The sequence below is a fragment of the Melopsittacus undulatus genome, chromosome 4 (assembly GCF_012275295.1).
Source record: "Melopsittacus undulatus isolate bMelUnd1 chromosome 4, bMelUnd1.mat.Z, whole genome shotgun sequence".
Classification (NCBI taxonomy): Eukaryota; Metazoa; Chordata; class Aves; order Psittaciformes; family Psittaculidae; genus Melopsittacus; species Melopsittacus undulatus.
Window position 1 is genome coordinate 61,229,154 of NC_047530.1, and position 60,948 is coordinate 61,290,101.

At 39.5% G+C, this 60,948-nt stretch overlaps 1 protein-coding gene across 3 annotated transcripts; it reads right to left on the minus strand.

The window, feature by feature from the left end:
• Nucleotides 1-5,026: 5,026 nt before the first annotated feature.
• On the minus strand, nucleotides 5,027-60,387 carry OGDHL (oxoglutarate dehydrogenase L). Of its 3 annotated transcripts, none has more exons than XM_034062081.1 (23): nucleotides 60,267-60,387; nucleotides 53,231-53,465; nucleotides 46,484-46,663; nucleotides 43,064-43,166; nucleotides 39,641-39,756; nucleotides 37,581-37,735; nucleotides 34,597-34,743; nucleotides 33,903-33,993; nucleotides 33,233-33,412; nucleotides 32,756-32,884; nucleotides 32,210-32,389; nucleotides 31,791-31,943; nucleotides 31,302-31,404; nucleotides 30,586-30,714; nucleotides 29,399-29,549; nucleotides 26,856-26,983; nucleotides 16,799-16,977; nucleotides 13,120-13,191; nucleotides 11,677-11,802; nucleotides 10,989-11,061; nucleotides 9,198-9,361; nucleotides 8,451-8,605; nucleotides 5,027-7,716 (listed from the first exon to the last, which is right to left on the minus strand). In XM_034062081.1, exons 2-23 carry the CDS (start codon nucleotides 53,435-53,437, stop codon nucleotides 7,593-7,595), a joined length of 3,045 nt encoding a protein of 1,014 aa, XP_033917972.1. In that variant the 5' UTR covers nucleotides 53,438-53,465; nucleotides 60,267-60,387; the 3' UTR covers nucleotides 5,027-7,592. The 3 variants fall into 3 exon arrangements, with proteins under 3 accessions (XP_033917972.1, XP_033917973.1, XP_005153690.2); XM_034062082.1 differs by having other exon boundaries at nucleotides 60,226-60,387; XM_005153633.3 differs by lacking the exon at nucleotides 60,267-60,387 and adding an exon at nucleotides 54,187-54,239.
• Nucleotides 60,388-60,948: the final 561 nt, after the last annotated feature.

A 60,948-nucleotide genomic window follows, 5' to 3' on the forward strand; every position in this document is an offset into this window, starting at 1 on the left:
TATAAATATTGCAGATCCCATTAAATAAACATGGTCACATATGAGCAGGTATCTATTAAATGAGCACATCACAGGAGAAGTTAATTATCTAAGAGTGTAACTCGGAACCGTTTAGATTCACTGGAGATTAAGTTGCTTTATTTCTGTTTATCTTTCCTTCTGAACAGGCAGTAGGTTGCTGTGATGAAGAGTCCCTAGGCAACACAAAGCTTCAGCTCTTCATCAGCTCTGTCAACAGTAGCTTGAAGTTCTGATAAGCCAAAAATTTTCCTCAAAGTAATTCTGTACCAAATATGCTGCACATAAAAGTATTTAAGACATGAAGGCACAAAATACTTATGGTTCTATGCTCTTCAGGGGAAGGAAGATGACTTACATGGTAACTATTTCTCACTCACATTAAACCTCCAAAAAAGTAAGTATACACAGATTTCTGCATAACTGGTTGCTAGTGTCAGAGACTAATACCCCACGAGTAACATATAACTTTATATAAACAAGATTTTTCTAGACTCAAAAAGCTATTGTATTTTAGTGCACATGCAAAAACATTAATTCTGATGGAATTTGATTTTGCTTGGGCCATGAAATTCATGAACTGTTCACTATTCATTCTGCACAATATAATCAACATTGCAAATGCTGTTTAGTTAAGGATATGTTTGTGCAAACTGCTCTAGCACAGCGAACAACTGATGAAGGATTCAATCATAAAATTATTGAAAGCAAGATGAAGCAAACCCCTTTAAATTACTTAAGCACTGCTTAAACCCTGTAATTAACATATAGCAATAAATATTTCATCTTTAACAAGCCTATTGGGAGCAGTTGCTTAAACATCTATTTCTAGTCATGGGGAATTATGTACAGTCATTTTATCATGTTCTGTATTAGACAATTTTATCCTCTATCTAAAGCAGTGGAGACACTCATTTGGGGAAATATACTCTTTCTTCAAATAGGGACAAACATACTCTTTCTTCAAATGTGTTTTGCTTTTTACTAACTAAGTTTACCCTTGCAAAGTCCTGCCCAGCACTCAGTGATGGTTCACATTTACTTGATGGCCTCTCCTGTGGAACTGATTTACTGCAGATATGGGACCTTTACTGGAAACCCAAGCAAGCTGACTCGAGTCATCAGTGCAGAATTAACCTCACAGCCTGGGCAAGGTCATTTTGGGAGACTAGAGAGAAAACCTGAGGACTTCTCTACGGCACAGCCAAGCCCCTGCAGAGGATACCAAGGGTGTGTTTTCAGGCACCTTCCAACATAGACCTGAACTTTTTCCTTTACCCCATGTAGCATCACAGGTGCAGCGAGAAATCTGTGAGAGCAGCAAACATCGATGTCCTTCAACCAACACCTTGTGCAGGCAGTTCCTGTTGCACTGCAAGGCCAATTGAAATGCAGTCACTTAAACCACTACTAAAACAAGCCATTATATTGATAATGACTAACATCCACCCAAGGAAAAGAATAGAGCCAAGCTAAGCTCTTATGCAGAGCTTCTTCACTGTGATAGTCTGAGCACACCCTCCTTCCTGAAGGGGGGAAGAATACAAAGCAGGTTGGGTACAACATGAGCAGAAAGTTTCTTTGTCCTTCTTTGTGAGAGTATTGGTGAATTTATGAATAGGAAGTATTCTGAATAGGAAGTAAAGACTTCTGCAACAGAAATTAGATTTCAGTGTTCACACAGCATTTCTAGTGATGGCTACAACTGTTTTCCCCTCTAAACAAATAAGATCTCCATTTGCCATTAATGACTGCATCACTTAAAAGATCACAAGGGAACCGCCTGGTGCACTTATTAATAATTGAAAACTTTGAAAAAATCGGTGAAACATTTTCAGTCAAAGCTAATAAACCACTAAAATATTGTTTCCTGAAAAAAAAAAGTCCTTTTGTTCTTTCATTACTTCCAGATAATAGGCTACATTTTAAGTAATAGCTTTCAGAAAAGCACAAGCTGAGAGTTCAGAAGTATCTAAATCAGAAGTGGTTTCAACAGTTTTTAAAGGAAAACAAGAATTGGAAAAGAGGCAATATTCATCTATTTCATTCTTGCAAGTATGTTGAATTCTATTTCAGTCTGCATGCTGCTTCCTAATATATTCAACTGATGATTAAGGAAATGTACCCACTTAATCTCTGTCCTTGTTCTGCATAAACATGAAGAAAACCTTTCAAGAATCATTTCTTAATCAGTAGAGTCCATCAAATCAAGGCTCCTGTTGCTACAAAACTGGATTTTGCAGAACTCCTAAATGACCAAGGGGAACAAAAAAATACACAAACCTTTTTGATCAGAGATATCAGAAGTTGTGAATGCCTTTTGCCATTTAAAGTGTCAAAGTTTCATGTTGGACTTATTCTATTTGGTAACCTTTGCTATCCAAGAACAAGGGCAAAAAAGATGCATACAAAATTACCCTCATCTGCAAAGATTTTCTGAGTGTACTATAATGATCCATGTTTTCATCAGCACAGAAAGGTTGTATGACAGGTACTCATCAAAGCCTCAAGATCTGCAATCCTGCCTATAGGACACAGAGAGAGGGAAGAGCAGTGGCGCAGTGTGTCTGTCCCAGCGGATCTCACCTGGGAATAATGGCTGCAGCCTAGCCAAAGGCAGGTCATGCTTCACATCCCCCAGGGAGAGAAAATTGGTTTTTAAAGGGTTGTTTTGTTGCTTGGGTTTTGGGAAGAACCAACAGACCAACAAAATCACAAAACCTCAAGCAACCAAAAACAAACAAGCAACCAAAAAACCCCAAAACCAAAACCTTCATGCATTTCTCTCCCACCTTTCAACTCAAAGGGTTCCTCACCTTCTCTAAACAAACCTAAGTGCACTGAAAATGGGAGCATTTTACATCCCAAGCAGCTTTTGCCAGTGGCTTGCATCAGAAATCCACAGCCACACTATGGGTTCCTCTCTAGGACTCAAAGTCCTCAGAAGCCCTGAATGATAGTGCTCCCTTCACCACAGGGGCAGCATAAGACACCCCTACCCAGATCCCCCAGCCAGGTCTCTTACCTGCCCTCACAGAGAATAAGCAGCTGTGATCCTTTCCTGACAGCCATCCTCAGCTTTGTTCACTGTAGCTTAACTCTGTCACTCTCATCCTTCCTACTACAGAAATGGCCAACAATGCCCCATAGAGCATAGGAACCCCCTGCCCCATTGCAGATGGCCAGGTGCCCAGCCATCAACCTTCCTTCTGGGAAAACAAGGTGAAGTGTCCAAACTATTTAGAGGATGATAGCAAAGGAGACAGAGATGGAACAGCTGGGCCAGAATAGGCCTGGCTGATTAAAACCAGCTAACCACAGGCAGCATTTACTTGGCTATCCTCACACAGGCCAGTCACATCAGCTGTAATTATGTGGTCACCTGTACTAGGTAACTTGTTAACCTGGCAGGTGCCCTTAAAGCTCCCCTATCGAATCCCCATACCAACCTGAGATGCCTGTAAAGTTTAAACATAGTGAATTCACTGAACCAATATACAATAGCAGACTTTATTCTTCCATCCTGACCAGAATTTTTAACTTTACAAAGGTATTTCATGTGCTTTTAGGGATCTTTTGGCTTTACATGATTTCTTGAGTAGGCATCTACTTCATGTTTTAAACAATGTTCAAAGTCATTTGTGCCACTGGCAAAAAGCTAGGTTGAGCAACAAGTCTTTGACACCTGTGTAAAGTTAATAGCAATCAAAAAGACTTCTGCGAACAGATACATACTGTGTGACACCTGTTTAACAGCAATCAAAAAGACTTTTTATTGACAGATAGAGGAGTGAGTGTATATCTAACCAAAAGAAAAAAGCAAAACCAAAATAAAACAAAAAAGGAACAACAACCTCCAACACACAGGCTTTCATCTACTCAGTGGAAACAATGCACACAACATTCCTGTTTCTTGTCTAGTCTCACGCATTAAATTTTACCTCCTAGAACATGTGGAATGGTTCCTTTTCCAGAGAACAGGTTACTCTTCTGCTCTAGCATACTGACTCCAGCTGTGTCATGAGCAGAGTGAAGGTTTCCACCAAGCACACCCCCATTTCCAGCGCAGCTCATCAGGCAGCTACTTGGAACCAAAGTCATCCTGTAACAGAAGCTGTTTGTCTTAGCAAGTCTTTTGCTGTTGTGGGCATGCATAACATGGTATCTCACCCACAAATACGATGTGATTCTTACAGTTGCTATTTCTTCCTTCTGTGTTATAAATCTGTGATTTTAATTTTAGCGCAGACTATTTGCAGAAGAAGCCTATATATTACTACAGTCCTTTTCAAACACCCTACAGGAATTAATTAATTGATTGCTCTTTAGAATGTAAAAAGTATTTAACTTGTCAGCTAGTTCTAACAAAGTATTTGTTTTCTGTGAGATCACTGAAATATTTCTTAACCTGGTTTAAAGCTGCCATCACAGCAATTTGCATTCATTTTTAATAATGCACTATTTAACATGCACCTATCCCTCTGTAAGAAGTCTTCTATTCAAGGGGCCTTGTTGAAGAAAAGCAGCAGAATTCTGCATATAAGTATAATCAACGCATTTAGCAATTTATAATGCTTTAGTAACCGTCTGAACATTTACCATCTCATAGTGCAGGCAACAGGAAAGGTAATTTAACAGAAACTTATGTAGAATGAGCATGCTTCGACAAATGAATTCCAGTGTCCAGAAATGAGCTAAATTCATCCCAGTCTGGTTCTGATATTTCTGCTTGAAGTAGGAATGTGGACATTTATTACTTTAAAAAACTAGAGTAAACAAAATATTCTAACACAACCTCGATGCTATTACCACTTTTAACCCAATGGTTTTGTATCATTACCTTTTTTTTTTAGTCCAAGCACTGACTCCCTTGCTGCTACCACATTTAAGTAAGCCACTAGTGAGGAAACAAAGAGAAAACAGACAAATGAGCTGCCCTTGCAGAGTGGGATGCTAATGCCAACGCTCAAAGGAGAAACTGTCAAAAAGAACAGCCATAACAGAGAACTCTGGGTTTGCACATTCTTATTTTATTAGGGTTCTTTACATTCTTGATGGAATTTTTATGTAACCATTATGCCACAATCTATGATACACAATGAAAATGGAAATCTGTCATTCACCATTTACAATTCTATGTTAATTTTGTTTTCTACATATACTGTGGCACAAGAGCATTTATCATATTTCATGCTGCACTGACCTGCCTTATGCAAGCTGAAAATACAATAAACAATGCCAGCAATATTTAGCTGCACTCAATTTTTGCCACAGAAACAAGCATTCATAAAAGCATTAAAATACTTTGGGTAACGGCTACTATCAGCTTAATGTTTTGAGCTATAGGAATGGACAAGAGACAGCATTTGCTGCTGTCAGACGCAGTACTTCCCAAATTCATTAGGTTTCAAAAGTCTGATTAGCTTCAATGTGCCAATGAGAGAAAAAGTCCAATATCAGCCTGATTTGAAAGGACACTATTGAGTTTCATTAATATTAGGCTAAGTTTGGCTGTGGATCCCACAGTAAGTACCTTACCACATCAAATCTGTGCTCTGAAAGGAGGATTATTTTTTCACCATCACATTGTCTCCAGGCCAAATAAAGGGACAGCATAAGGCACACATCCCTTTTTGGTTATCTCCTTGGACAAGTAGTACCTGATTATTGCTATGAGTTTTTAATATACCTTTTTATTTTGACGAACAATATTTCCACCATCACCCGACACTGAATCAGGCATAAACTGTCAAGCCTTATTATGTCACAGCCTAGACAGCAGCAGCAGGGTAGAACTTATTGCCAAGAACACAAGTATGTCCCAGGAGCATGCTCAGGCCAGGGAAGTAATTGGACATGGGGTCGAAGTTTCATCTATGTGTTTTCCAGTCACTTCTTATGAGCGGATGTTCAGCAAATCTAGCATAACCCTCTAGGCACCACAGGGGCACAAGACCCTTGTGCATCTAGTTACTGCTTCCTGCTTTCAACAAAGGCATGTCCTCATTCCTCTACATCCTACTACACCACTTACTCTGAGCAGTTCCTTCTCCTAGCCAGCAGAAAGAAGTTTCCTGCCACTACATAGTCTAGTGTTGCAGAAACTTGCAGTCACACGGTTCAGCCAGACTCAAGTTCTCCTGGGGCAGAGGGAACAGGACTTCTGACAACACCAGCTCAGTGGTGCCCACCTGCTTTCTAGCAATGCAGAGGAAGCACAAGCAGCATCACCCTGAGAGCACCTTGCTGTGCAGTGTCTCCCAGGAAGCCAAGCACTCTCTCCCTCAAAGAGAAACAACTCCTGCTGTTCCGTCCCTTCCAGTACTTGCTGTACATCAGCCACCTTACACAGAACCAGCTCCTGAGGTTCACTTATGTCACTTATATCAGTAAAAGTACATGAAAGTACATGGCAATTGATATCCTAATTGACAAGTAAACACAAAGGATAAAATAAATCAATTACTATTGTACAAAACCACAGCATGTGCCTTTCCTCAATCAGCAACTGTTGCTTGCCCACCTTCTTCTTATAAAAGCATGACTAAATCAGGAATTGCCACTTCAAAGTTGAATTAGTATCTGCACAGAGATGTGAGGCAAGGATTAGAACTGAACAAAGCAGTGAACCCACTTCTTGTTGCACAGACAGAGATTCCTCATCCAAACATGATCTTTTTATGGGTGCTACCAGGTCTCCAGAGTTCCCTAATACCACAGAGCAACAAAGCAGGCAGTCCAGTTGGTGCTGCCACATCTTACTTTCGACTTCAGTTGATGCTGAATTATTCTGCTGATCACCAACAGCTCTGTCAACTCATTTGGTCCCATGTAGACTTAATTCTCTGCTCAGCTACATCCAACAGACTTCCTTAGTCACTTTTATTTCTGCCTTCGTCACCCCTTCCACCTTATGCCTAAGTGGTCCACACCACTTTTGTTTTCAGCCATACTTTAGCAGCTTTGTAACCTGACTGCATTTCCATCCTACTCACATCACCACCTTACCATCTCCTTCCAACAACCACAGCCAGTACATATCTCTGTGAAAGCCATCTATCAACTCTTTGCTTTTTGGTTTCATAACTCCTCTCCAATATATCTAGAAATAATTGTCAACCATCTTCCTTGTAACAGTGTATCCTGTTTCCTTCGCAGCTCCCGAATGTACTCTCCTTTTTTTTTTCAGGGATTTGCACAACTATCATGCTGTCCATGCCTGCTCTACTTACAGTAATTAGACACTGGCCACAGACTGGAATTGGAGGCTCACTGAGCTAGACTTACTGAGCATCCTTAGATAGGACACTCTCTTGTGCCAAAGAGGTCCCAGTCTAAATAGACAAGTGACAAAAAACAGTGGAAGGTAAGTTGGAATTACTTTTTTTCTTACAAACTGGGGATTAAGGTGTAGATTAATTAAGTCAGGTGCTGCATTGTTTTGTCTGGTAGAGCAAAAATACATTATTTTATTATGTATACTTTTATTCCAGTAATTTTCCCCACTTTTATTTACTCTTTCAGATGCAGTGATTTGAGAGACTACTAGTCAGAGACGGGTCAGTGCCTTGCAGTTAGAATGTTTTCCCCTCAAAAGCCTCCAGGTTGAAAGCTGTATCCAAGAACCTTCTGAGCGACACCAGATGCGTGTTCTTGTTGCCTGTGGCAGCTGCAGCAGCAGGCTCTCGGCCAACATACCTTTGTGACAAAAAGAATTGGGCAGACAAACGAGGTGAGAAGAGAGACTATTTTGACACTAACAAGCATGACAGCATGCTGCTAAATGCATTCAAGTCAGCTTGGCAGATTTGGACATTTAATCATCAATCTTTCTTAAATAAAAATCAATCTAAGCTGTAACATCAGTTATACCTTCTGGTCAGCTTCCCCCTCTTCCCCCCTCCTATCAATATTAAGCTGCATCTTCTCCCCCATCCCTCCCAAGGCAAGCTACACTGCCTCATAATTAGGTAACTTGCTTTTGGTGATGAAGACTCATTCCTCTGACAGCCGCATGGCCAGATCCAACAGTCAATCATCTAAAATAAATGCAAAGGTACCTGAACTGAGCTCTCAAAAGAACTGCTTCCTCCAGAAACCTAATATTTGGAGTGAAATTCTTAAAAAAGACAGAATCTTAGACAAGAAGAGAGAAAAATATGTGAGAGCAAAGTGCTGTGCTAAATGGCAATAAATGTAGAGCAAATCGCTACCGGTTTTCTTGTAGAACTACAAGAGGAGCCACATATGCACGATGTATTTGTGAAAGTCATCTACACTTCTCCCTCCTTCACCAAGAAACCAAACTCACAGGTTTTGATTTGTGAAGAACATGACTTCCCCGTAAATAACAGCCTCAAAAAGCTCCCCCAGACCAGCCAAACCTAAAAGCAAACAAACCAACCCAGGAGACAAAGCAATTTTTCTCATACCATATAGGTCGAGTGTGGTTCACAATAGTGCGGAAACGAGGTTTGATGTAATCATAATATCCACTGTTTTTGTGTTCCTCCTGACACCAAACTAGATCAGCACCTGGATACTTCTCAAGTTCTTCTTTCAGGAGGTCAAAAGGGAATGGTGATATCTGGAAAGAGAGGGTAATAACTGGTAAAGCCTTCTCCTACATGGTGTTTGCCCATGGTAGGACAGCCTTTTATCAATCAGCTCTTCCAACCAACCATTACAGTTAAGCACTTAGTACCTAATATACTTGCTACATGTTCTTTAAAGTGACTTGTATTTCTTTAAACTGACTTCCTGCTGTCAGAAGTGAATACACATATATTTTATACTTGCACCAGTATGAACTCAAGTAGGTGATAGTCCACATCTGCATTTCTAGTTTTTCTAGTGAAGTCCTTAATTAGTGAATGATAATGTAGCTGCAAAGTGTACTATCCACAACATTTAAGCATAGTAGATTCAACATACAAATTTAAGGTGCCATTGTATTGTAACCTTCACTTTGTTATGTTGTTCTGGAAATGTCATCAAGTTTTCTGTATCTCATTGTCCAGTATAGAATTGATATGTTCCTTCACCACAAAGACATTAAGTAACATCTTGTAAGATGCAAAGTGCTATAAAAATACTATCACCATCCTTTCTGGCAAGTTTTATCTATTTAAAAGCATAGGAACCCCTATGTCTCCCCAAAGACTGTCCTGAGAACTCACCTGTTCAAGCCTGGTTATAGCTACTTGCTTCTCCAAGTCTTGATTTTTTCTCTCCTTCACCAGATCATAGTAAACCTTTCCTGTGCAGAAAATCACTCGCTTGACATCATGTGGTGCATGGGCTGCCAGCCCATTCTCAGGAATCACACGCTGGAAAGTGGTACCTAGTTAGAATACAGATTAGAAAAGTGCTCTCAGAGGAACAGACATTGCAAAAGAGCAGCCCAAGAAGAAGTCCTTTACTGGACAACCAGCAGGTTGCAATGGTTATGGGGTTCTGCTGACTCTACTCCTACTTTTCAGAGCGGTAATTCTGCTACAGTGACTTTCAGCAGTTTAGTTTCAAGAAGTTAGAAGATTGTCAATAATCCACTTGTCACACTTCACTAAACATATTAAAGAGTAGCTTCTTTTTTTTTAGCTTTGTGTTGTGCATTACACCTCTAATTTTTAGTTTATTGGATAGCCCACCTTTGCTTCCATGTTTTTTCAGAGAGTTACCTGAAATACTGTTTCTTCTTTCCAAGATGATCTCAACCATCTAACATTAATATAGGTTTAGAAAACATTAGAACATTATTATATAAAAGCATAGCACATATTCATAATGCAACTAAATCTGGCAACTGCAGAAATATTTACACAAGCACACATATTACTGCCATATAGTTATGTGATTTAAACATCTGTTTGAGAGCTAGAACGGCATTAGACAGAAGAAGAATTAGCACAGTACTGAGCCACAAGTGTAAGTGATACGATGCAATTTCAGATGCATATGCTCAATGCTAGGTATCTTTTCCCCTGTGCTATCACCTCCCAGGAGGACAATTTGCTTGGGATACATGAAACTGGAAGAGGAACTTGATGGTGTAAAAGATTCTTGTATGATTGATTAAAATTATTCCCACAGTAACCAACTGCCAGACAGCAGACAGCAGCATGACCTCCCAGTCTGAATCAGCACACCCATGTGCCAGGAGAATAAGTTCCCATTCAAACCATTTATCTTGGGGGTAGAAAAGCAGCAGTACAAATACATGAAAGAGGAACTGATTTATATCAGAATTATCCTGTCTCACTGAACAGCAGAATTCATCATTAAAAAAGACTGAATCTGTGCTACATTGAGTCAGCTGCAGTCAGTCTTCCTCTCCTTCTCAGCTTTCCATTTAAAATAGAGCAAAAAGAGTTAGGTGAGAGTTAGCAGTACTTTACTACTTCCTTGCCTCTTCAGCAGGAACATAAAAGTATGTCAGAATTCAGTGTTAATTAGCAGTTTGGCCTCTATTGAGGATTAGCTTGAAATAGAGGGGACTCCCAAGACAAAATGCCAAATCACAATCCCTATAGAATTTCTAATCTGAAATCTGCTGTGACATGGCAGCCACAGAACTGAATATTGTAAAGAAAAATGTGCCCTTCATTCTTCCAAATAGGCACAGGGTGATTCCAACCTATCCATCACATATAGAGGGTGCAGATAGTACACAAAGAATAATTCAATTCTTGTATGAAGAGAAACAGCAGAGGCACCTAATAGCCTATTGAGGGGAACATCCCTGCAGAGAGGGGAATACACTTTCCATTGCCTTTTAAGATTAATGACTGATTACAAGACAAGCCTCTAAAATGAAGAATCCATACTCAAAAGCTAGATCTCACTACACCAGCTCCACAGAAATCACACCAAAGGAAAAGGCAAACTCCAGAGCATATTCCCTTCTTCACAGCCTGACACATGCCTTAACATAGCTAATTACTTGCCCATAATACTTTAAGGTGACCTACCAGACACCATTTCATCAAAACTGGATTTAGCTTCTGGATGCCTCAGCAGCGACTTGGGTGTCAAAATAATCAGCTGTAAAACAGAATTTTTCCCCAAATTCAAGAACTGCTTTATCTACATTATTATATGCAACATTTGTAGCACGATTCATACTATACACGCAAACTGAACATGCTACAGATCAAATCAATGTGATTAATGAACAGCAAACACAATATTTGTTCCCCTGTTTTGAATGCATAAGGAAGTTTCAAAATTACTCAAAAGATTTGGGTAGTCCATTCCCTTTAAAGGTTCTCAAGAACTACTGCTTATGCTTCTTTTTGAGAACAAAACAAAATCACAGGCTACGAACCAGTAAAACATCCAACAGTTTTATCTTAGGTTTTTGAAGTTCCACCAATTACATGCACACTGTAGTCAGGCAACCTATTAACTACAGTGTCTTGACAAGCTCGTCTGAAGGCCTGAAAAGCCAGAAAGAAGTAAAACTGAAAATCAAGTTTCATAATTGTAGCACATCAGAGCTGAGTTTCATTCCATCAAATCGGCAACTTCAATCTACGGTCAGTTAAGATTTTTCACCAGTGATTCTTGTTCTTTTTAACAGTATGCCATATGCAAACACCCCTCCTTATATGAGGGTTAATATACCTAGAATAACCAGGTCCATTATAGTAACTTTACCGGTTTTCTGAATGGCAGCAAGATCTGTCTTCTGAGGACGTGAAAGTAATTGGCTGGAGTAGAACAATTCACCACAATCCAGTTGCATTCATACAGCTGGGAAACTTCAAACTGCTCACTGAACTCCTGAGAGAGACATTAAAGGCATTAGAAAAAAAAATGCCTACAGGATCAGAAAAATGGGCTCAAAACTTATACTTCTATTTCTGACTCTCAGCAAGTACCTTCCTCAAAAATACGTCATTAGCAGATTCTGATGAGATTGTATGATTAGCTAGGGAAACATCCCCACAAATCACTCTCTTCTGTTTCTACTTCTTCCTAAAAATGTATGTAATTAAATGCATAAACCTTCCATTAATTTCAGCAAGGCGAAGTCCAGAAATGGGTGAGGCGGACTAGGACTTCAGTAGGTGGAAGGCACAAAATATAACCCCTTTGAAAGAATCTTAAAACTAGAATTCATTTTTTGAGTGTATAGATAACTCCCATTTTTTGGCAAATGTCCCATCCTCTTATGCTTTTTAACACATAAATTTCATTATTTGTATTTTCTGTATTTTATGAACATAGGGTGTTTTTATCCATATCTATGTACATACACATTAGGTAAGCATATATGTAGATAAAGGTACAATAATCTCATTACAGATTGGTACAGCAGCTAACACAATTTCCTGGTCCATGGTTAGAGCTCCTGCCTTCTATGATGAAATTTATAACTTGCTTCATTGTGTACAATTGTCAGTGCTTAACTGCTGTCAATCAATCAGGTCTTTATTCTGCCAGTTCACTGACAAACATTACTCTTAGTTGAGAAGCAACATGGCTTTGGAACTATCATTGCCCTAAGGGTAACAAACTCAGGGCCAAAACTGAAACATGCATTTTATTTTGCCTATTTTTAAATTGGTGGCTTTTTCAATTAATGTATAGCAGAGTTTCGTAGGAAATCTGCATTGGGAAGTGGATGCCCAGTATCCTGTAGAGCTACATAATTCATCTGTAAAAATGAATGACCAGAGTATGAAGGTCTTAGATTAATAACATTTAGAAGTTTCTTATTTTCATGCTCCCTGCAGTATAATTTAGCTCCACTGCAAAAAGCCAGGAGTAGTCTCACTTGGCCTCCTTTAGAAATTAGCTAGAGACACCCCTTTGCAGTATGCACAGCAATATAAACAAGCAGAATCACTGGCCCTGAGGAACAGCCATAAAAAGATCATGCTGCCAGAGATTAATTGTATATGACCTCAGCTTTGCAATGAAGCAGCACATACCTCATACTTTCGTTACTTTTACTGGGATCAAGTTAATGCTACATCAAGTTCTGAAACTAAATCTTGACCCACTATACCTACCTAAAAGGATGCTTCTTACCAAAAAATACATCTAAAATATGAAGAACAAAAAAAGGATATAGCCTTTGACAAATCTACTTACTGGATAAGCATCAGAATCATCATTGCTCATCTGCAGAAACCTCTCAGGCCTGGCTGATGAATGCTCTGGACCCTAGTAAAGGTATAATTTAAAATGAAATTTAAAAAGCACATCGTCAATTAGACATCATTTCAGGTCACTCACTCACGAATACCTCTTGTCACCCTGGCAGCTCTGCACCAAGCTGCACACCTGACCCCCCCAGGCAAAGGGCATCACTGGCAGCAGCAGTGAGAAGAGAGGACACACCATAGGACTGGAATTTTTTGTCTTTCATAAAACGTTTTCATAGGAGAAGATAAAGCTTCATACGGATTTCCAGTGCTTTTACCAGCTGTAAATAATTTCTAGCCTCAGTATAGCTGCACAATGAACAAAAGGGCAGTTGGGTCCACGTGGGCAGAACAATGACCTTGCTAATGCAGGGCAGAAAGAAGCAGGCAGAATGTCAGGAAGAGAAGCACCGTGTGCCTCAGTATATGCAATGACTCATACTTCTTTGGACCAAACCACACTTGCATCCTGAGCAGGAGGAAATACAGTTAACTGCCCACTATCTTCACCACATTAGCAACAAAAGCAGAATCAGGATCTTTCTCCTACCACTGTTCAGTGTTCAGTGCAGGACAGAATAGCCTAGATGAATGCTTCTGCTAAAATGAATCAAACTACATGTACAGATTATCTGGCAAACTAACTTATGATTAATTTCTGCTTCTTCATGTAATGTAAAATACCTTTACATTCCATTCTGTCAAAATATTGACAACCACTGTCTCACTAGCAGTACCCAAGGTAATTTCTTTTAGTGACATTGTTAGATCCATTTAATACTAGTTAAACACACATACTGCTCACAGACAATATCAGGAATAAGGAGTGTATCAGTATCTGTTACCTTCCCTCTCATGTCCTTGTTTATAAAGGATGAAAGAAAGCTGTGAGGAGTACAAGAATGCAGTGTGCTTTTTATTTATTGCTAATGCTGGCAGCCTTTGCTTGTTCAAGTGACAGTTACTGTTAGGAAGGACTTTCATTTTGGAGACAGCTGCAAAGTACTTTAACCTGAAGACATAAAACTATTACACTTCAATTCTCCCACAGTTACTAAGCTAATGATGTTCATAAACAGCTTTTTTCTTTATACAGCCATCTCTCATCATAACTCGCTCTGCTGAAACCTTAACATGATTTGAAAAATCACTCATTATTTTGACAGCTTGATACAACACTTCATCCTCCCTAATTATACGTGCATATTCCAGAGTCCAGAGGATGGCCACAAAGGTGATCAGAGGGCTGAAGGGCATCTCCTGTGAAGACAGGCTGAGTTGGACTTGTTCAGCCTGAAGAAGTATCCAGGGAGACATGAGAACAGCAATACATAAAGGGGGCCTACATGGAATATACATAAGGGGGCCTATAAGAAACATGAAGAGGCACTTTTGACAAGGGCATGTAGTGATAGCACAAGGAGGAATGGCTATAAAATGAATGAGGGGAAATTTAGATTAGATATGAGGAAGAAGTTCTTCACTGTGAGGACTGTGAGGCACTGGAAGAGAGGCTGTAGACACCCCATCCCTGGAAGTATTCAAGGGTAGATTGGACAGGCTTTGAGCAGCCTGGTCTAGAAGAAGGTATTGGAAGGATTCGAACTAGGTGATTTTTAAGGTCCCTTTCAACCCAAACTATTCTGTGATTCACTCTATTCCATGGACTAAGGGACTTCAAAGGAAAAAACATGTCCCTGGCAACAAAGGGGTAACAGCCAAGAACTATGCCTTGCACAATTACTCTTTTGAAGTCTGTCTCCACTTTTGAGGTGCCAGATAAACTGATCATAGATGGGTAAGGGCTTCAGAACAAGAAGCAAAGATGTGCAAAACTATGGCGCACAGTAACAGTCCAATATTGCAATACCTCTGCTGTATAAATCTATTTGCCGTAAGTCAAACCTACATGGAAAAGTACAACCTATACATGCACATAGTGCTTCACAAGCACACTGGAAACTGAGATGTTACTGGCAAACAATTGCAGGAGAGGCACGTGAGGCTTCCCTAACATACACATATATATGCTGCCCCAGTAATAACCTCAATCCAGAGCATCAATGTTCACATCCATCTTTGATTTCTCTGCTGACACTGCCAGTCAGATTGCTAGCAACTGCTGCGTGGGATGGGGTAGGGCTTATTTCTACTGTGACCACCTACCCAGTGAGACCTATACTGAATCCATTAGTTACTTTCAGATGAGTCCCCAAGGAACCATTAGGCAGCAGTCTTTCAATCACAGCCAACTTGCCTGTGGATGCATGACCTAGAGGTGAAGGAATTCATACCCCATTATGAATCCCCCCCCCAAAATCATTCTACCCCCAACACTGTAGGTACAGAGAGTAACACTCCCGTAATGGAAAGCTCCTCTGGGAAGATAACAGATTTCAGTAGCCTGGTGGGATTCTTAAATACTCCAAAAACACCTGACACTAGTAGCAAAATAAGCATGTTTCAGTAAATCCTAGCTGCCAAGTGGCTAAGAGGAAAGAAAGATCAACTGTATTGTAGGCAGCAGCAAACTAGCTCCCTTCAGCTGAGTGTTTCCCTGCAGAGGTCCACCCCTCCTGCTGAGGGCACAATCAGGCTGTCCCCTCAGGATTCGTATTTTAAAAACTTAATTTATCAAAACCCTTGTGAACAGCTTTAGACCCGTTATTCTTTATGCACAAATGGGCACAGAAAGACATTCATAAGATATGAATGCACCCTGGTATATCAGGACAGGATTATAATTGCATGGAAATAAACTAAACTGTTTGTGAGAATAGAAATGACAGTTTGTAGTGAAAGGGTCTACAGCATTTATACAGATGGAGATTGCCACTGTGGCACATACTATGATTTTCTTAGTAGAAAGCTAGAAACATACATGCATCAATTCACGAATGTTAATACATTTGGAAAGGGAGAAAATTAACCTAGCCTGACATGATGCTCATGTAATGTTTAAAAATAATTTAAAAGATCTGAAGAACAATTCTACTGCAGATATGAACTTCACATAACATTATATACAGAGCGCGCCCATGCCCTTTCCCACTGTGACACTGTCTAGTTCCTTCTGCAAGCCACAAAGAGTGTCAACAGCTAGTGGAAGCATTTTCTTTTTCAGAAATAGGGGAATTTCTTATTATGTCACAGTTACCCAATGTCAATGATTTTTGAAGAAGTTTTAAAGTTGTTTAATACCATTTCACTGCAAGAGAATTTTGTGCAATTTACACAGACCTACTTCATGCAAAATCAAACCAAGGAAGCAGTACTAGACACTAATGATTTCTTTCTTACTGTATGCTAAGAATCCAGCTTTCTAGGGGTAAAAGGCAGCATCTTAGGGAAGATACAAAGAGAGGAAAAAAAACTGGGGGCAAATGATACATGCCACTAAGGAGGACACAAAGCTAAGAGCTCTGAAATACTTCTCAGGGCTTTTTTTGGTTCTCATCAATCAATCTATACTTATTTTTTCTGTAGCACTGAGGCAGTCCAACATGCTGAATAGTGCCTTCCTCCTCCCAGCTTTGTATCACCACTGATCCCCAAGACATCTTTGGCTTTTACAGCCACAGCAAAGGCACATTTACATCCTGCATAAGCCAACCAGAGGCTCTCACCATTCCTTCCATTCCATGTGGCAAGAGCAGGACGATCCCGTTGTGACGAACCCACTTGGCCTGGCCAGAGCTGATGAACTGGTCTATTATACACTGTGCTGTGTTGTGGAAGTCACCAAACTGGGCCTCCCAGCACACGAGGGCATTGGGACTTGCCATAGCAAAGCCAAGTTCAAAACCTGAGAACCAAACAAACAGAAGAATTAGGAAAGAAACTGAGAATTCTGTTAATTTCTCATTTAAAAAAAAGCATTACTAAAACAAAACCAAAATGAGAGCATGAGCTGGATCTTTGTAGTCCTGCTATAACTCATGCAGTTTTCAGTAGTACCACTTCCATCAGACTAGCAAATAACATTTTTCCAACCCTGACTCCAATCCTTTGAACTTTTCCTCAAGCATTTTAATACCACAGGAGTTTAAAACTGAATAATTACAACCCCTCCCTCAGCTCGAACTTCAGTTTGATGTTTTCCTGAGAGCTCACTGAGGTATGTACTATCTTCTCCTGTAAAAACCCACTTACAGTCTATTACTGGACTGTTCAAGAAGCTACTTGTTAATTTTATTATTGCACAGCCCTGCACAACATTGTCTCTTTTTTTCCCCTCTCATGCAGGTGCTGAACAAAATTAATGGTGCCATCCATCTTCAGTCAATAGGCAGGATCATAGTCTTCGGATCTTCAAGAAAGCTTGAACGTAATAGGGACATGGCAGATACATCTGGGGCTTGGGTAAACAACCTTTTCTTTGGCAGAGTTAAGGACCCCTTAGGTCTCTGTCTCAGTGGCAGAGTTGATCAGAGGGCTCTTCATTGGCAGGACATCACTACTTCAGCTAGTGAAAGCACAAAGACATAATCTTCTCCCTCTCCACTCTGTATCAGAGATTTCAGGTGGCTTATGTAACAGGCAAGTACAACAATTTCCCCAAATTTGTGCTGTTTGAACTGCAAATTCATCACTCCATACAGAGCAGAAGGGCCACATACTCCCACTTAGTACACCACGTCAGGTTAATACAGCAGGACAAACATCATGCAGCAGCCCAGCTGACAGCAGCTCAGGTGTTGTGCACAGAGCAAGCCAGGCAGCTTGCTGTCCACTCTTAAAACTTGCCAAGGACCAAACATAACCGAAAGCTCTTGACAGGCCCCATGACTATCTCTTAAAAGCAGAAACAAATTCTTGCTGTCACTGAGAGTACAACTGCAGTACAACAAAGCCCCAGCACTGCAACAGGTCCTGGGGAGAATAATTGGCAAGACAAAAAAGGAACCTAAACTGCTACTCCAGTGTAAGCTAGATAATTGATTTCTAGTAGCTCTGCAAAGATCAGAGATAGAAAACTACAAGGGTGCTTGCATATGCCACACAGTCTCTACTGTGTCGCTTTAAAAACCATGCAGAATTTTGTGTCAAGTTAAAACATGAAAACCTAGCTATGTGCAATGTACCTGTCTCAGTTTAATGATCACACTTAAATTCAAAGCATTTTTCCATACCATGTTCCGTAGCGAACACCTAAATGCATCCAACAATATAAAAATATATCTTTGATCTCTGCTCATATTCTTCTTTCACACTTTGATATAGCTAGGTCTGGAGTGCTGAGTAAACACCTGTATGCATATTCTACACCTATAGTTTTGAACTATTAAACCCCCCAAAAATTAGAGCTCTCAGTAAAAACCAGTACTACATAGCACTGCTCTGGACGTTAAGGTTCTGACTGAAGGAAAATTGATTCAATACACATATAGAATAAATATTTGCTGAATAATATGGTTTATGTTGAAGTTTTTGAATTACGCACACAATATAAAGATCTGTTTCCAAATACAGAATGGCAATATGGGAAGACTCCAATTGAAGACTATACCTGCAGAACAACTACCTTTGCTGTTGTAAGATTTTATTTAAAAAGCTATGATACTGAATTGTAACTCATTCTTGAGTTATGGATAATATTTTCTAGACCCATAGGTTGCTATAAGCCAAATACAATCATAAGTCAGGTACCTAATATGCTTCCTAAATATTATGTATCAGTAAAACCCAATACTGCTTTGTGAGCACCAGCATTCAGTAAACTGTTGCAAAGCCATGCTAAAACTCAAAATCACTGGGACTATAGTTTCTAGCCCTGGCCAAGCCTACTATACAACTCGTCTAATTAGAAGCTTCAGGAAGTTCAAAAAACTCAGGCTCCATGGAAGAGACAAGCTTAGCATCTTGATATACTCCATACACAGAAGGCTACTTACAGGGTCACCTGCAAGGAATAGCTGACATCTCACATATACTTATCACTTGTGATTCATACCCTGGTAACTGGAGGCTGCAGTCCCTCTAGGAGAGCTCAATTTTTGCAATTCAGTGGGTAAGAGAATTACTTCAAAGAGAACTACAATACCAAACGATTATATAAGCAATAACAGAAAAACACCTTTAAGATGGCCTGGCATTCCAGGCACTGAAAGATTTTCAGGCCATCATGAAGCAGAAGAGAACATGTGGCACATACAGCATATGAGTTACTTTAATGCTAGCAGTGGCAGGCAATTGATGTAGCTATGGAGGAAGATTTCAAGATCAAGTCAAACCTATTCAAACTTTCTTTGCCCTTTTTCTTTTTTGTTTAACTTTTATTGTACATTCTCTCTCAGAGAGATACTCAGAGATCTAAGCTAAGACTGAGGTCTTCATGTGCTGAACGCCACAGACATACACAAGTAGTTCCTTCCCTGAAAGCTTTACTGCGAAAAATCCACCCCAAACAAACTAACTTGTCCAGTTCCACAAGGAAAACCCTCAACAAAACTAGTGAGAGTAGTCACGTATCAAGTAAGTCCCTCTGTAATAAAACTACAAGAAACATCCTTCCAACACCTGACATGAAGTTTTGACATACATCATCTGTGCTTGAGACTGAAATTACTTTAGCTTTACTCAATGATTACAGCTAAACTGGGACTACAGGATTTCTCCTGATCCAGGATCAGGCTCTTCAGCCAGTACAGACTTTCCTGGAAGGTTAGCAGAGGGACAACTGCAGGATAAATTAACTGTGCAAGACAAAAAGCAACAAGAGCTTCAAGTGGAATGTTTTACTAACAGTGAAAACAGTTTTACGTATTGTTTTTATAGTGTGTCTTAACAGTCTAATCTTTGGTAATTCCAACCCAGCTTTTTGTTTACCAGCAAGAAATCTGTGCGTCACTTGGCTTCTGGACTCCTGAACTCTGAACAGTCCATCCATGACTCCAGCAGATGCTCATGTTCACACCAAAAGGCAACTAGGAAGTTAGAGGCCAAAAGGAGACTGGTAAGTCAGACAGAAGGCCCTTCATCTTTGAGTCACTGTGACAGTGCATTACCAAAGAGGATGGCTTTTGCTGACTGTTTCTTTGGCCTAAGTGACCTTTCTTTCAGAACATATTTTAAATCTCTGTCCTCCTTATTTATGTGATTCCATTGTTTTTAGCACAATGCAAACAGTGGGGGAAAAAATACCTTTGGGAACACGCCTTGAAGGAGTTGTGTATTTGAAAAATAGATTTCCCTAGATAGGCCTGAATCCCATTCTAATTTTACACAAGCATTAAGAGACCATTTCTACTGATTGGGTGACATGCTTGAGAAAATATGCAATATGTTCAAGACTTATTTGTGCATATGCTGCTCTCTGTAAGGATAGGGTAATCTAGCTTTTAGAAAAGAATGAACTGAGGTCTTGACAGCTTAGAGTTACCAATAATTACACAGGGCTTTTCAGAGGGTATTGAGCAATATGCTTATTTAAACCTTAGTCAGAGCACACACATAATCCTGTTTCATATGCCAAAATCATCCCTAAAATTCACGTGTTAAAAACAGTGTCATTTCTCATTTGCTATCTTGTTGTTGCCTTTGTGCCAATAATCTCCACAAGGTGAAAATGTCCCAGGTGCAGCTGCATTAAAGGTGTGATCCTTACACAGACACCTTTTGCAAGCTTTCTGACAGCCATAAAAGTACCTGGGAAAATATATTCAAATGTATTCTACACATTCTGATTAATATTTTGAAATTAGTTTTGCCAAGACTACTATTTCACAGAACATGTGTTTGTGGTAAAGCCATCACTGGTATACCAGGACTCATTTTCCACCTGGCAAACGACAATGAGAGTTCCTAAAAAAAAAAATCTATTCCACCAGTGATTATAGCAAGGATTCTGTCAAGAATTACTTACTCCTATCTGCATGTGGAGAAAATAAAGAACAAGATCTGAACTGCTAAATTAAATATATATATGTATGCATATATATATATATATAAGTGGAAAGTGATCTAGACAGATACAGGTGAATAACCCAGGAGAAGGTGAGGCGTTTCTCCTGAAAGGGATTTGTTGGGGCACCAGATGAGTCAAGATCAGGGAAGCTGATGTGAGCTAGAAAGACCCCACAGTTCTAGAGATGGGACACAAACATCAGGGGAGCAGGTTTCTACCCAGGCCCATCATGAAGGCTCAACCTCAGACCAGAGTAAAGGCTTTGGCTGTGAGAAAATCCAGCACCAAGACAACCAGGCTGCCATCTGCACCCCAAAGGGTGGTGGAGAGCTACCAGCCAGCTCCTGAACACCAGGCAGCTGCTCAGGGCTCAGCACACCAGGGCACAGGGGACCAGGACCCAGCACAGCAGTTTGGTAAAGTTCCAAACTGAGGAGAGAGAGGAAAGAAACATACACAGCACTTGACTAAGGTTGCAAAACTAATGTTTTAATTGCTGAACTTCATTAAGGTCCCTAGATGACAGGCACAGCAGAAACGCTTGTTTCTATTAGTCCAGTTCCTGCTGTGCTCCCTTACTGTTTGTCACTCTGGAAGAGAAAGAGGTGCTGTCAAGCACAGTGGCAGCTTACGCAGCATATTATGCTGGTTTTCCCCACAGCACTTTTCATAATTGTAGTAAGAACTGTAGCTTTTCGATTAAAGTAAATAAAACTACAGCTTAATTCAATATGATTCCAAAGTAACTTACAACATGAACATTAACTAATGGTTATAGAGGGCTTATCAGTGCAAGGACTTAATGTCAGAATGAGGAAAGTTACAAATTGAGATTTGTGCTATGTTTAACAGAAAATCTAAGCACAGGAACTAACAGAGGGACATGCACCTTCTCACAAACTCAAACACAGCCCAGGAGAAAATGAAGTTAACACCCATCTGGTGGCTGACCCTATTAAACAGAAAGACTGATGCCTTCTTAGAGCTCCATGCAGATGCCATTGAAAACCTGGTCCTTGGTTACTTCAGTCTGTCACATTTCCCAACACAATTTCTGACAGATAACTGCATTTGCTACTCCCATTCTTAAAAACATGTTGTTCTGCATGAGTAGTAATACTACATGTTTCATCCTAGAACTGTATTGTAAGAAAAGGTTAAATCAATACCTGTCCTCTTCCCTTCATCTTCTATTTTAAACATGACCTCTTGAAAAAGCTGTACTCCAGGTCTCATGGTTCAGGAATTTGCTGAACTACACACCAGTTCCAAGTGTATCTTGCCTGCATATTCCCTGGAAGGTCCCAGTACGGGATGCTACAGCCCAAGACTGCTCAAAACTCCTACTGAACCTGACAGAGAATCACACCTTGATGGACAATCAGCACTGAGGGCAGTAAAGAAAGACTGGAGATTCCTTCAAGTATTTAGAAAATAGGTAGCATGGAACACCCGTAAGTTCATAGAATCATAGAATAGTTAGGGTTGGAAAGGACCTTAAGATCATCCAGTTCCAACCCCCCTGCCATGGGCAGGGACACCTCACACTCAACCATATCACCCAAGGCTTCATCCAGCCTGGTCTTGAACACTGCCAGGGATGAAGCATTCACAACCTCCCTGGGAAACCCATTCCAGTGCCTCACCACCCTAACAGTAAAGAATTTCTTCTTTATATCCAATCTAAACCTCTGCTGTTTAAGTTTCAACCCATTATCCCTTGTCCTATCACTACAGTCCCTAATGAATAGTCCCTCCCCAGCATCCCTGTAGGCCCCCTTCAGATACTGGAAGGCTGCTATGAGGTCTCCATGCAGCCTTCTCTTCTCCAGGCTGAACAGCCCCAACTTTCTCAGCCTGTCTTCATATGCGAGGTGCTCCAGTCCCCTGATCATCCTCATGGGTTACTCTTGCTTTTCTCCTTCATCTCAATCAGCAAATGAACTCAGAAACTTTTTAGCTTAAATGACTTCACACAGCCATCATTTATACTACCAGACATTCAGACTCAGTAAAAGGGAAAATTTATAGCTAGATGAGTGGATGCACAACTAAATTGTAATAATCTGGATATAGCTAAAAATAGTAGACATAGGACGTCAAATAAAATTATCAGAGATTGTTAAATATTATGATTTAATACCACAGTACACACACACTCCACAGCTTCGTGTGTGCAAAACATAAGCAACTGTTTGAACTACAAGTTAACAAGACTGCCTTAGTTTTATTTAGAGGTGAAATCAGTCTTGCCAGAGTATCATTTTAATGGAGCAGTTATAATCCAGGTGTTCCTAACCAGCTCAACAGTAAGTTGGTGCAAGGCTCACAGCTCTGAAGAGATGCCAGCCTTTGGTTTATATACCTGCCAAGAAAATAATCTGTAGTTTTATCATACTGGGCTGTTCAATCCATTTTTACTTTGCTCTCATTCACAGAAACTAAGGGAATTCCCCAAATGCTTCTGAGGTGCTGCATGTTAACAGAGTCAAAAATCAAATTCTTAACACTTTCTATTTCTTTTACAACCTTCTCAACCCTCACCAAATACTTTAGGCCCCTAATCCCAATGTGTTCCTTGTAACAGGCTCATATAGTAGTGCTGTGGTCTAAAACCAGACAGTAACTCAGCACCATGCAGCCGCTCACTCACACTTCTCCTTTCTCCCCCCTGCCAGCTGAGGAGAATCAGAAGAATGTAAAACCCAAGAGTTGAGATAAGAACAGTCCAATAACTAAAGTACAATATAGTGATAATAGAAAGAATACCAACAATAACAATAAAAACTAGGAAACAACAAGAGAAGTAATGAAAACTCAGTAAACAGCAGTGATTCTCAAAACAATTGCTCACCACCTGCTGAGCAATACCAGGCCCAACCCCAGCAGCAACCTGGGCCTTCCGGATAACTCCCCCCCCGTTTACATACCGGGCACGACGTGCTGCGGCATGGAATACCCCTTTGGCTAGTTTGGGTCAGGTGTCCTCTCTCTGCCTCCTCTTGGGTTCTTGTCCCCCTCCTCACTGGCAGAGCATGAGAGACTGAAAAGTTTCAGTCCTTGACCAGGGTAAGTGCTACTCAGCAACAACTAAACCATCAGTGCGGTATCAGCATTGTTCTCAGACTAAAGCTACATACCCAGCACTGCACCAGCTACTAGGAAGAAAAATAACTGTCACAGCTGAAACCAGGACAAGTAGAAATAGCAGTTAGAGAAAATAAAGTGTTGGGGGGTTTGCTACACCTGAAGAATCAACTCATAGACCTGTAAGCACTCACTTATTCTTCCATGTACTAAAAAGGAGACCTGGTGATGTTACCAGTCAAACAGGTAACAATTCTAATAGCTCCTCTTTGACTGGGATGCCACATGTTCACACACTACTGATTATCCCAACACTGTCTCTCTATAGATACAATACACAAGAGTAAACATGTTGGAAAAGCCTGATGCATAAAAACTAGATAAGGAGAGAAAACTTAATTATAAAATCCCTTCAACACAGAAACATGACATTTCTAGGGGAAAAAAAGATCATCTCATCAACTATTTCTAGAAATTTAATTTCCTTTACTGTTAGAAAACAGCTCAGACATAAGGGAGTTAAAGTTCTTAACAACTAAAAACATTGATATTTTTAGTTTTGAAGAACCTGTCATCACATCTGCTGAAGCAGGACTGCACAGAACTGGTACTCCTGTTTTCAGTTTATGAAAAAGCCCATATTTTGTCCTATTGCTTGTACTCAATTAAAGTTATTAAATCAATTTTCACATTTCTGCTGCTGGGGAAGATGGGGGAGCAACAGTGAGCAGGATGGGATCAAGAAAGAGAGAGAGCCCACTTAGTTAATTTTTAAAGAACAGTTTTGTGGCAATTGGAATTGCCCTTCACACCATATCAACAACAGAATTCCTAGACCTACTGATGTGTAAGTTTTGGAATAAAATCAAATTGCAACCATATCCAGGCACATTACTTTCACATTTGGATATATTATTTGAATAAAAAAAAAAACAAACAAAACAAAACCAAACCCAAAAACCTATGACACATCCATTACATTTGAAATTCTTGCTTTTTAGCTATGCCAATTATTTTTATTGTGTTTATACACATGCTCTCTTGCAAACTGGAGTTACATGTTACTAGATCTTACAGAAATACAAACCTGTTCACACTGATTCTGCCACAGAGCTAAAAAAAATACCTACAAAATCTCAGCTCTTCAACTTACACTAGAGCTTACCAGTTTTATACCACTTTAATTTTAATATTATTAGCAATAAGTATTAAGTAGCATATGTAGAAATTACTATGTAATCAAATCTTTGGAACTTTACAGCAGCTATCAATTCCTGCCTTCATCTCCTACAGTGCTTCATCCTTTTCCTTCACACTAGCTCTGAAACGGATAGGAAAATGTATTTCATTATTTATCCACAGAATCAATAACATTTTTGATAAATTATTAGATGTACTGGTTTTGCACTCCACGTTCCTCTTGCCACCCTCATCATGTCAGTGAAGTTATTCATTCTCTGTGGTTGAAGGTAAAATGCCTGTCCACTACCAAAAATATAATTCACTATGAGTAATGCTATCACAAGTATTTGTTTTCTTGAACTAGCATGTTCAGAATAGCAGTTCAGATAAATCTGGCATGGATTTTTACATCTGTATTACAAAGTGTCCTTGATTCTGTTGACAGTTCCTCTCCTTTTGAGAAAGCACTAGATGCATGTTCCAGCATTGCCACAAGCAGCCATAGAAGATGGAAACTTTCAGCTGAATCCCAAGATTGTAAAATGTCGGGATGCTTGTTTAAGGGATGCCATAACCTGAAGGGAGAGCTTTGATATCTGTTTCATATATAACTGGTTTACAGCTTTTTTCCATTCTCTTTCTTGCTGAGCTCTGCTTCTTATATAGCTGTTATTCTCTGAAATGAATCTTCTCTCATTACTATGTAACATCCCACTGAACACTAATGGGACTGATTCTGTGACTTATCCACCACAAACTACTTTAGTCTCCCAGTTTACAGTTTTGAAGTACAAGCAGGTTCTAAGCAGCCTAAACAAATAGGTGTATTATTTGAAGAGTGCAGAAAGTTTTGCAAAACAACCTGCAAATCCATATGACTGATCCCACAGGCAAGGCACTCAAAATTTAAAGCAAGCAAACAGACCAAAGAAACAAAAACCAAAAGCAAACACATACACACGTAGCTGAAGTTTTCCCTCTAATTTTTATTCTAAAATGTTAAAAATAAACTATACATCAAAACAGAGATCCATCATAGCACACTGTAAGAAAAAACCCTAAGTTGAACTTCAAGTTTATACGACAATGATTTTTCCATTCAAGGTAAGAAGAGAATAAGGGACAAATCCTACAATGAACAGGGCAAATTTACTGAATCTCCAGATAGAACTACTTTTTCCACGGGGTGGAGGGAAATCATTGATTTTGATTGGATTTTAGGCCCCTGTTCTGTAATTCCTGGTTCCCACCTGATCAAAAACATGACTATTATGATAATGTCAGAATACCACAAAGGCAGAGTTTGCTTATTATTAAATGCTACTAGCAGAAGGAGAGGTTTGGTTTTAGACTTGTCAAACTCAAGTTACAAAGTAAAACTTTGCACCCAGAAAGCTTAACCACATTAAAGCAAAGGCTGAAAAAAATCCTTTTAATTAACAGTCATAATTTCCTACATCTTGTTTAAGACCTATTAAGATCTGTCAGATAATTACCCCAAGACATACCTAAGACACCATATTCAGAAAGGGAGCTGTTGCACACGGTATAGGGGGCCTGCTGCTCCCAGAGGTGATTCATGGGAACACACGTTCTCTTGTCAACTTCTTGATCATGAAGCACATGATGACGATGGCTGCAAATAGTTGTTGAAAGCAATTAATTAGTTAAGAATAACTTTGGGCTTTAACAGACCTATTTTGAAAGATAAACCACCAAAGCTATGTCCTAGAAAGCATGCAAGCAACATAGTTACCTTTGCTTTACACACAACCCTGGTTTGGCTGAAATCTAGTGATACAATTACCTGTCTAAATACAATTGCTGCACTATATGGACTTTGACTATCCAAGCTTGATCTCAAGCACTCATGGAAACTGAAAATACCTTGTCCCTAGAAGAACTAGGGGAAAGGAGAAAAGGAGTACAGACGTTGTTGCTATGAACAAAAAAAAAGGATTAATAAAATAGTTATTAAAAACATTTGACTTTATCTCCCTGGCAAATTCTATTAATCTTTTCCTTAAAACAACTGTTGTTTGTCTTTTATGCAAAAATGTAAGTGAATCAAATCTCAGCACGAAGACTTGAAGCAGTTGTATCCTCTTTCCTGTTATTTCCATTCACATGCACCATTTACAGTTCTATAGAACACCATTAATCAGCATTAGAATGAGGCACAGAGGAATGCTACCAAAAGAGAGATGACTGAAGTAATTACTGTAATCCATTAACTCCCTGAGCAGACTAACTGAGTGAATCACACCAATATGTCCAGCTTTACAACTGCTAACATAAGGACAGTTATTATACTGGTAACAACTACTGTGTGTTGTATAGCTGCCAACACTGAGCTGGGGACAGAATCTTTTTGTGCTTCGCTTTGCTATAAAACAAATGCTAGCAAGCTCTGAAATTTATTTAGGAGACAACAATATAAGGCCAGAAAAAGACAGAATATATGAAGAAAAGCATAGGGAGGGAAGTAGATAGGGGAAAATAGACATACTAGACAGCTGTTAAGCAGAAAAAACTTTTGCCACCATTATGTTATTTTTGTCATTCAGCCAAAGATAGAAGGCCTAGCTAGGTGATAAGCTTCTTCAGCACAAAGTTTTGTGTTTCCCCAGCAAAAGGTGATTACAATGAGCATAGACGGACAGCCAGAAATGTACAGACATACAAGCCAGATACTGCTGTTGTGCAGCAGTTTACTGACATCAAATCAATACAAAATCAAGTCTCTCTCTTTCCTTTCTTTCCCTTCTCCAGAGCATGTCTCCAAGATGAGAAGGGGCCCAGTGGTTCTATCTGCAGCTTTATCCAGCTTCTGTCTACTGATAAGACTGAATAATAAAATCCAGATGGCACAGGAATCCTTAGCTAGTCTTCACCAACCTGAACAGGTTTTTATTTGAACAAGTTTTTGATTTTTTCCCTGTGTTGCTGTGAGCATAACAATTATTTTTATCTTAAACATCAAGAAAAAGCTGGATGATTGTTCTGGAAAATCCTCTTCCACAAAAGAAAAGAACTGAGAATACTGTTCGCATGACAAGTCTATAGGTGTGTGCTAGACACGACTAGGTACCCTCCTGAAACAGGTGGGTAGTTTGCTAAACAATGAACATGTATGTTCCTCTCCCAGGAGAGGATGACCACTTTACAAGACCACAGTACTAAAATGAAGGAGGATAAGAAATCAGAAGGGTAGGGGGTGGAAATCTCACAATTTTCAGTTTTGTTTTCATGTCTTGTCCAAAGGATTTTGTTAAACATGCCATTTTTTAATGGAGAAAAAGAATGTTCAAAAGACTGGATACTAAATGAACCTCAGCACAGAAACACAGCACTGTTCCAGAGAAGACAGGCACTGAAATTTATCTCTCTTTTCTGCAAGCATTCACAATGAAGCACAGGGCAGCTGCTAGTTCATTCACCCCCAGCAATGTGCTTCACATCAAAGGCTGCAATTATACACATCGTGAACATGTTACTCCATGGAGAATCAGGTAACACAGCACAACTGTATATATTTTACTGAATGATCAGATTCTGCATTCCTTCGTGCTCCACAGTCATATGTAGTCTCAGTGCAAAGGACCTTATTTCACTTTAAAAAGATTTGCCAATTGTCAACATGTTTGCTCACAGGATACCCAAGCTTCAGGTAGTCACCACTGGAACGGTATTTAAAAGACTACACAATCTGCATCAACAAATACCCTTCCTTTATGTCTCAGCAATTGGATGAATTGCAGCTGAATTTTTAGTTAAAAAGCAGAAAAAAAAAATAGATTATTTCTCTTTTCAGCAAAAAAGGAAGAAAATATCTAAGAACATTTGCTCTGCTTTAAATGCAATTCTTTAAAATGCTGTATACAGAGACACAGGAGATTCAATTACTCTTGAGTGCCAGAATGCAGAACATTCAGACTGATGCTGAACAGCCCCAACTTGCCCTTCCCCACAGACTGACCATACTGTTTGAAAAACGCCAAGGTGTTTCTGTAAGTATGGGACAGCATTTAACAGTTATCACTGTACTCACCTAAAAGTACCCCTCTCCACATCCTGTCCGCTTAGTCGGACGTGGATTCCTTCTTTTAGAAAAGAGCCAAAAGCCATGTATTCTGCTAAGGCCCAGTCAACTACCCTGTTCTTGGTCATTTCCAAGCGGGCTCTCAAAATCCGAGAGAGTCCTATATTGGAATAAATATCAAAAATCAGTGGACTTACTTCAGAGGTCTTTTGCATTCATATTATATTCAGCATTCTCCTTCCCCACTGGCTAACTCAAACACAGATCCTAATAGGGTCAGCAAGTTGGTCTTCTAGAATCAAAGTGCTAGCAAAGTAAAATAACTTGTTTCCTAGGCAAAGCATTGCATAATGTTCATACCTTGGTTTAGAAGAAGAAAATAAGACTGGCTGTGTCAGAAACTACTGAGGACAATAAAAAAAGACTCATGGTGAAATACTTCTTCCTAAAGATTTACTTTCACACCTCTAACACCAAGTACTGCTTTATGAGAAACTGAAAATATCAGCTATTGAGTTCATGATTTTTTTTCTTCTCTCTCACTCTCATTTTTCCTTGGCATTTGTCTTACTGGACTTCTGGAGATGCTGCAAAGTGAAACAGGATGGATTGATCAATACTATGAATATCATATAAATGGGAAATTTGTAGCAGCTGCCAACAGGTTTTCAGTTGGCAAACAAGAGCTGTTTTCTTACAGTGAAGGTTTTATAACTTGGTAAGACAAAATGCAAGTTAGGTATATTCCTGAGTAGAAAGTTATCTATCTACAAGAGAAGTATCATAGGTGCACCTCATATTACCACTGGTTTTAGCATTAAAAAACACATCAATAGTGCTTCTTGAGATGGGTGCCTTACTTTCCAGCACGTCCACAAACCTGCTGCATAGAGGCAGCATTTTCCACAAGGACTTGAAGAATGAAAGGAGGTGTTAACATTATAAAGAGACTTTTACTACCCTCAGAGGAAAATATGTTTTAATGAGGTAGGGAACAGAAGTGGCATGATACTGAAAGAACATTATGCTGAGAACAAGCAGCAGGATGGTAACTGTCACATTCTCCTTGCCCATAGGATGGAAGAGTTAAAATAAAAGTCACAGGCATTTTCCTCTTTAGGAAATGACCCAGCAGCAGAAATATAAAATCTGAGCAAGAAACCCAGCCACCAGGAGGAATGAAGAATAGAGCTGACCTGCATGTATTTTGAAGTCTTTGACTGGCACTGAGCTCGCTACATTGCCAATATGAGTCAGCAGGTCTTCTGAAATGCCAGTTGGAGGACAAGACATGCTCTTGGGTTCTCCATCCACATTAAAGAATCCTGGAAGTAAAAAATTTAATGAGATGTTCAAGGACTGATCAAGATATACCTACACTATGTACAACTAATTTAAAAACTCACAATTCTTAAAAAGACATTCTAAGCAGCAATCTAAACCTAGTTCTTCATCTTTCACTGGGAGACACAATCATTTTGATTGTATGACAACAGAACTTAATCTTACAGGCACACAATGATTTTCTTTGTTTCTGTCTTTACTCCCTGTGAAGTCCAACTATGTGGGCAGAGGCAGCCAATAAAAGGCATGTGGCACCTCAATCCCTACAAAAAAAACTCTCTGAAGGCAGAGACAGTATTAATATTACAGGAAAACCACTTCTCTCCTGAACTGAAAAGACATCTTTTTCGAAGTTGCACCTTACTTTGCACAGTTTTCAACAAAAGCGTCTCTTTCAAGCTGATCTGGCAGAATGTTTTATTTACTATTAACAGGGGCAAAACAAAGGTCATATATTCTATTTTAAAGGAACACTGTCCGATAAAAAGCATTTAAGAGTCCTAGAATCAGACTTAAAATAAAAGCACAAGAATATTAACACTAGGATAAGTGAAAGGACACTCCTTACCAGGCCAAGGTGAATCGAGCCAGTGCTTGATATGTAGGATCTTATTATCCTTAGATCTAGTATATGCTTCTTCACATATTCTGTCATACTTTGCAATTTCTTCCTGTAAAACAAAAACTCTCATTTTAAAACAGATAAGCATAACATCTTTGTATCTTACAGATGAGACCTATCATTCAGTATGAAATACACAGTTATTTAACTTCTGAAGAAAATTACAATTATGCAAACAATTTAATTTTATCTAGGATCAAATTGCCTTCTACAGACATGCTTACCCACATTACTCTAAATAAATTATTTAGTTTATTAAACAAGTGTTACAAAGGAGAGTACCAGGAGCTGAATTTGTAAGTATTACTCTAGAATGAGACAGAACTGAAGTACCAAACATAGCTGACAGTCACACTTAAGCAAACAGTATGCAGCGACATTCGTGTCTTCCTACTGACAGCTTCTTAAGTTTGTTTTAACTCTGCTGATGTGTACCTCAAACTCCTGCAGTGTTACAGTCCCATCTGCAATCAGTTTGTCAGCATACTTCTTCAGCACCGGCACCTGCTTATGAATCTGCTTGTACATTAGAGGCTGGGTGAACATCGGTTCATCCATTTCATTGTGCCCCCTCCTACGGTAGCAAACCTACAACAGGAAAGATTGTTTCTGTTGGTAGGAAGAAATGTAAAATGCAATCTTTCCACTTAATAGTTTTACAGAGATTTTAGGAGGTTTTAGGAGGTATAAAAACAATTATGGATTCTTGTGGACCTATTACTGTTTTGCTTTGTTTAAATGAAGAAACTAAAGGCCATTAAAATCAAAGTATGTTTCTTTACTCGGTCTTCTAAGACACATAAAAAATAAGAGAGTAGTACGTAATACACAGAATGAAAAATATCAAGACCTACCAAGTCAACCACCACATCTTTATTGAATGTGTTTCGCCATTCTGCAGCTACACTGCACACATACATTACTGCTTCAGGGTCATCAGCATTCACATGAAAAATGGGAGCATTAACCACACGAGCAACATCAGTAGGATATGGAGATGAACGGGCCATACGGGGGTCTGTGGTGAAGCCAATCTAAAAATTCCAGAAACTTCCATTAAAATAAGTTGGGCATCACCCCCTACTTTGTTTTAAATGTTTAAGATTTTAGTTTAGCCATTTAGACAGCAGTAGTATCAGCTCTTCATTTTGGCTAGCTAGCTTCATTTTGCTTCCTTAAAAACAAAACAAACAATTCACAAATTGAATGAAATAAATAGAGGTAATAAAACATTATTCAGTAAGAGTTGCTAGATACTATGATGATTTTCAGAAACATCCTAGTCATTCTAATGAACAGAGGGGACAATGCACCACCCAGCTAATGAAAACAAGAATAAAACCGAATACACTAGCAACTATTCAGAAGACAAACTGACTAGAAAACGCTCTACTTGTTACCTGGTTGTTGACCACAACGTGAATAGTGCCATTTGTGGTATAAGATGGCAGGTCACTAAGATGAAATGTCTCATAAACCACTCCTTGTCCTGCAAAGGCAGCATCCCCATGCAGTAATATGGACATAACCTAAAGGGAGAATTATACACACATATCCACACACATATATTAGAAAGCAAAATCGCAATTTAATCCTCTCAGCAGGATTTTTTTGCCCCATATTTCCGTAATGCTTACAAAATAGAACTGTCTTTTTATAATAAACCAGAGACTTCTCAGCATTCTGCTGTCTTTGCTTAGTTCACTTCCTGAAGTTACCCTTGAGGTAGTATGTCAAAAATCTTATCTAGTTCAACAGGTGATATATCCCTTTTGTATGAAAGAGAAAGACTCTGTGATACAAAACTACCAGTAAACTATTCTTATTAAAAAAATGAAAAGCTACTAGTAAGTGTTACTACCTTAAACAATATTTACCTTCTTCCCTGCTGTATCTCCCCGATAAAACTGTTCAGCTTTTGTTTTCCCTTGCACAACGGGGTCAACTGCTTCCAAGTGAGAAGGGTTAGCCATCAGGGACAGAGTGATTTTCTTGTTTGTTGCTCGGTTGATCCTCTCATGGTACATTCCCAGATGATATTTTACATCCCCAGATCCCTAACATGCAAGATGTAGTCACAATTCAGGAAGGTCATTATGTCACCTACATCCTAATGACTACATCAAGAAGTCATCCTTTCAGTCTAAAAAATGCATCTAGCTAACTGTACATCAATATGCACTACAGGTATGACACCATAATTTCAAACTGGAGCATTGTTCCTAATTTATTTTCTGATAGATATTTACAAAATATCCACACTCATTTATATAAAACAAAGAAATATGCTTAGGGATTACAAACTCAGTCAAATGACCTGGAACTTAACTGTTTATAATCATTCCTGAGATACCTTCTGCATATTAGAGGTACAGTATAGTCTTTAAGTTTATTAAATTTCTCCAAATCATATTGCTGAAACTACAAAAGAAGACATGCATTTCAGCAGCTGACAATGCTCTTTTCATAATAAACATGAGCAAAATGACTGTAACACTACCTTGAATGTTGACCTCTCTACATAGATCTACTGAAGAAGCATCTTACCTCATCAGCGGCTTCAAGTTTAGGATCAAACTGACAGAAGATCTGCTCCAGCTCTTTTCGGATTACATTAGCCAACACATTCAGTCTACCTCTAAAAAAATTCCAAACACAGTTATGTCTCAAAAATGGTTAATAACAGAGTTAACAGGATGAAGCTTATAAAATCAGTAAGCTCTACTATCAGCAATTCACAAGAAGTTCGCTTCAAACTTTTGAACCTGAAACCCTTCATTCTAACTTTCTTCCCATTGCAAAGCTCCTCCAATGCATTCCCACAGATGTTTTATAACACGCTGTTACCCAAGTAGGAGCGATGAATTTTGTAGCTATCTAACAGTCTTAATATAATGACATTACAAATTAATTAAAGGCAGACTGCAAAAGTAATTTTGATACTATCTTGCCAAGCCGTCTCAGTTCTAGACTCTATGCAATGGGATAGATACCATTGCTGCTGCCCCATTTACTTGCAGCTTCAAAGTACATGGAAGAGAGTTTTGCTAGCATTTACCTGTGAAGCCTGTAGCCTCTCATTGACAGGTATTTGTTACAATTCTGTGTTTTCATTACTTGCTATGTCTGACTCTTCCTACCCTAGATGCGCTTAATATCGGCTTCCTTAATAAACTTCTAGAACTCAAAACTTGTTTTACGACAATAAGTTCATCTGTTGGGAGGTTTCCATCAGCATTACCTATGAGGCATCCCCATTATAACATATTCAATTCCCATTTCACTGGATTTATCAATGATGGTCTTAAGTGCAGGAATCATTACTTCACATCCTTCCAAACCAAATCGCTTTTCAGAAGACCACTTGCGAGCAAGGAAGTCTTCAAACCTTTGCCAAAAAGAAAAGAAAACAAAACATAACCAAAACAAGAAACAGTGTTTATATTAAGATAATGTAACAAAATCTTATTTGTCAAACATCTTTTAGCAAATAAAATTATATTACACTGTTTTAAAACATATGTGAATACATGCTTTTAGGCCTCTGAAAGCAAGTCACATGTAGAGAGGAAACATAGGAGAGAATTAAGCAATCTTTCTGCTCTGAGAAGTATTTGCTGGGACTTTGAAATAATTCAGACAGGAAGATGAGTCTCCACCTCAGACAAAATGCACTTCTCCCAAGTTAAACTCTGCTCCTTCCCATGTACACAAAAAGTATACTGCCCACTGGGAAGGCAGAGTGATAGCAAAGAAGTCTCTTCTATGAACTGAAGAAAACAGAACAGAACCTGCATTTTCTGGAAGTAATAATTAAATGCTTATAAAAAAACACAGTAGAAAGCACGCCTACTTAATAGGTCCTATTCAACAGCAGGGCTCCCCTCAGACCGTGTGATATAACAGTTGGTAATGTGCCAGGAAAGAGCTAGGACACTGGTATCTCTGCCTCAGCTTCAGCTGGAGAAAGATGTCAATCCCAGACAGCTCTATGTTCTTTCATTCTTTAATGCATTTGGGCCAGAGGCAATGTGAGTGTTTAAAAAGTACCTTTTAACAGACGTTGAAAGGATTATATGTTGTAAAGCTTGGGGATACAAAAGGCAAAGAAAATACATCTTCATGAAAATAACTGTACTGGTTAAGTCATCTGTGCAATGCCTCAACTCATAACACTGCCATAATCCATTAATATGTGCCCTATTCCTCTTAGAATGCTGACATTTATCTCTTTAGATTGAAGTCCTAAAAGCAGTGAAATGAAGAGTTGCTGAAAGACTTTGTTTAGCTTGCCCATCAATACCCTTACAATTCAACCATCCAAGCAACTAGCCAGACCCTCAGCTGAGCTATGCTATCAGAATTCCTCAGGGAAGTCTGATGGGCTATGCCAGTTTATATAAACTGCAAGTAAGGTTCCATGTGAACAGCAAGTCCTACATGACAAATCAAGGTGGTGTATACGCTGTTTTCCTCCTTATTGCTGCAGCAAGCATGTACTGGAAAAGCAGAAAGTTCATTATTTGAGGCAAACTGCCACTACTACAGAACTACACTGTCACATCTGTGGGGTTTACATTCTTTCTGTTCTCCTCCCCATTCCACCTGGGGAGGGGAAAAGGGACAGGGTTGAGCAGGCAGCTGGGGGGGACTGAGTTAAGTGGCTGGGCTTAAACCACAACACATTGTTTATTAATGCAAACACACAGTAGCTCAAAGATATACAGAGAGTATTTTTATAGGAGGAACAGTTAAAAATGACCCTTTGTTCAATAATATACAGTGAACAGTACAAAGGATAAGAAATCCTACTTTAAAATTCAGTTTCGAGTACTGAACTATAGTACTTGGAATGAATATTTTTGAAAATGGTCTTCTTGAGCAAAATTATTACTATCCACTTTACAAAGCTACAAATCTTGAGAGCACAACCAGAAATTTGGCAGAAGATGAATGTTTGGCTCTTTCATTCTTCTAGAAACCCCAGATCTTTCCAGAGCTTACACAGTAATGAAAGCAGGATTCTTGCTTCAAGATAAATGGAGATGCTGAGGGCTTGTTAAACAAACGTACTCAAGTGCAATATTCACCTAACCACTAAGTGACTTTTCTTAATTTCTGTTTAAATTAAACTTTTAATGAGACAATCTTGCTATAATATTGGCAAACAAAACACCTGGCAAAAATATCTCCCAACACTTTCAATAAGTGTTTAATTTTAAAATCTTTTAAAATAGAAGCTTAGTAAAAATATACACTTTTATAGATTTCTAACTCTTGTGTTTATCAAAGGATATACAAACTGTTTTAAATTGTAAGAACTGTAATAAATCATGTGCCTGAGAATACACTCTTGTTCCAGGGGCAAGATGGTAATTCAGTCTCTGGGATCATAGTATTTCCATACAGATTACCACAATGGGAGCGATCAATACGCTGTTTCCAAGCATGCATTCATATATTGCAGAGACCAAAACTCCTGCTGCCAGGTCATGCAACCATACAGCACATCTTGGCATAACACAAAGGGAAAATGGAAAAAACAGGACTTGAATCACATTATGCCTCTCAAACCCTGTCTCATCCTGGCACAGCTTTCCAAAGAGACTGTTACCATCCCAGCGAGTCAAACAATGCTCATGTCAAAACTTCACCCATAGAATCGTAGAATGGTTAGGGTCAGAAGTGACCTTAAGATCATCTCATTCCAATCCCTCTGTGATGGGCAGGGACACCTCACCCATCTAAAAATTCTTCCTGAGATGGCCATCGGGATAGCTTCCTTTGATCATGGTGCTACAAGGATGCACAGCAGATAGAATACAGCAGAAGATCATTATCCAGTGTTGTTCTGACACCTATTTTCTGAAATTATGAATCTCTAATATAGATACATAATACTAGTCCACTGAAACATTTTTTCCCCAGTTTGTGTCTGCAAGCCAATGAAAACATTGCCAGATATGCCACTAAAGGCTGCACAAGTGTTACAGAACAACCTACCTTTTAAGGAAATGGAGTACTAACATTCACTACACAGACTCTGATCCCACCTCACAGCACACACCTCCCTTTGATATCACAGCAAGATTAAGTACACCCACTTGTAGATGATTTCACTTAGACTCTTCACCTCCACCTCAGCAATTTCCAGACCACACTAACTTCCCACACCAGCTTACACCCAGCAGTCACAGAGCAGTCCCAAGTGCCACCCCAGCATACCTCATTGAGCGCACCAGCCTTGCTAACAAAGTCCTTTTTTCCTCATTAGTAAACTTCATAACTCCTGGGGTCTCAAACTTCTGCCGGATCCATTGGCACTGCTCGACATCATTGATGAACATAAACTCCAAGCCAATGTGTTGGCAGTAGGTATTCTAGGATGTGAAAACACCAACACATAGGCTTTGGAAGTTAATGAGCCATGAAGAAACAAATAGATTTTTCAAATTACATTTTCTGCATATATTATTCCTCTGAAAGCTATCTTGCCTTCTTCCTCTTCCACTGTTTCTTCCCCATAGTAATCCTATAAGCAACATATTATTTTACTGAATCTAGTTTTGTGCCAGAAAACTTTCTCTACAAGGTAACATTTCAAAATTTGGAATCTGGAAGATTCTCATTTGGTTATACATTCAAGATAGGCCAATAAACCTGCCTTCAACTGACTGGCATGTCTCACCTAACTCACTACTCTCTTGCTAATAGTCCTTGCTTTAGATGCAAAGGCAAGGATTTCGTGACATTCATCAAAATTTACCCTGTCTTTTTTAAATGTCACCCGAAACCAAGCAATAAAGGCAACGAGAGGAGAGCTGTGAAGCCTCATGCAGATTATCTGGTAACTGTCTAGTCTAAGACTGGAAAGCTCAAAAAAGAAGCCAAGCAGCTGAGAGCAGAGAAAGGGGAGGGAAAAAATTCAAAGACATTTCAGAAGTTTTATCTGAAAATAAAAAATCTGCTGCATTTTTTCATTTTCTTTTTCTTACCTTAGAATATTTCTCCAGAAAAAAGTGTCAAAAATCCAGGTCAACAGAACTAAGACCCAATTTGAGTTTGATTCGAGACAAACCCACACTGAACACATAGTGTGTGCTCTCTACTGCCTCTAAAAATGAATTTAACGTTAACTTTAATAAAAAAACATCCAAAGCTCTGAAGAGGAAAACCAGAGGGTCGCTTCTCTTTGTTCAGTTCCTTGAGGTTTTTAGCTTTTGCTATTCATTTTGCCTATTTATTTGCGTATGACAATTTTCAGGGTTATCTCCTGAAAACTGCTGCACAGGCATGCAGTGCAAAAATCAGAAAGCAAATATAGAGCTCAATAGTGCAACAGAAACATGACTTAACAAGCTACCATGCATCAGCCAAGCTGATGTAATAGATGTGCAAGTCAATACATTCTCTCACACCTGTAACAGGTCAAAGCCATGAACTCTTACATGCTTTTATTTTTACATTCTTGTAACTCAGCTCTGTATTTCACCCTTTAAATTATTTCCTCACTCCTAGTCCTTTTTACTCCTATGGATTTCACTACTGTGCAACAGAAATGTCTACAACTTCAGTACTCCCAACATCCTGTTAAAAGGACAATCAGAAATATCCAATACACTAGCTCAGCAGCTTACAAATTCATTACCATCCCTACTCACTGTTTTGCTATTTGGAGTTCCCTTTTAATTATATTTATTCCTTCTAATTATTTTTGCTTTCAATTATTTTAGCTTTGATAATTTTACATGGCATAACCGTATCACCTGTCAGATAACAAAACTCTAGAAAAAGAATTGGGGATGGAAAACAAGGACCATCACTACCTACAAGCTACAGCTGGGCTTTCATGAATATAGTACCCATACCTCGTATTTTCACCTAGGTAGAAGTCTCATTAAAACAAGGGCTCTGAGAGCAACCCCTGTGCATCCTGAGTAGTAAGGTGCAAAGGTCTTTTATCTGTCATAGAACATTAAAAAGACAAGTTCTAAAGGCTCCATTCCTTTGAAACAATGTCAGCTCTTTACAGAACTAGGGCTCAGATTAATATTCTACCATACTCACCTCTTTTCTACTCAATCTATGCATTACACATATGCAGGCAATGAAACCAATGGTGCTGCCATCTCTAGAAACAGTGCAAGGGTTGTTTTTAAAATCATTTGGATTCCTTACATGCTCTATTAATAACTGATAAATGGTAAGTTTATGACTGACAACTGGAAAATGTTCACTTCTGTTCTGATGAAAAACAATTACAAATCACAAAAGGTCCCACTGACCTCCAATCGTTTGATGATCTCTCGCAAAGAAAGGCTGTTCTCATTTCCTCCTATGAAGGTGGTTGTGGGCAGCTGAAAGACTTTGTCCAAATCTGATTCATGCAAACCATAAAACCCTACAACAGGTACATTATCAACTTGTAAAGCAGGGCAGGAGACAAAAAGGAAACCAGCATTGTTTTTCAAACCACCACAAATTAAGTTTAATAAAGCAGTATCAAGAAAGAAGGTACCGTATTAAAAATTTAAGATGTTAATATTTTGGAGACATCCACTAGTATGGAATGTTTTAATTAAACAGCTATTATTTGATTAGAAGTATAAAACCATTCTTTCTTAAATACTCAGATAGAACAACTGAAATTAAAATCACCCAAACCTTTTTATATTTTCACATAAATGTCATCAACTCCCTGTATTATATCTTGCACTTCACTGTTTAATAAAATAACCAACTGCAATGACTGGAATTTCTTCCTTGCTCTATCATGAGCAGCAAACACAAAGAACCACTTTTCACAGACAGAACCAGTTAGCAGGAAGCACACTAGAATAATTTATACAACATTAATGGACACAATAAAAGAAAACACAGAACTTGTTCAACGTTACACTGTGTAAGCACTCTGGTGTATCTTCCAAGATATCTCTGTTCACCTTCTTTCTCTTTATAGGAAGTTTGAAATAGCCATGTAATGACCTGTACAGCTCTATTTCCCTATGAGTAACCCCTTATAAAGCAGACACATTTTCACACATGCACCCCCTCAACTACTAAAAGAAGGCTTGTTTAAGCATATTGTCCCATCTTGATTTTAACATATCTGAACAACTTCTGAATGAGAATATGGTTTAAGAAAATATTGAACTTAACTATTATGCAGTTTCAAAAGCCAAAATACACAGCAGATGGAACTGAAAGACTGGTATCAATGCAAGTTAAATCTAAATGCAAGTTTAATCTAAACCTGTTAAACAAAGAAAGGGAAATTAGCTTCTTACAATTGTAAGAAGCAAAATCTATAAAACTTACAATAACATTACATACAGCTATAAAAACTTACATATACATAAAAACTATGTATGTGTGTGTGGACATCTAAAAATACTTAAAAAACTAAAAATAGCTCCTCTACTTTTAGTTCTGAACTCTTTATCTTGGTTCCAGATAAGCTCCACTTTAACACTGTATGACAGTGACAGTGATAAGACTGCATGTAACACTTAAATCAATTATTTCATTTATTATTTCCTGTTACATGAATTTTCTGATGATGAAAGCAAGGAAGCCATTAAAAGATGAAATAATAATGGAACTTAGCATTTAGGGTTGAAGCCAGGCCCTAGACCTGTGTTACCAACACTTTTATTATATAGCGCTGTCAGTAAAAACACACTTTGTGTTATGAAAATAATACATTTTAAAATAGTGCATTTGGGGTTTAATAATATTTTAATAATATATTGAAATATCAAATCTGGAGTAACCAAAAAAAGTGTTTGTGTACCACTATTTCTCCTTTATTGCACCATAGTCAACTTTTCCAGCACAAAATTAATGTTAATTTTTAGAGAGAGAAAAAAAGGATGAACTGGGAAGGACACAGGCATGATGGGGCTTTAGTGTCTTTTGAAACCAAGCAGTGTTAGCATCCTTTTTTTTTATTACTTTCTTTTGCTGACTTTCTCTGACTTTATAGGCTTTTCATGTTATGCCATGCATAAACCAGAACACGTACAGGAGTAATATGGGCACACACAGAACATCTGTGCTTTGTACAACAGCACTGCATATTTACTGAAGCATCGCCTCATGTTTAAAGAGATATAACCTCATCAAAATCCAAAAGTTCCTAAAAACAATTCTGTAACTTGGATCATGCAGTAGCTACATCTCCAACTAGTTGCATTCTTAGAAGCAGCTCCCAGAAGAAACTTCCTACCAGAAAGTTTCTCAAAAAAGAAACCAGATGACATGACAAAGAAAATGCACAGAAAAATCAAACACTAAAATACTTTTGGTACCACCACAGACCTTTCATAAGTTTTCTGCCTGGAACATTCAAGGATAAATAACATTTAAGATCCTTCCTTTTCTTTGTGGTGCCAAGACTATGTTAGAAATGTTTTCCCTCACAAACTGAACTATCACCTCAGCTACACTCTCAGACACATCCCCCCTTCTCATTCAGAGTCTAGCATGTTTTTCCTACGCTCATGAGAGCTTAAGTATGATGCCTTCTGGTGAGTCACAATGCTCTGTACTAAACTATCTGCACAGCTTGAAGAAATTTGCACTGACATGCTAGCAATCACCCATGCTCCAAACAAATTATATTTGCTCAGTAAATGTCTAATGCATTTTCTAGCAGGTGTTTTCCTTTAATCAAAGCTGACAAACTTCAAGAAGAACCCCTGATTTGTGTAAGAACCTCTCTATTTAGTTTTAAGCACTTCACTGCCTTGATATGATAAAGGGTAAGAACTGTTTCTTTTCCTACCACCAGAAATAGAAAATAAAGCAGCAAAGAGGCAGCAGAGGTACTTAAAAGTAAAATTAAGCAGAACGTGTTTTCTCTAGTACTTGCACTATGTTTTATGCCCTGTCCAAAAAGCTTCTCTACGTACCAAAATAAAATTGATTCAGTGTCTTTACCAAGTATAAAACCATCTTTTAAACAAACCAGGTAGATTGAAGAGTAGAGAAAAATCAATCAGATGGGGTTTTATTCAAGCAGAGAAAGCAAAGAAATTGATCCGTGCAACCTCTCAAAGCCATGCCCTCTTAGCAATCCGAACAGCCTTTGCAAAAGCAGACCCCAGTGTATTACACTCTTCCAGCTGTAAACTAAAATGAAAAGCACTGAATTACTACATACACGAGTCAAGAATTCTATGCTTTCCATGTTTTCTTCTGGTAACTTCAAACAGACTTCTGCAAGTTGTAAAGAAGGAATAAGTATCAGAAGCTAGAATCCAAATTTGGTATGAAATGTAGTTTCTCTATCCAGCAAGTTGGTTTTATTTGGTTTTCCTATTGACTAGCCTTCAGATGTTCCCAGTGAAAACAAGAATCGAGCATAATGGTATAAAAGTAAATGAGATTACCAGAATCTTGGCCTAATGTATTGATTAGCATTAACTTCTGGTGTGGCTCAAAACCGTAAGATTTGGGGTTTATAAAGTGTTTATAATCATCATTCATCAGAAGGTGAATTCACAGGAACCTTACCTCTTATCTGAGTAGAAATTCCATCATCCTGAAATCTGAGCCTCTTTACAGATGCCAAAGAAACTATTTCATGATACAAGCTAGCAGAAAAGGCAGAAGCTTCCCTGAAATGTCTTATTACATCACCTCAGCCCAATGAAATGAAAGAGACAAATGACCATTGCAAATAACAAAGTACACAGTGCACACACCAAGTTTATCAATTGTAGTGATTAAGTCGGATGGAACAAATGAATCCAAGTCTGCATCCAGAATTCCAAGGGGATCCAGCTGAGCCACATGATGGCCACGGATCTGAAACAGAAGAAAAGTGAGAGAAAAGTAAAATCACACTAACAGAAGTCAGACAAAGGGAAAATAACACTGTATATCTCTCCATAGTATGTATATCAGTCATGAATTCAAATAAACACCACTAATGTCATGAGAGGCTCATATTTCCCAAGTTTTTCCATAAGAACATAAGCATATATTTCCATGAGGAAATAAGAGTATGTATCTCTGGATATGTGTCCTGTATCTCTGGATATGTATATATGTAATACCTCTATTAAAAATTGCTGAACACACATTAGAGCATTAGCTTTATTTTGTCTCACATACAATTTAAAATGACACTGTAGTTTAAGTAAAAAAAACCTATTTTAAGATTGTACTCTAAATCTTTGGGCAAAATTAAGAAACTATGACTTCTCTAAATCCTATCCTTTACAAATTCATCCATTTTGTATTTTTGCCTTCCCACACCTGCAGAACACTAAAATAGAGCACTGCTGACCTGAAACATACATTGGTGCTAAAGAAGTCTATATTGGAAGTGAAAGAATTGGTCTTCATGAGTTCTGCTCCAATCAGATAGTATCAGATAGCATTTACTTGCATTCATGCAATTTTGGGAATTCCATCTATGATAAAATTGACATTCACGACACCAAAGAATACAAATTTAGTGGGAATTTAGCCATCTTTTAGTTATCAATATTACTGGTGTTGATCCACACCAAAAGTTGCTATGAACTAGTACCTTACATTAACATATAGCTTTGTTACAGAAAAAATAACTCATTGATTCAATAGAGCCACAAATGAAATATTTTTTTAATCTCTCTTGTGTGTGATTCTCATATACCAAATGCAAAACTTTTTCTAAATTAATATATTAATATTTTCTCCTTAATGCTTTTCTTTTTAAGGACAAATTCAGATCACCTTGGTAGAATTTCATTTACACTACTAGTATTCTAATTGTCTCTGAAAAAACACATCCGTAAACTGCAATGTTAATAATGAATTGCACCACACAGTAACAGAGTGTGGTTAGAGTGGTTCACCAAGAAGTGACTTGTAAAAACATGATTCAAATGTTCTGTATTTGTAGAAGAATTCATAACAAAATGCTTTCCACTCATAAGCAAACAGAAATACGGCGTCTTTTTTAGAACCACTGCCGTGTAAATTCAGCCTGGCCTCTGAGATTCTTTGCATCTCATGAATCACCAGTAATAAAACTCTGACAGGCCAAATAATGCCCACAGCAACATCTGTGCCACCTTATTGTTTACCACACACAAAGTCTATCTGCCTGGAACTAAGCAAACAATTCTGTCTCAAGCATCATCAACAGAAAAAGAATTCACTTCCCCAAGCTACATCTGCTCTGCAGTATTAGTAGGAAGAGGAAGAAGATTAGCAAGAACACTAAAACCCAGAAAAGCAAATCAATGTGCCATATTACACTCCAGAAGCAGTTTGGTCTTTAACCAGAAAACAGTATTTTCCTCAATATCAAGTAATTTTTTAATAACTTCCACTTATTTCACTGCATACAGAAAATAGTAGCAACTGCAAAACTCTACCTTCTAAAAACACATGCATGGAAAAAAACAACTGCCGTAAATCTGATGGAGTGCAAGTACAGACTACCTGAAACTAGACTTTAAAATCATATTTCCTAGACACAAGGGCAAAAAACCCTAATAACTACATTATAAAAGAAGACTCAAGACATCAATTTACATAGACTCATTTTTGTTAAGCACACACATTTCAGTGGAAATCCCTTCAGCACAAGCAGTGTTCTACATTAAAAAGCAAGAGATTAACTGCCTTTTCAGAACGCCAGCTCAACAGACCACAGAGCAGTTTACCCCAAAACCCCATAAAATACTGGCAGGTTTGAAAAATGAAAATTCTGTATCCTTCTCCACTTCATTTCATTATCAGGTGAAGGAAGGTCACAAATTAATCATATCCCTTCAACACTGAATTTAGAGGGTATTAAATACCATTCAAAAACAGAGAGTTGCCTTAGGTAAACCTTTTTCATTGCTGCAAAACACAATGGTTCCTGCCATTTATACAGACATTTCTGTTCCATCACCTGAGTTGCATTGCACAGTCTTTCAAAAAAAGGAAACAAAATGGCAACTGCTGAACTATTTTCAAGTAAATGGTGTCAAAGCAGCCTAACATTCTCCAATTTTCTCTAATTCGTCAACCATTTTCTACTGCAAGAAAAAATGAATTGGCTGAAGTAGTTGCTTTCTACATAGCTATTTCTAAGCAAATTTCATATATTCTTTACACTCACAAACCTTTCTACTCTTTTACAACACCTCTCCAACAGCTAGAATAACATGGTTCATAACTGAATCAATGGTGACAATGTGATGTGTACAGAAATAAGAGTTGTTCTTATTCCTCTGATCCCAGCAAACAGGAGTTAAAAATGTTAGGATATTAGACTTAATTTCTTAATTTCATAAAAGGGTTAAAAAAATAAAAATGAATGTGAAACAAAGTCAACTTTCATGAACAGCTCTCAAGAAGAAATTCATCAAAGCTGACCCAAACTCAGTACTATCAGCCTCCCCAAATTCAATTTCTGGTTAACTCATTATTTCTCCTCTCTCTTTCTACCTATAATCCTCCTCAAATCAGGAATCTAAAAATTCACACTAGATGTATGAATTGGGAGACACATTTCCTCTTTTCTTAAAGGAAGGTAGTAACATTCGGAACTATAACACAAACTTTCCCGGAGGTGAAGACAGACTTGAATGATGGAAAAGTTTACTGTTTAAGAAAGGGAAAAGTTCTTATTTTGCTGCACACATCAAGAGATTCATTAGTACCAGTATATCCAGCACAACTGCCTTCATATCAAGCAAAGCTATTTCAGGTAACTTACGTTGTCCAATTTGGTCAATTACCTTACTGAATCAGACACACACACAGCCTGAATACAGTGAGACAAAATAATAGTAAAGGCTAAGCTTTGACATGTTTTGGCTTCTGCTCCTGGCAAACAGGCAAAATCCAACAGATTTGTATTTCCTTTCATGAATTACTATCTCCATAAAGTGCTTCCAGGTTAAATCAGATAAAAAGCATCAGGGATGTGGGTAATCTGAATCTGGAATTTGCTAAAACAGAGGAGCATCCCAGTCTGAATCCACAACCTCAGTGTTCAGACACTGTGCAGGGAAGATAAAACTATCAGGTTTGAGACATTATGGATCAGAAGTAAGAAAACAGGCAAGAGTTAAGACCAGAAGACAAATAAAAATGTAAGAAGAAGCCCTTCCACACCTACGCCAAAGTACACTTACTTGGTATGCTCTTATCAAAGACTGCACAGCAAGGTGATCTTCAACAAGCTTTTCAGCTTTACCCGGTGTCTGGGCCAGGCCATGGCTCTGAAGGAATGATGCCTTTCCTTCCAACTGATCTGGTAGACGGGGATCATATGCTTGGCCAGCATTAGCACTTCGGAAAAACAAATCCCAGGACTGGACATGTGTACAGAGAAGGAAAGAAGGAAAATTTATTATCTCAAACAAAAGTCTCAACCAAAATCAGCTCCTTCAAGCTGCAAATGGCACCTCACTACATTACAGTATTAAGTACCACTAATAGCAAAAAGACAGCACTAATAGGTCTATATCAGGGTAGCAGCTATGTGTTTTATTTACACAAAGCCACTTTCATATAATTTCTTATACTGAGCTTGGTCAGTGGAAAATTCTCCAGCACAAGTGGAAAGCATCTTCATACATTATTCATTCACACAGTTCTTTTTAACTGTGCTATTTGCTCAGGCAACCAGTAATGGGTATGATATTATGCTGCTGGTAAAGGGGTATCAAGCCTATAAAACTGAAAACCTTAATAAATTAAATTAATCCATTCCTTTAATGATACTTAAAGAATTTATGATACTTCAAGGCACTCGCTGAATATGCTAAATCAGAATCAGTCCTTAAGGGCCTTTCTTGAAGATACTGTTAAAAAGTAATTACAGCTTTTCCAAGTGAGGCTTTTGGTCTAAGCTCCTGTACTCACTAGCTTAGGTTACCTTACTATGAAAGAAATTACGGACATGTTTCAGGTACAAGTCGAAATTTTAGAAGAGTACACATTTCAGAAAATCACAACAAATGAAAGATCATTTTATTACCATCTGTACTTTTACACAAGCCACTCCCTTCATATATGCCCAAATCTTGTTTTCCTGGACTGTTTCCATTCTGATGGAAAGTCTGCTGTAGTGGGGGGACTAAGCAATACTTGTGCTTCGCTTACAGTTCCCATAAAGGTAATGAAAGGTCACAGAACACTTTCATCAATTCAGCTAACTTAGGCAAGGAAACTGTGAAACTATTTCAGGATTTTAAAATGCTTGTCACTGGAATAGAAGAATGGTAAAAGCCAGATTTCATTCTGGACAGTGCATGTCATTTAGCCCAGCTGTGAGCTTGGAAATAACACATTTTATGTTTTAAGAAACCGTTGCCAGAAAAGACAAAAAGTAGCCCAAAGATTTTATTTTAAAAAGAACATTATTTAATATATTCATTGCAGAATACACAGGAGAATCAAAACAATGTCATACCAACACTGCATGACAGAAATATATATTTTAAATTCTTATTTCGTTAACAAAAAATCTCTGTGTTGAAATTTCTACAAGCTTTAAGGTATTCAGAAACACTATGAGAGGGGCAGTACACAAAAGCTAAACATCACCCAAACTTCCAAGTTCAAAGAACTGGGAGGACTCACTGAACCTATGGGTGGGAATCTCATCATTAGCATGAAGGCACTGCCCAAAAAACACTGCTTTAATGCATCTCTCTTATTTCTCTATTGATACAAAGCTGCAGTGATACAAAATACAATAACCTTACCTAATTTACCACCCTACTCTTACATGGACTTCAGCTAAATACAGCCTAACTTCTATATGCCATGACAAATTAGGGTGGACAGATCATGCTTGGAGGTCAGTTCCAGACACACTGATGAAGAACTCATTCCTTCTATCTTATCTCATTTATGCCAATTTTCTATATTATTACCTTCACACATTGATAGCTGCACTGAGAAGTATGAATTTACACAACATCCTACGAATGATCTACAAGAGTCTATTGGTGTAACTGTGTTTTTTCTGGTATTCTCTATATACATCTTCCTACTCTGTATGAAGGACAGTAGTGTTGTTCCATGCCTATGCGTCACCTCATCTGAGAACCTGCATATCACAGACAGCAAAAAATAGATACAACCCTTCCACTTCATAACTAAGGCTACTTAAATTGGTGGAATTATTTTGACAATAAAGAGTTATTAACTTTCATTAAATTAGGAAATTCCAAACACATACTTGGATCCATGACAAAACTGACATTTGGTATGCATTCAAAGTTTTAATAAAGAGCATGCTTTGCTTATGTTAAGAATCCTTCCTCACCTTTTCCAACACCACGGCACACATACAATGTCAACAGTAATATAACTATTCTTTTATTGGGTCAAAACCTTTTCATTTAGAGGTAAAAGTTACCACAGCACAGTCCCACAAAAAAATGAATATGTTTTTAAATGAGCGATCTGTATGACAGTTGCTAACAAAATCCAAGTAAACTTGCCCCCCAAGCTACCTGTGTAAGGAGAATACGCATAGGGCCCTTTCTTCATGCAAACTCACAGACATACAGAAAATGTTTACATCTGAAGATGCAGCCAGCTAGGACAGAAGGAACCCACACTATCTTCTGCTATGGCATCTTTTAACTTATTGATTTGTTGGGCAAGCTTGACATTTAATCAGAAGGGAGGGAAAATACATCATTTGGCTACAGAAAATTAGTTTTTTCTAGATACACATCCATCAAAGCCTTTACAAATTTCTATAGTGTCTTTCAAGATTGATACCAGATTACAGTCTTCTAGTCGTGTATATCAATGTCAGTCTTTAGCAACAGCATTTGCCATGCGACTGAACAGACAGCAGACCAGCTTGGTCTCACAGCAAACCTACAGGTTCTAAACTAAATTAGTAAAGTTCTTTAAGAAAATAGTAGAGGAGACTTAGAATAGAAAAATACATCTGTAAAAAAAATTACTATAGTGATATGTGATACATTCTTTTTTTTCCTGTCAGCGAATCTACGTTGTAGTAAATGATCATTTTCTCAAGTAATATGGTAAAACTCAAGTGATTGAGTGTCACTATTTTGTTCTCATATAATAAACAGTGTTGCATTTACAATAACAAGTAACGTATTAGTTATCTTGATGATTTGTTTTTTTTTCTAGTGACATCACAATATTTATCAACTGCAGCGTGGACAGTAAAGCTGTGGAAGACACACACTGAGCATCATTATACCATAAAAAAAAAAGAAAATAGACTACATCAACACAAAACCCCCACGCTTTTTCCAAGTATATAAGATGAGGAAGTGACTACACACTCACGGTAGAGTAACTGTATACAGGATTACATGGCAGGCATTATGTACTCAATACCCAACCATGCAGTATTGTAATTAATCTTGTGATAGTAATAACTGAGCCTTGTCAAGCTTCTCCCTTATGATCTATGGCCCTGACACCATGCTTCAAGGAGAAATAATGATGCCTTTTTCAGAGCCCACGTCATTTTATTCTGATTGTTGTTTTGGCTACTCTAAGGTTAGGAGATTCAAAAGACAAGGACAGAGAATTGTCAAGAATGGATTTGCACAAAGAATGAAAGCTCCTATGCATATAAATGTATATTCCTGAATATAAAATGATGGTATACATAGAAAAGAGAGATCCTAATGAAAAAAGCTAGTAACACTGAATATTCTCATTGGAACATGACAGCCATGTTTCAAACAGTTTTAAATAAGCATCCATGGTACAACATGTACAGTCAAATCTGAGAGAGAAATAATTTAAGGAGCCTCAATTAATTGTAGTCTCTAAGTAAAAGTGAATAGAGCATGATTTTTAAAGCCCAGGAAAAATAAGGCATTTTCATCTCCTCAACTGGAAGAAGGCACATCCCCTCTGATAAGATATTCAAGAACAAACATGAGGAAAAATAGGAAATAGAGGAAAAAGGCAAAAGAGAATGTAATATCTAAACACCTAGCCCAAACTGTCTCTCTAAACCATACTGGACACATTGGATAAAACAATGAAATATAAGTGGCTTGCAGAGAGAGTTAATTAGTAACAATAGCAAAACAAACATCACATAAGCCATTGGTGTCTCTGGATATTGTTTTCCAAGACTTACACCACTTGCCATAGCAGAATGACAAGTGCACAGCAGTCATACAATACAGTATGAACTCTCCTGTATTTTTAAGAAAACAGTGTGAGTTCAAGTCTTCACATTTTTAATGTGTTATATTAAAGCCCAAATTGAACAACCTCTGTCCACAAAAATCTTGGGTAGGTATTTACAGCTTTCAGCTGATGAAATAAGATGGTTTTCAAGAAAAAAGTGACAGAGCACTGGAACAGGTTGTCCAGGGGGGCTGTGGAGTCTCCTACATTGGAGATATTCAAGGCCCGCCTGGACAAGTTCCTGTGTGATGTACTCTAGATTACCCTGCTCTTGCAGGGGGGTTGGACTAGATGATCTTTCGAGGTCCCTTCCAACCCTTGGGATCCTGTGATTTTGTGAAACCAAAAATTGATTTTGTTGAGGAAACAAAACTCATAGGCATCATTTTCCTCCCTCCTTTTTTTTTCAAGGCTGTGAGAAACACAGTTATTTAGAGAATTATTACACTATTCAGCTGTAAATTCACCCAGGATGCCCATCAATCATGTTCTTTTAAGGCTCATAAACCAGGCACACAGTGAATTTACTTCAGTTCATTACTATTGTGAGTATATTGCATACAGTTAACCTGGGACAGACTTCACCCATTTTTAAAATGCATCCTGTATTACCTGGGATCCACTCCCTAGGGCACACCCTACTCCACCAGTACATTTACATTCCACTGTCAATTCACTTCTGCTAATTTATCAGTCTGTTCAACCTACAAATGGCAATGCCTCATCAGGATCCACTGCCACACTGTGCCTGAACTGTCAGACGAACTGGATAGCCTTTCGGCAGGACTTCTAGCATTTCCACCTAACCCCAAGTACCAGCAAAATAACAAGCAGGGCTAAACTTAGCACAAGTCTTTGCTAGGGCAGTGGCCAAGGGAGCTGGGGCCGGTGGTTCAGCACCCTGGCCAGCTCCCGTGGCGCTGCCTGCGGCACCGGCTCCTACTTATGGCCGATTTAAGCGTGTACCGCTCGTATGCTCATTCACTGAGGTTTGTGCCCGATCAGAAGTCTGCAAGACTTCCCAGCCGCAAAATTCACTCCGCTGTAAAGGGTCTGAGCAAGATGCAGTCTTCTTAAAGGAAGAAGGTTGCCACAAGTTGAGGTAACTTCAATAAAACAAGTAAAAACAACTTGGCACCACACACACACTCCCTATGTATGAGTTCATCCCTCCAGTGTCCTCAAAATAAAAGGTTAATATTGATCTACAGCATCAACGCATCACAAGTGCTTCTCAGAAATTAATTAAATGCATCAATACAATATGCTAGCCTGCACTACACCAGTTGGAACTTCAGCTGGCAGTTGCATACTGGGGAATCAAAGACAGATGGAACAAGAGAAGGAGCCACCCTAGAAAAGGTCCATTCATTTCCAACTGAAGCTGTAAACACAAAAAACCCAGGATCTATCTGCCATGTGAACAGCATTCAGTCACAGCAGATGTCACCTTCCAACACGACTAAATTCACAAGCAGCATCCAAAAAAAACCCCCAAAACAACAAAACAAACCAGCAACAAAACTGCTTGTTTTTGTTTCTTTCCCCAAATTAACATGCGCCACTTCCTCACCATCTAGACAGATTATCAGACTTAGTGCAACAACTTCTAAGTGACATTTTGATACATGTGCCTTGAGAATAAGGGAACACACAACCAATTTGGTAAACATTTTGCACACAATTCACATTACTTCTCTAGAAAATTACTTGTCTGTCTAGAATTTGCATCAGCTTAAGTTACTATACGTGTATCACCATAAAAGAACCTTCCTTGTCAGCAGAAAGCTTGTTAAAAAAAGTCTATGTATTTTGTCCACAAGAAAGAATTTGGGCAATAGATTTTAAAGTTTTTCAAAAAGCAAACAGAATCACAGAATAGTTAGGGTTGGAAAGGACCTTAAGATCATTTAGTTCCAACCCCCTGCCATGGGCAGAGACACTTCACACTAAACCATGTCACTCAAAGCTTCATCCAACCTGGCCTTGAACACTGCCAGGGATGGAGCATTCACAACCTCCCTGGGCAACCCATTCCAGTGCCTCACCACCCTTACAATAAAGAATTTCTTCCTTATATCCAATCTAAACCTCCACTGTTTAAGTTTCAACCTGTTACCCCTTGTCCTATCACTACAGTCCCTAATGATTAGTCCATCCCCAGGATCCCTATAGCCTCCCTTCAGATACTGGAAGGCTGCTGTGAGGTCTCCACGCAATGTATGTCACCTAGAGAGGGAGAGAGACACAACAAAATACTTTTCAAAACACTTAAGAAGGCTTTTTTCACAATTTCAGATTTAGTTTTAAGGTTACAACTTCCACAGCTACCTAAAAGGACCTGAACATTCATTTTTCCTAGACAGTTCAGAAGTACCAATATCAACACGTGCACAAATATAATGTATTCTCTGATATCACCTTATCTTGGGGCTTCTTCCGGATGTAATGAATTACTTAACAGACTGCTTGAACAGCATTTCCATGGAGGAATGCTGAAAGTTTCTGAGCAGCTTATGCTAAGCTCACCACGCCTGTGGCTCCTCTGTACTTTTTTAGCTGCAATATCACAACTTACAACAATCAATATGTGGGAAATTAGTTTCACATTTTTCATTTCATGTAAGACCTTTTTTTTGGACTTTTTATAAAAGAAGTTATAAAAGAAAAAATTAATCAATTCCACTCTTAACCTAATATTATCACTTACAGTCACGTTTTCAGCTTACCTTATGTACACTTCCAGGGTTTTCAAGCCACGCATAATACATTTCCTCCACATAATTTGAATTACTCCCACTCAGGAATGGTTCTGAGATTCCTGATGAAACATACCGTTGACCATGTAAAAATACCCTTCTGGCTATATCTTGCTTTTCCAGAAATTTAATACCATGCCACTTCAGAGTAGCAGCGAACAACTTCAGATGACTCATGTTTGCTTATTAGATTGAAGATTCAAGTCTGTTAATAAAACAAAAACAAACCCAATCAGGAAAAGAGTCAATGAATTGCAGACATATTTCAGCCTCATGGTGAAAACTGAGGTGTATAGCTACAGTGCCTCATCAACAAAGCTTAGGTCTAGCATGAAGTTCTTTTCAGGAGAGAGGCTACTCTCCTCAACATACAAAGGACATGGAACTGTTGGAACAAGTCCAGAGGAGGCCACGAGGATGATCAGGGGACTGGAGCACCTCCCATATGAAGACAGGCTGAGAAAGTTGGGGCTGTTCAGCCTGGAGAAGAGAAGGCTGCATGGAGACCTCATAGCAGCCTTCCAGTATCTGAAGGGGGCCTACTGGGATGCTGGGGAGGGACTATTCATTAGGGACTGTAGTGACAGGACAAGGGGTAACAGGGTCAAACTTAAACAGGGGAAGTTTAGATTGGATATAAGGAGGCAGTTCTTTATTGTAAGGGTGGTGAGGCACTGGAATGGGTTGCCCAGGGAGGTTGTGAATGCTCCATCCCTGGCAGTGTTCAAGGACAGGCTGGATGAAGCCTTGGGTGACATGGTTTAGTGTGAGGTGTCACTGCCCATGACTGGGAGGTTGGAACTAGATGATCTTGAGGTCCTTTCCAACCCTAACTATTCTATGATTCTACTCCATGACTGATTGAAGAGCTATACTCACCGCAGTAGAAATGTTGCTCATGAGCATCCCCACATCAATCAGCTCACCTTACAGCTTCTGTAGCTGGTAACATCTTCCTGGTTCCTGAAGCAATCATGACATCATGTGTACAACATGCTCCCTGAGCCCTGGCTCCCTGGGAACAAATGAATCTGCTAATTACTGACTTACTCTGGAGCTCTTGGCAACCATAACTGCTGTGTCTTGGCTGTAGAAAGTTGAGGCCTTTAACTAAGCCAAACAGGTAGATTCACTGAACAGCATCAATCCCAAACACAGTGGTTGTAAAAAAGCCTGCTACTTCAAATTTATGCCATGAATAATAGAACTTGACAAATAATTGTTAGTTAAGTGTTCATATCAGCATTAGCCTTCAATCAGTGCTACACCTAGAAAAGACTCAATATAATCTGCTTTCCTAACTAGCAGCATTTATCTTGTCCTTCCAATTAGCTTTTTTTTTAACAAGGACAGAAGATTCCCTGCTGTTTTTAACACAATGAGGAACACAATAAGGGCTGAATCTTTGCTAGCACTGGAGCTGATGGTGGTCCACGTTCCCAAGATTCATAGAACCACAGAATTGGGAATGCTGAACAACATCAGCTCCAGTGCTAGCAAAAGAACTGTCCTGGGTTCAGCTGTAGCAGTTACTTTTCTCCTTCTCAGTAGCTGGAGCAGTGCTGTTTTTGACTTTAGACTGGGAACAATACTGATAACACATTGATGCTTTCAGTTGTTGCTCAGTTGCACTTACCTTGATCAAGGACTTTTCAGTCTCTCATGCTCTCCCAGTGAGGAGCGCCACAGGAAGCCGGAAGGAAGCAGAGACAGGACACCTGACCAAAACTAGCTAAGGAGGTATTCCATACCACAGCACATCATGCCCACTGTATAAACTGGGGGGAGTTACCCAGAAGGCTCTGATCGCTGCTCAGGTTGGCTGGGTATTGGTCAGCCGGTGGTGAGCCATTGTATTTCATAGTATCATAGAATCATAGAATAGCTAGGGTTGGAAAGGACCTTAAGATCATCCAGTTCCAACCCCCCTGCCATGGGCAGGGACACCTCACACTAAACCATGTCACCCAAGGCTTCATCCAGCCTGTCCTTGAACACTGCCAGGGATGGAGCATTCACAACCTCCCTGGGCAACCCATTCCAGTGCCTCACCACCCTTACAATAAAGAACTGCCTCCTTATATCCAATCTATACTTCCCCTGTTTAAGTTTGACCCTGTTACCCCTTGTCCTGTCACTACAGTCCCTAATGAATAGTCCCTCCCCAGCATCCCAGTAGGCCCCCTTCAGATACTGGAAGGCTGCTATGAGGTCTCCATGCAGCCTTCTCTTCTCCAGGCTGAACAGCCCCAACTTTCTCAGCCTGTCTTCATATGGAAGGTGCTCCAGTCCCCTGATCATCCTCATGCACCTCCTCTGGACTTGTTCCAACAGTTCCATGTCTTTTCTATGTGGAGGACACCAGAACTGCACACAATACTCCAAGTGGGGTCTCACAAGAGCAGAGTAGAGGGGCAGGATCACCTCCTTTGATCTGCTGGTCACGCTCCTCTTGATGCAGCCCAGAATACAGTTGCTTTCTGGGCTGTAAGCACACACTGAAGCCAGCTCTTGTTCAGTTTCTCATCAACCAACACCCCCAAGTCCTTCTCTGTGGGGCTGCTCTGAATCTCTTCTCTGCCCAACCTGTAGCTGTGCCTGGGATTGCTCTGACCCAGGTGTAGGACCTTGCACCTGTCACGGTTAAACTTCATGAGGTTGGCATCAGCCCACCTCACAAGTGTGTCAAGGTACCTCTGGATGGCATTCCTTCCCTCCAGCGTATCAACTGAACCACACAGCTTGATGTCATCGGCAAACTTGGTGAGGGTGCACTCAATCCCACTGTCCATGTCAGCGACAAAGATGTTGAACAAGACCGGTCCCAACACTGAACCCTGAGGGACACCACTCGTTACTGGTCTCCAGCTGAACATTGAGCCATTGACCATAATTTGTGTGCAACCATCTAGCCAGTTCTTCATCCACTAAGTAGTCCACCTATCAAATTGATGTCTCTCCAATTTAGAGACAACAATGTTGTGTGGGACAGTGTCGAACGCTTTACACAAGTCCAGGTAGATGAGATCAACTGCTCCACTCCTGTCCATCAGTTCCATGGCCCCATCATAGAAGGCCACCAAGTTGGTCAGGCAGGATTTCCCCTTAGTGAAGCCCTGCTGGCTGTCACCAAGCACCTTGTTGTTTTTCATGTGCCCTAGCATGGCTTCCAGGAGAATCTGCTCCCAGATTTTGCCAGGCACAGAGGTCAGACTGACTGGTCTGTAATTCCCTGGGTCACCCATTTTTCGCCTTCTTGAAAATGGGGGTTATATTTCCGTTTTTCCAGTCATCATGAACTTTACCTGACTGCCATGATTTTTCATTTGGGCATCACTTGCCCCTCTTGGTTTTATTCCACTCTCTCCCTCTTTCATTACAATTATTATTACTGTTGTTGTTGTTATCATTGCTATCAGTATCATTGTTAGATTTTACTTTCTTCTGTTTCAATTATTAAACTGCTCTTATGTCAACCCATGAGTTTACCTTTTTTTGATTGTCCTCCCTATGCCGCTGTGAGACAGAAGGGACAGGTGAATGAGCGAACAGCTGCTGGTTGGGGTTAAACCACAATGCATGGGAAGATTATTTCATCTTTAATTCCAGATGCAATAGTTATCTTAAATATTCTGTATAAATATTTTTTGCAGACAAATCCCATTATTTTCTGTTTTTCCTCTTCCTCCTCTCCCTTCAAAAACGGAAATATGCAGTTTAGAACTGCCCAAAATTTTAAGGGATAGGAAGAGCTACATTTTTCAACATCCAATTTAAAAATTTATACAGGTCTCAAAAAAAAGGCTCCTACTGAATAGAACAATACCGCTGCATGCTCTTTTCTGGCATAGCATTTTTAACATGACATGTTTAACTCGACATCTATTTTGAAAGCTGCTTACTGGATCCCCTCCCTCGTTGCTGATTTTAACTGCATCATCCCACCACTGAAGTTTCCTCCTTTACCACACCAAATTCTCTCAGCTCTTCTTCCGAACCTCCTGCAGCCTTTGCACTCTCTTCCACTATCAAATTTGGCATCTAGCTCATAACATCAGCTGCCATCATCCACTTAGTGAATTTTCCAAACAAGCACTTGTTCACATACTCCATGGTGCCCAGATACATGGAAAGTATTCTCCCACAGCAGTACCACCAAAAACTACAATCCTCCTTTAAACCTACAAAAAACCCCCGAAACACATGTTCTTCTTTCCTCAGTTGGCATTTTCAGCAAACTGGCAATGGTTAGGCTACCAGTATGCTGAATCCCCTATACATTAGCATTATTTCCTATCTACTTATATTCACTTGTCATTTCCCATTTCACAGATTCAGAGCTTATTACAACACTGATTTCCTCCTGTGTCAACACCCTGTCTATGTTTAGGGCTCCGAGGCAACTATAGGAATATAAATACTATCAGGACCATTATGAAATCAGATTAGGTGCTGCAAAAGCTCAGAGCAACTAGGACAACACTGACAGAGTTAATGTATTGTCTGTATACATAATTCTCTCTAAGACATAACAGCACCAAACCCACTACATAGACACCATGTAATTTTGCAAAATTTGGTGAGATTTCAAGACATTGTAACAGTAACAACTGAGAGGTCACCATGGCACTTAGGACTTTGTGCCCATTCTGATAGAAATTATTATTCTGTATACTTTATTCCACACGAATCTCACCCTCTACTACCAAACTTCTGCACACATACATCAGGGGTGGACACTCATTCCTGAGCAGTTACCTACCCACATTTAAAGTGCTTTGAAAAGAAAGAGGGTAACAGAAACGTTCTTCTCAGTTGTGGTTTAAGCCCAGCTGGTAACTCAGAACCACAGCAAACTTCTTAAGCACATTCTTTCTTCCTAACACATCTGCCTGGAGAATGTATAGATCTTTCTTCTACCAGCTAACAACGAGCATATAGCAAAATATCAACAGTTTGTCAGGGAGATTTTAAAATGGATCCAAATGGCATAATACATAACAGCAATAAAGAGCTTTAAAGTGACACCAGTCACTTTCCTCCAGTTCCATTCAAATTTCAAAATGGGTCAGAGCCATATCTCAAGTTGTAACCATTCAATACGCAATCTATAAGAGCAGATATGGGCTATGTCACTCCTATGAAGATACAAAGATCATGGGTGAAGAAAACTGTTATCACAGACATTATTCCCATCTCATAAAAAAGTAATCCCTCCTTTTTTATGCAGGTATGAAACAAAAATGGACAAAGGCACCAACCATGAAATTCCAGTCATATTGCAGTTACAGATTAATCTGACTCAACAAAAATGACTTCTTCCTAGTTCTTTTGTACACACTGCTCTTTCGCACAGATGTCAGCTGACAGCAGCTTAACAAACCAGAGACCACCAGCATGATCATAGACCATTCCAGCCCACTCAGCCTTTAGACTGTCAGTCAAAAATCAGCACACAGGACAATAGGTCAGAAGGCAGAAACAGGATTGTTTCACTCTGCTATGTTTCCTAAATCAACCCTGAAATGAAAACCGTGATTGGCAAAGAATCAAGCTGAGCTAAGAGCAACCTAAAGGAAGACAGTAATTTAATCTCTACCAGAGGTCAAACATAAGAAAGAAGCAGTGAACCAAAAGAACAACCTGATATTTAAGCACCAAAGCACCATGAAAATGTTGGAGGCAAATGAGAGCCCTATGCAGCCAAAACCTTTTGCAGCTGTTCTGCAGTATGGCACCTGTGTCTCAAGCTACAGGCTAGCTTTCACCTTGGCACTTCAGCTTTAGAAGTGACCTAATGTGAATTAGAGGTTTCTAGAGGGTGATAGAAGCATATGGAAAAGACAGCAAGACACTTCTGATAGCGAAGTGTTTATCCAGGCCACTGGATAAACTTCCAAGATCACTTTAAACATAAGTATATTGCACAGGCTAGTATCATATGAAGAAGCATTCTCCTTATATTGCCAGTACCTGTACTGAATTTCTTAACACACATGAAGTCCTGCTACCAATGCTGACAAATGTTCTTTATGCTCTGCAAAGTTAGTCATTAATCTGTCTGGTCCATATTCCACAAGAATGCTCCTTCATCCATTATCATGGCCATTTTCTCCTACATTCCCATACAACTCATTCTTAAAGCTCTTCTTAAGATTAAGTAATTCTAATAAAACAAGGCTGACAGTGAAAACAATGGATGAAGATAATAAACTATCCTCAAAAGCCTGTCATGGATAATTGAAACTAGATAGAATATCCTTATCAAATAAGGTGACTTCAAGAATATATATTTCCACACACTACATGCTTCTTTTCCTTCCAGCACTGACTGTCCAATACTGCATAAAGAAACGCAATTTTCCACCCAAAAGAGCTGACCTGGAGGAAGTTTATAAGTTGTGCATTCACCCCAAGACATACACTGTTAAGTCTTGAGCAACGGAGGCATCTCCATGCAATTATATTACCTGATATATTACTCTCACCTCAAAAAAACCACCTTCCATGGGTACCAAATGACCACATAGCATCATCAGACTCTAGGGTACCACAGTGTTGCAAAAGAACAAGCGGAAAACACCCGGAAAGGGTCAGTTTTAGCCTCGTGTCTCTGCTCATAACGCACGGCCAGGTCCTTCCACAGCTACCTAGCCAAACCTTTCCACGCCAGTGTCCTGTTCACCTTGGCTGCCATCAGAGGCCAGAACCAGCTAGGCTGCCATGGCTACGACGGCTCTGAGGCACCGCCGGTACCCGAGCCACCTTCCCCCTCATTCCCACCCGCGGCGGCCGCCGGAAGGCCGCGCTCCGGGGCGGGGCCCTGCGGCACGACCCTCCTCCAACCGCTGGGCAAGCGGCTGCCGCCCCCCCGGACCCCGATCGCCTGCCGTGCTCACACCGGCCGGGCCTGGCTCCGCCGCGCCCACCAGAGCCTGCGGCCGCCGAGCCGAGCCGGTTCCGACCTGGGCGCCAGGCCCGCTGCCCCGCGCCGGCGCTGACAGACCTGAGGCAGCGGTGGGGCTCCGGCCCGTCCGTGGACACAGGCCGGGCCGAGGGACCGGGACCGGGGACGGGGCCCGGTACCTGCGTCAAGTGAAGCACACGCCGCGGCGCCCGGTGCGCGCCGTGAGGTCACGGCGAGGCGGGGCCGCGGGGCGCTGTCCACGGCACCTCGGCCCGTAGGGGAAGCCACGCCCCCTTCCCCTCAGAGCCGCCGCCATGTTGGGGGCGAAGCTGGCTCGGCCGCAGCTGAGGTGAGGTGCGAGGAGGGAGGGCGGCTCTGAAATGGTGAGCTCCAGCAGGGAGCCGGGGGTTCCTCGGAGCCCTGTGGGTGCTTCAGTCACCTCCAGCATGCAGAGAAAGCATTGCTGTGCTGGATGTCTCCCCAGCTGGGCTGTGTGACCCTCCTGCCATGGGCTGTTTGTAACAGGAGATGGACCTGGCAGGAAGGAAAACAGGATAAATGAACATCCAGCTGCACGATTTCCAGTGGATTGTGAAGAAAACTGGTGATAGAAGCCAACACCTTCGCAACTGCACAGTGTGAGGCCTCGCAGGGACATGAGAGATTATCCCAGCCTTGAAGATAAGTGTGCTGCACCTTCCTCGTGTTAATGTTAAAGCATGTAAAGGTATCAGTGCAAAGAAAGTAATTGCACTTGACGTTAATGGCAAAGGGTAGCATT

Excerpts from the sequence above, each read along its gene's own strand:
- OGDHL (XM_034062081.1), bottom strand. The coding sequence starts at position 53,437 with ATGAGTCATCTGAAGTTGTTCGCTGCTACTCTGAAGTGGCATGGTATT. Across the intron at positions 32,390-32,755 it reads ACGTTGTGGTCAACAACCAG|ATTGGCTTCACCACAGACCC; the intron begins GTAACAAGTAGA and ends TGGAATTTTTAG. Across the intron at positions 31,405-31,790 it reads TAACACTGCAGGAGTTTGAG|GAAGAAATTGCAAAGTATGA; the intron begins GTACACATCAGC and ends TTTGTTTTACAG.